Source organism: Hydractinia symbiolongicarpus, chromosome 5, assembly GCF_029227915.1.
Source record: "Hydractinia symbiolongicarpus strain clone_291-10 chromosome 5, HSymV2.1, whole genome shotgun sequence".
Lineage (NCBI taxonomy): Eukaryota > Metazoa > Cnidaria > Hydrozoa > Anthoathecata > Hydractiniidae > Hydractinia > Hydractinia symbiolongicarpus.
The window spans coordinates 10,570,404-10,642,492 of record NC_079879.1 but is presented as its reverse complement, the minus strand read 5'-3'; the positions used below and the strand labels follow the sequence as shown (position 1 = coordinate 10,642,492).

Sequence of the window (72,089 nt, the reverse complement as noted above, 5' to 3'; positions counted from 1 at the left end):
TGGGGGAGGGGCAAAAATACCCTACCCTTCCATTTTTTTACTTGTTAGGGTCTCTCAACAGGTGGCCACCTACGCCCATATTTCTCATGTCTCTTCTGCAAAATTTAAACATGAGAATTTTTCTAAAATATTAAGCGCATTTTACGATATGTGATCAATATAAAATATTTATATTTTATTGTGTGGTGTTTAGGCCGTCATAAGGCCCTTATTACGCCCTAACATATTATTTGGCGCCATGTGGGCGTAATTTACTTAACATTCATTCAAGCTTTTATAAAACAATAGGTAGACCTGTAATCAAAACAAAAGACTAAAAAGCAAATATTCTAGCCTCAGAAGAAAAAATATTGTGGAATTTGATCTTTTAGAGCATATTTGCATATTTTATACTCAAAAAAAATAAAAAACAGCATTTTTTTTGCTGACGCCAGCAATTCATCACGTGACCAAAAATAAAAGTTTTGTTGCCACCTTAATTATTTTATGCCAGTCAAAATTTGTACCAAATATTTTTGAAAATAAGGAAAAAATATAACGGTATGGCATTTTTGCCCCCTCTCTAACCTTGAACAGGTCCCTGAGACTCCAACCTGAATAGTGTTAAAAGGTGGGGTAACAGTTGCCAAGAAAAGGTGCAATCTTGGCGATGAAAAAGGCATATAAGTCCCTAAATAAAAAGACAAAAATGAGTCGAGTTAACGAATGTTCGAGTTATCAGGAGCAAGCTGTAATAACTTTCCAAGGCACTGAAAAATTAAGAACAAAATAAGGACACATATCGTTACCTGCACTTTCTTATTGTAAAATTGAGCGCAATTTTACTCCGAAGGGACGACGTGCGCGTTAAATATTAACTGGATTTTGCTTTAAAATACAAATTTTACAGAATTGGAGTCTGATCCACACTTTAAATTGCAATTTCCATGCTCATTTGTAAACAAGTTTCTAAGCTTTGAAGATAGTTTGCATTGTACGTGCTTAATTGCACATTTCGCTTCCAGAAAGACTATAATTAACATATTCGCAAATGTTCGTGCATACAAATACAATCAAAGTGTATAGCTAATTAAAAATAATATGTTTGTCCTGTTTTTAATAAAAAACCTTGCTTAAATCATGATCCTATTCTTCTCTTTACATCTACCTTAAATTGTTGCTATATATATACATAAGTTTTTTTCTCTAAAAAACTCATTTCCTATATAAAATATATGGATACCATTCTTATCGACATGTAAGTCGTCTGTGAACTCGTCCAATATTTTTTTCATAAAAGAACTTCAATATTTAACATCTTTGATCTTCTGTGTCGTGAAAATTGCCTTTTACTTTCTTTAGGAATGTATTGTTTAAAAAAAGTTATTTCCTCTTCCCTGTTAGCTAGTAGCACATATACTGAGTTTAGCAACATTCTTCCTGTTCTTGAACAAAACAAGATTAAAAAACAAAGTAGGCATATTTTTTATTGAAGGCATGTTATACTTTTAAAAGGCCGCAAAACGGTTCAAATAAGATCTACGCATTGCTGTTGACATCCGTCCTCATACACTCTAGATAATAATATTGTGTAGTAACCAGACCACACAGAAGGTCGAAGTACCCAATTTTTTGCAAGAACATAGACAACCTATTAAGGATTCCTTTTTTCATGGTTTGCTACTTTTCTATTTATATTTTCTAAAAATAGATACATTATCTTTCAGTATTTTTCATTATTACTTTTCTCAAAAGGTTTTGACGAAGAAGGAAAAACAACAAAAGAGGCTTTATTTGTCAAAAATGCTATGCCAAGTAGCCTTAAGAAGATAATGAATACATTGAGAAAGATATTAAATTCATTGTTTTATATTCCCTTTAAAGTAAATTATGATTTATAAAATCCCGACTTTGTTTTATTAAGTTACTTTCCATTGTAAATGTTGCTCCTTTCAAAGATGAATACTTTTTTCGGGAATAACGGGAATGACAACATTGTAATTAAATTAAATTACCCATTGTAATATGCAAACTTTCTATAAATCTACTTTGGGTTTGGGCGTCTTCATCAGTCTGTTTCCCTTTGGTCACTATCTTTGCCCTCTTTGTTGCAACTATGCGCTTCTTGGAACTTGTTCATGTTTTTTATGTGAAAGTGAAAACAAAGAAGAACGGAATGCGCGAAACTAAATATCTATATTATAATACACGTATACGTCTGTCTGTCTGTCTGTCTGTCTGTCTGTCTGTCTGTCTGTCTGTCTGTCTGTCTGTCTGTCTGTCTGTCTGTCTGTCTGTCTGTCTGTCTGTCTGTCTGTCTGTCTGTCTGTCTGTCTGTCTGTCTGTCTGTCTGTCTGTCTGTCTGTCTGTCTGTCTGTCTGTCTGTCTGTCTGTCTGTCTGTCTGTCTGTCTGTCTGTCTGTCTGTCTGTCTGTCTGTCTGTCTGTCTGTCTGTCTGTCTGTCTGTCTGTCTGTCTGTCTGTCTGTCTGTCTGTCTGTCTGTCTGTCTGTCTGTCTGTCTGTCTGTCTGTCTGTCTGTCTGTCTGTCTGTCTGTCTGTCTGTCTGTCTGTCTGTCTGTCTGTCTGTCTGTCTGTCTGTCTGTCTGTCTGTCTGTCTGTCTGTCTGTCTGTCTGTCTGTCTGTCTGTCTGTCTGTCTGTCTGTCTGTCTGTCTGTCTGTCTGTCTGTCTGTCTGTCTGTCTGTCTGTCTGTCTGTCTGTCTGTCTGTCTGTCTGTCTGTCTGTCTGTCTGTCTGTCTGTCTGTCTGTCTGTCTGTCTGTCTGTCTGTCTGTCTGTCTGTCTGTCTGTCTGTCTGTCTGTCTGTCTGTCTGTCTGTCTGTCTGTCTGTCTGTCTGTCTGTCTGTCTGTCTGTCTGTCTGTCTGTCTGTCTGTCTGTCTGTCTGTCTGTCTGTCTGTCTGTCTGTCTGTCTGTCTGTCTGTCTGTCTGTCTGTCTGTCTGTCTGTCTGTCTGTCTGTCTGTCTGTCTGTCTGTCTGTCTGTCTGTCTGTCTGTCTGTCTGTCTGTCTGTCTGTCTGTCTGTCTGTCTGTCTGTCACACAAAATGGTAGCTTAGCTGCGCAATAGTGAGAAGCACACAATGCTGTATAGAAAGGACGGGCGAACCCGTGGATTTTCCACGGGCTAACGACTAGTTTAGTAGAATGTGTGGTGACAGGGCTAAAAAAAACTAATGAAAAATCTAATGAAATCACCACGAAGTTAGTTTTATAAAAAAGATGACTAAGTAAACATTTCTTCAAAGGAAAATGCCTTCACAGTTTCAGAATTTTAAAAGGTTTAAGAACCCTGTTGTGAAAAAAATACCCTTTAAGTAATTCAAATCATACTCCACTGATGAATGAGCAGCTTTTAAAAGCAGTTGGTGACAAAACGTTGTTCCTATCTAAGGTGGTACGTTATAATGAGTCTACATCATTCACTCTCAGATCTATATGGGAATGGTGTTGAAATTTATAAAAAATCAAAGTCTGAAGTTTGATTTTTAAGAGTATTGTTCATTGTGACACAACAACAATAATAAAAACGAGTATAAAGCCTTAGCAAAAACAGGTCAAGTATCACACTTAACGCTCACATCCGAGAAGAAATATTTACATCGTAAAGCAGTTGCAGCAGAAAGTAACAATTTTTCGCATACTCGTGTAAGATAACTTGAACTGAAAACAGATTCCTCCTATAAACCTGTTTAGCCTTTAAAGCTTAAAACGTAAATCACAATTTAGTTCGAATAGTTAATTATTAAATTAAGGCAACTTTGCCTAACATGCAATAACGCTAAATGCGAGCGGATATAGTGTAACCTCTATTAAAACTCTATTGTAAATACTTTTAGTAAATAGGATTAATTTTTTTAATTATCGTTCGAAGATGTTATTTATACAGTCGTTTGATTCGTAAAAATGTGCCAACAAAAGTGCTTGACACTGCTGTATCATACCTGTCCCAATATTATGTTTAAAAATGAATATCCTTCCTCTAAACATATTCATGTTGGTGACAACATGTATTTTCTTACGGTTTGCGCAAAACTTTAATTCAATACCACCTTTTTAGTTTTTGGAAATCGCCTTATAAATTTTTCCCGTTTTTCCTGTTAATAAATTTCCTTTTTCCAGGAGGTCCAGTACTGAGTTCCGTATACCCTATTTCTTATAAAAGTCAGTATGCTACAGAGAAAATTCATTAAATTTAAACGATCAATAAGAACTAGTCAGATTTAAAACAACAATATGAACGCGAAAGAACTTACAAAATTAATTAAAGAGCGATGGGCCGCTTTTACCAATTTCAAACGAAAGGGACACTCTGGAAAGATTGTCATGACCACTAGGGATGATGACCTTACAGATCTTATTCCAGGGACTTACAATCTAAACCAGTTGGTAAAGATGCAATATCAAGAAGTTGCAGGAATGAATATACCTCGTCATGTTGTTTTGAAAGAAGCAAAATGGACAAAAGCAAAACAGGGTGAAAAGGAAGGCAAATTTGTTTGCTCTACAGCCTGGGACGGTGTCATACCTGTTGATATTGGAACAAACCAGCTATTATCATATTATGGTGCTTGTCTTGTAGAAGAGAAAGAAGAAACTGTAGCTTTGTCTCAAAGACATTGTACTGTTAATTTTACCTACTCAAAATGTAAGTTGATAATAGTACTAACGCTACTTCCCATTTGTTTTTAAATTTCTCCAGCAATTATTATAAAAGTATTTTGGGCGTTACAGTTTTAGTTTGAATAAATAAGGAACTTTGATATAAAGTGTTAATAATTGTTTCTGTTACCTACTTTCATTTTTACTGCAGCTTACCATTATGATTACGTCATAGCTACATGTGGTGGAAATGGAGTCGAACAACACGCGTTCCATCATATGGAATGCCCCCTTGATGACGATTCTGGATTTTTCTTACTTGGTAAATGGGTTGGGGAAGATGAATTGCATTTGACAGGTAATTTTTGTTGTGGTTATTATTGTATAAAAGAGTAACTTTTTTTTGAGATACTTCATGTGTCAAAACTCTGAAACTTTTTGCCGTTAGAAGTTTCGTCGAATAAACATTGAAAAATTTCACGCTCCTAACCTGCTATTTTATATTTACAGCGTTCAAGATTCTCAAAAACCATGTATTGTACGTGCCTGCCAACACAATCCATTCAAACGATCATCTCATTGGTACATGGAGAACGATGCTCTCGGATGCAGATGATGCTCCTGTTAATCACGCGATTATGTACACTAGGGAAGCGTCAGAATGTCTCAAACCCGTTGATGTTTCTTTTGACACAAGTATCGCACATTTTAGTTGTCGCGTTAAAAGTAAAACTTGTCGAAACGACTTTAAAAGTAGAAGAAATCGAGGGACCTAATGGATTGAAAAAAGATAACTGAATAAATATGCATATGTTCATCTGGCTTGCACAAGTATTATAAAGGACGTGATGAAGATTACTGAATAATTAGAAACACTAATAAAAATGAATTTGATTCCTATGTAATTATGTAAATATGTAGATAGGTATGTATATATGAAAGAAAATTATTGTTATTATCACTAAAAGTAGTAGTTCCAATGTGCATTATATTTAAATGCTTTTTACTAAAACCGCATACTTTTTCCTGATGCAAACCCTGTGTGTTACACTAATCTAAAACCTTCTTGTGCTGAGAGGTGGAAGTGTGGTTGTACCAGAAGCTATGTCAAAAATCATACGCAATATTTCAATTATCTATGCCATGTTTCGTTACAATGTTATATATCAATTTAACACTGTTCGTTGATGCTTTTTCATCAAAAGTATGTATTGACAATTACGAGACGCTTATCGATACAAGCAGAAACATATGAGAGGAATGACTTGAACCTGACATAAAAGATAATACAAGAATTTACCTTAGTATAACTAGAATTCATCTTAAGGCTCATTTTCATTAGAATGTGAACCAGGAAAACAAGAAAACTGAGTTGATAAATTTACTTTACATATTCTCTTCGTTATTTGTTTACTCAAGCATTAAGTTTTAACAAGGTTCTACTACGCGAGGTCTTCAAATCAATTTCATCGTCATGTCTATACGATAGTTGTGTATATAAAAGCTTGCTTTGTTGCCATGGCGTTAATATAAGACGGTAATTTTGTTGTGAACAAAAACCTAAAGACCTAATCTTAAATTTTTGACAAAGTCGCGTTAATGCGCGGGAAAACATTGACATTTTATATGTTACTTGTCTTGCAGTTACGAACAAATACTAACTATTTTCAAGTTTTAGGCAATTTGTTACTCGCAGGTGTGATCCTGACTTGTCTTTGCGTGGCGATTGTACACACGAATCACGCCACATAACACAGGACATGATACATTACTTAATTTTGGAAGATGATTCATGCTTTTTCAGTGACAAATTAATTTCAGATATTAATGTTTTTGTTTTCTATTAAAAAGATGACCACTGTTTTGGTATCATCAGGTTTACGCGCATGCCTTGTCTCATGGTGAGTGAATTATTTGGAGAATAATTACTTACTTACTTGCTAAATGTCAAAACGGATTAAAAAACGGATTTTTAAGTGACAAGTTCCAAAAAAACCCGTCTTTCGTTTGGTTAAAATCACATTCGGGCAAAACTAACAAATCTTGTTGCCTGCTTTAATCGTTTCTGTTGCCTTAATTCTAATTGAGAAAGCCTCAAATGTGGCCAAGAATTAAGGCACTTCATAATACCTTGCAAACCTCGCATCACTAAGCCTTACATCTTTTTCCTGAACATCTTACCGTCACTGAGCCACTTTTTTGTATACAAAATCGTGCAGCTGACTGGGTGAAACTGTTTTTAATTAAATAAAATTACACACGTCATATTCCTATTCTACCACTGTTCATCTAATAAAAATATCTTTCGCCAGCAGACAATCTATACATTTTCTTGTATGCATTTCCTGTTTATTACGGTTTAATTAATGCTTTATTTGTTTAATACAACCCAAAAAATTTAAGATAAGTTTTTACTTGTTTAATACAACTTATTTACTCTTTTTAGTGGTAGATATCTTTGTAAGAGAGACATGGAATCTAAAATTTTCAAAGTCGCCCGTCATGGGAGTTTGAGGGGAGTATTCTAGATCCTCAGCTCTTTGAGATAAACGTTTTTCCTCGGTTTCTATTCTCATTAAAGCCCTTATTTAGTTCTGATTTTGTTTTTTAATTATTATTACGGCTAATTTTCCTTACCAATATAAATATTTAACAGCATTGTTTGCCGTATCTCCAAATGTTATAACTCTCATAACTGAACAATTTATTTATATGCGATCACAAAATAAAACGATGATAAGTGAGCAGAGTCATTTCGGTATTCGTACGTATTTACAATTCCTAGTATACTCAATATTATATAATTACAACACAACTCAGGTTACAATAAGAACAATTTCATGCGAACTTACCGTCTATACTTCTTAATAGTAACACAATTTTCAAAAAAAAAAACAATCCACAGCTTTAACTTTGTAGCCGCTTGTGGTGTAAGCATTTTAAGACTTATTACTTTACTGAAATTACACATTTGAGTCTTATAGCAACTCTAGGATAAAAACTTCCGGTTATTCCGAGCTAAAAGGGATTAAGTTCGTCTATTTTTTCAGAAGAAACCGTATAGATAGGTATAAAATTCGATGTCACCCAGCCAGTCTTAATATCACTTTTTGAGCACTTTCCTCAATTTAATTCAATGAATGGGTTCGTGGATATCTAAATTCAGCGTGAGTTTTGTAATAAGTCCATACAATTAGCTGGAGGAAACTAACATCATCTTGTACTGACTTGGATTTCTAGGTCATAATATTTTGATTTTAGACTAGATAGCAACATTGCCTTCCGAAAGTATCGTGGAACAACTGCTTATTTTTAAAAATATTATCGGCATATTTGTTAAAAAGTATTAAGGAATAATTCTATTTTCTTCAGAGAAAATAAACATATAGGAAGACAGACATGAAAATATGCGCGAAAAATCAGTGAAACTCGTTTAGTAACATCTAAAAAAGGAGAAAGTAAATATCGAGAAAAGAAAAGAAGATATATTTCTACTGAAATTAAAAAACTCAAAGTTTGCCCTGTTGTTCCGCGTATTTCTTTTTCATATGTTATTTCAGTATATAATATTTGTTTGCATTTCTTGATATTTTATCGCATATATACTTCCTAAATGTAGCAGCTTTATATCCTGCCAAACATATTCAAATTAATACAATTTATTTCGGTGAAGAGGACTAACAAGAGAAACAAGTTAAGGAAATGTGACAATATTTTTCACTAATGGGAGAAATTTTTGCGAGAATTTATGCTTAAATTTACCCTACATATTTTGATTTTAAAATTTCTCAGGGCGGAATCTTGTTCATGTGGGAAAGAGGTTTGAGGATACAAAAAAAATTTAAAATTGTATATATTTTTATCTAGAAAAATATCTTTGCTTAAAATCAAACTAATCTTACTTCTTATTTTCCTTAAATGTCTTCCTTCAAGTACAATTAAAATTTTAGAGGATCACAGTCAGTGATTCTCACTTCACACTTCTGCAATTGCCTTGGTCCTTTGCGAACACGTTTCTTAAGCTTTGTAGAAAGTTTACATTTTCTGTGTCTAATTGCACGTTTCTGTTGCAGAAATGTTATTCTTCATAGTTGCAAGTTTTCGTGCATGCAGTGCGGACATAGAAGCTCTGGTAATGTAATTCTAAAAGGGTTAACTTGTTTTCAAAGTGTATAGCTAATTAAACTTATTGCAACGTTTGTCCTGCTCTTAATTAAAACAACCCTGCTTAAACCATGATCATATTCTTCTCTTCACATCTAGCGTAAGTAGTTTCCGCTATACATGAATATGCTCTTTCCTCTTAAAATCTCTCTTCCTATTAAAGTATTTGAATACTTTTACTCTGGACGCTATTACATTACAAGGAAATAAAACAGAAGTCTATGTAGTCGTCTGATGTCTTCTGTGTCGTGAAAATTGCCTTGTATTTTAGTTTAAAATGTATTTTTTGACAATAGGCAGTTCCTCTTCCCTGTTAGCTATTAGCATATGTACTAAATTTAGCAACATTCTTCTGTTTGTGAACAAAACAATATTAAAAAAGAGGCATCTTTTTTATTGAAAGTATCCTATGGCACTTTTAAAGGGCCGCCTCAAAAGGATCTACGCATAGATGTTGCCCTCAATTCCCGTACATTCTGGATAATATTGTGTAATAACCAGACCACACAGAAGGTCGAAGTACCAATTTATTGCAAGAATATAGACAACCTATTGATGAATATTTTCCTTTTTATGGTATGCTACTTTTCTATTGATATTTTTTATAAACAGATACATTATCTTTCAGTATTTTTTATTATTACTTTCGAAGCTGCAAATTTTTTTATGAAGAAGAAGCTATACTTGTCAAAAATGCTATGCTAAAGTAGCCTTAAGAAGATAATTAATACCTCTAGAATAATTTTAAGGTCATTGTTTTGTACTCCCTTTAATCTTGAAGGAAGAACACAGAAGGCGAAACAACTTTTTAAAGCGAAAGCGTGAAGTTCTGTAAGGTGTCTGTAGAGATATTTAGCTTTAAACTTTGACGGTTTTGTGAATAAATTATTCGCTAATTCAAATCTGAATTGCATTTGACAGGTAATTTTTGTTGTGATTTTTATTATGTAAAGAAAGAAACTTTTTCTTAAAATACTTCATGTGAAGTTTCAATCAACTGCGACATATTCTAAAACTCGAAAACCTTGTGCAGTTAGAAATTTCGTCGAATAAAAATTGTTAATAACCACCCTCCTAACCTGATATTTTATATTTACAGCCTTCAGGATTCTCAAGAATCACGTTTTGTACGTTCCAGCCAACACAATACCTTCAAATGACGATCTCATTGGTACATGAAGAACAATGATTTCAGATGCAAAAGATGCTCCTATCAATCACGTGATTATGTATACTGTGGAAGCGTCAGAATGTCTCAAAACAATCGATTTTACTTTCGACACAAGTATCGCAAATTTTTGTAGTCGCGTTGAAAGTAAACCTTGTCGAACCAACTTTGAAAATAAAAGAAATCGAGGAAGAAATCGAGGAGCCTAATGGATTGCAACAAGTTAGCTGGGTAAACATCAATATGTTCAAGTGGCTTGTGGTATTATAAACGACGTGTAATATATAAATATGTAAATATGTACATATGTATGTGAGAGAATATTATTGCATGACTAAAAGTAGTAGTTTCAATGTGCATTATATTTAAACTAATGGTCAACCCGTGAAAAAATCCCCCGTCTTTTATATATCGCATTTCGTGTTTCCATAACAGACAGACAAGCAGACAGACGACGGCTATCATTATAAAGACTAGTTGGTTACTTGTGGAAAAATCCACGGGGTTGCCCTTCCTTCATATATCGCATTTCGTATTTCCATAACACGATGTTTTTCTCGTAGACAGACAAAATAGGGCTACTATTATAGAGAATAGATACTCTTTACTAAAAACATACTATTTTCTGGCGCCAACCTGGTGTGTTTACCTGGTCTAGTCTCATCTTAACGCATAGCCATGCCTTTAGCAACAATCACTGGCCTCTTTATCCATTTTTTTTTTAACATGTGATATAAAGTCACTGAAAAATGCAAATGCTATTTTTGTGATTCCTTATGGAAATAAGACAAGTGGAGGAGATAGAAGCGTGGTTGTACCAAAAGCTATGTCAAAAAACACGCAATATTTCAATTATTTTAACCCTAGATGTTTCGTGAAAAAGTTATATCTCAATATAACACTGTTCGCTAATGAAACAGAAAAAATATCTAAAGGTATAAAATAAACACTTTTTATTAAGAGCATTTAGTTACAACAACAAAACGCCTGTCAATACAAACAGAAACAGATGAGTGAAATGACTTAAACCTGACGTAAGAGATAATACAAGACATTTCCATTAGTAGAACAAGAATTCATCTTAGGGCTCGTTTTCATTAGAATGTTAACCAACAAAACAAGAAAAATGAGATGATAAATTTAGCTTAGATATTTTTTATCTTTAAAAAAATATCTAAGGGTGTGGTCCTTAAATGAATTTCATCGTAATGTGTGTATCTTTGACAGTTGTGTATATGAAATTTTTCTTGTTGCCATGGCATAGGCTTTGCTTTTGTTGTGAACATAAACCTAGGGACTTATTTTCATTACTTACTTTTATAACTTAAAAATCTTAGTTCTTCCATATGTTGCATAAATTAGCTGTATATAATAACGACTTTTTATATACGACACGTGTCATGCATTGACGGACAAGTACTGACTAACGTTCCAGTTTTAGGCAATTTGTTACTCGCAGGTGTGATCTTGACTTGTCTTCCATGGTGTTTTTACACAAAAAATACTTCACTAAGCACTAACCTAATTTTAAAAGACATGCTTCCTGGAAGAAACTTCCTACTGAAAATCTGCTTTCACGATTAGTTCATGTCATAACACTTTCCGTACTTTTTTAAAGCAGTCTCCGATATTGTTAAAATCATACCATGATACTTTGTTACTGTATCCGCAACAAGGCAAACAGCGTTGTGCAGCACATAATTTGATAGAATAAATTGTCTTCAACTGCCATTTTTTATCCAAGATTCAGGCGCACCAATCGAGATATTGAATTTTCCCGATTATCGCAGTTTAGTTTGAAAGCCTTCATTTCCAACGCAATCAACGAGATGGCAGATGAAACTTGATTTCTATTACGGAAATAAGAGGTGAAAACGACCAAATCAAGTGGTGAAGCAGCTACAGTTATCTCCAAACACACACTAGGTAGAACGCAGTTCCCAAAACTATGGCTGTTACCGTCCCTTTTTTTTCTTTTTTTTTTATTTACTCTCTGAAAAATTGTTTCTTATTTTAAAAGATTTGAGCCTCGAGTAGCTTATAAGATGTTGCTTATAAAAAACATCGTGTATTCAAATTTCAATGTTATATATCTATACTCTGTATGATTGTAGCTAAACATTAAAAAGAGGTTAGTTTTAAAACCGATTGCTGTAAAAAATAGAATAAGAATAATTGAAATAAAAATCAGTCACATTTTTTATAAAACTCCGAGGCAAACTGTGTACTTTGTGAAAGTGAACTGGTTGTGAACAGGTTGAGGTTCTTGTTTTGGACCATAACTTCCTTTTCGAACACATTCGCGTGTTAACAAGAACTCCTGTGGTCTCCAGTAACGTCATGGCGACGTTATCCAATTTAAGCTGTAATTCTTTATTTGACGATTAAGGAACTCTTCCATGATTAGCATTCACGGAACTATAAATGTTTTACCTTCTTTTAAAAAAGACAAGAAAGAACTGAGACGGAGATAGGGTGTTAAAACTTAAAGATCGTATATAAGCAGCTGTGAAGAAACGATATATGTCAGAAATTTGAAATCACAACGATAGAAATTTGATGAAAATGAAGTCAGCAAAAATTACAGGTAAAAAACCTATGCTTTAATTCGTAAGAATATGTTTTTTAGTAGGGAAATAACACCGTCTTGAGCGCAAAAAAAAAAAAAATTAGAACAATTTCGTGTAAACATTATGGCAAAAAAAATAATTTTTAAAGTTTTTTTATAATAATTTTTTTCTTCAACAGGCATAACTGTTGATTAGTTATTGTTTGTTAACTATCTATTTGGTAAGACCAAATTCAATCGTTTGTTTCCTCCTATGATTTGGTGCATTATTTGATATCAAACCTTAAGTTTAATCAGCTTTATATGTATAATTTACATGACTTTTAAAACAAATAATTGAAACTATTTTTGTGGTTTTTTAAACCTTTTTTTCACCACTATTTTAATGAGTCCGATTCCGGCTTTGCAAGTTTTTTGTACGTTGACAACAAAAACCATGTCATGAAAATCCTGTTGACATGGTCAATTTCTCTAAAAGGCTTGATAAAAATAAAAAAACAATGGAAGCGTTAAAGTGTCACCACGTGACACGATTAAAAAATATAATATAAAAAATATGAAGATCTTGGTAAGTAAATAATTTCCAATGGATACAAATGAATAACTGCATTTTTAATGTAATTTTTTTTTTTAGTAGGTGTTTGTCAAATGTTAAACTGTGTTGTCCTTGCGTTTTTGGCAATTGTCCATACCTCAGTTTTGTCCTTGTTTTGTTATTTAAGCCAGCTTAAATTCACAGCCAACTGATAAGCATATCCTATAGTCCTTCTACGCCGTAGCTATTTCCTGTACAATTGTTTTGAAAATTAAAATTTCTAAAAGGATAAAACCGTATATAAGAAGGTACATCCACAAAATACTACTTCCTCTTCTATTCAAGTAAAAAAATTAAATTTGCCTTATCTTTTAAATTTGCTTTGTACTTAATATTTGTTAATTCAATACAGATTTTTCGGTTTATATAAACAAATAATGATACATTAAAGATAAAACAATAAACACGTATTGGATGAGGTGGAAAAAAAATATCAAAAAGTTTTTCCTTTCGAGCTCGTGATTTTCGATGAGTTCTTGGCCGACATGAATAACATCAAAGTGAGACTGAATAATTTGATATCCGATTTCACCGAATTAAATATCTGTTTTATCATACACGTTAAAATAGAATAATATTCGTTCGATATCGCCAATATTCGTTCGATATCGCCAATATTCGTTCGATATCGCCAATATTCGTTCGATATCGCCATATATTCGTTCGATATCGCCAATATTCGTTCGATATCGCCACTATTTGTTCGATATCGCCAATATTCTAGCTTGAAATTTTTTTACCGCATCTTTATCCATTAATATTACAACAACAAATAAAAAAAATTTCTTTAAAATTCTTTTTTACGACATTTGAAAATAGAATGTTTTATAGCATTCTTTTTTTAGATACACCACTGAAGGATAGCGTGTTGGTTAATGAAACATGGAAGAAGTATAAAAATCTTGGTAAGTAAATTATTCACAATGGATACAAATGTAAAAAGTTTTTCTCAGAAGTTGTTGGTCGAATGTTAAGTTGTGTTTTGTCGCTGCTTTGTTATTTAAACCTGTTTAAATCCTTTTTGAATTATAACTTGAAATATATTGTTTCCAGGCAGCAGCTAAAATTTTGTGACTTTAATTTTTCAAAAACCTACTACTTTTAGTAAATTATTAAGTAACATATTCGTAGGATAATACAATTGTCTTGGAAGCTGTCCCAAACGGACACAATAAGTGTTAAAAGGTGTCCGCTTTATAGAGATTTTTCTATAAATGTTTATCCTAAGTTGTAAGAATTAGTGTCTATTTTGCAGGGTTGTCCTCTTTAAGACATATCCACCTCAGACAGATTCTAGTGCCCGTATTTGTTTTGATTGTTTGCGAATTTAAAGTCGTATAAAAGTACGCGCGAGAGAGGAAACCAATCCGAAATATTTATGACGGGCGGACAGACGTAGATTTTTTGCGCAGATCAATGACTAATTATATATTTAAGGCGGTTCCCCTAGAAAAAATGTCCAAATTTCAAGAATTGTCTTTTACCTGTTTTCTGACAGCAAATTCATCTTAGAATACCGTGGCAAGTAATGGTTATGACAATTTTAGGTTTTTCTTGCGCAATCTGGCACTTTTTCCAACCAAAAACAAATATAAGTGCATAGCAACGCCCATGCAACCATTTTCGCAATTTTAGACAGCTTTCTTGCCCCTCCATTGATGTTTAATTCTTTGTAATAGCTAGGTGATACTTTAGGGCCTCAATATATGACAATTCCAAATATTAAATGTGGTGTTCCACACGCAGTCAGAAAGCTGTCTTAACGATGCAACCTTCAAAGTCTCGTCATTAATTTGACTTAATACCTTAGGTTTTAGGTATTTGGTGCTTCACAGGTCGAAATAGTGATGCCGTACACCTCTTGTTGATGCACCACTCAAGAATGTCCATAAAATAAATTTAAGTTTTTTTGCAGCTTAAGTTTGGAATGCAAGCGAAACAAGAATTCTCAAGATCGCAGTACACACACTTTACAATTTCTTCTGTCATTGCATTAGTACCACCTAGTGTTTAAATGAAACCGATTTTCAGTTCTTTGGAAGACGAGTCAGCCTTGCGAAAATGCGCTCAATCCATACACGTGATCCTTGAGGAACATACGTGGCCAAAAAGGCGCTTGAAATAACTTATGTATTCAGTTACTTAGTTAGGCGTCGAGCAGCAAAATGTCATATTTTTCCTATATATTTTCTAGCAACGGGTAACCATGGTAATCAATCGATGAATTTTTTGAGTTGATTTTGGCGTACAGTCACATACTATGATATCCTTATCAAATATTTTCAGAAAGTACAATCCTCCGCGATATTATTTTCTTCTAGAGAACCGTTAAAATTTCATCTTACTAATACTACCAATCTCACTGATATAGCTGGGTGAATGAAGTTTTTCTGCACGGTTTCTATACTAAAATGCTCTCGTCAGCATTCCAAGGGGTTCCCTCGTCTTAAAAGGTTTTAATCCGATTTTACATGTTATTGCTTCTGGTTATGTCTTTGACTACACGTAAACTACCGGCTTATCTTCCACGGAAATTTCCATCTACTATTTCGTGCGCAAAGCAGACACAGACAAAATATGGGTTTATTATGGAGACTAGCCGTTTGACCGTTCTTTATACATCGTATTTCATGTTATCGCTGCACGACTTTTTTCTCGCAGACAGATAGATTATATACTAATTTTATCATTATAGAGAAGGGTAGCTGAGACACCCGGTGTCGAGACGCTGGGTTAAGTACTTAAGTTGACATAGGCCATGCCGCACAGGTGGAATTCTTTAGTGCAGACACCTTATAAATGTGGAAGTGTGGCTAAACAATACTCGCAACTATTTTCAAATTACGATTATTTATAATAATTTGAGCAAATAAGATCGTGGATTTATCTACGCGCTACCCGCCAGTCTATAAATTAAAATCCATATTCTATCTGCTGCAGATATATTGTATTTGGTGCAGATACACGAAAAAGCAAACGGTCAAGCTACGTGAAATAAAAAGGACGAGGTACCTCTAGTAGATATTAAAATGCTTCATGTCACCTGCGGGTCAAAGATGATAACTCCAAGTGAATTATCGGCAATGTTTGGTAGCTGCAAGTAGCGACAAGTGAATTCTTGTGCATTTTTGGTAGCTGCGAGTAGCGACGAGTGAATCCTCGTGTGTTTTTGGTAGCTGCGAGTAACGACGAGTGAATTCCTCGCGCATTTTTCAACGTGGTTAATACTAGTTACCTTTAATTTTACTTTATCTATTTATAGATTTATCTAACATCGAGATTGTATCTAAAGAAAAAGTCAAGGTCATTTTTCTTGAGATTGACCAATCTGCAAATGGATGGGTGGATAGAGATGAATTCCAAAGGTTTATTTCAAAACTTGGTGTAGAGATGTCTAATTACGAGTTCGAACTTCTCATCGATGAAATTGATAAAGACAAAAGTGGAGAAATTGATTTTGAGGAGTTTTTTAAGTATTGCTACACTCTTTTGCTGCGTAACAATACGAATATTAACAATAATAATGGTATTAGTGATTTCCGTAGAAAATTATCCCGAGAAGATTCCCTGAAAGAACTGGATGATAAAATCAATGAAAGAAAGAGGCAGTATTTACTTAAAAAGGTTGTAAAGACATTAGAGCAAAATGCAGATGCGCATTCTAACCCTAGTTTACACGGCTTGATAAATCTAAACAAGACTTTTCAAGAGAGCAAAGCCATTGACGCTTTCGGTGAAAAATTATTAGAATTATACGACGATACAGACGTGGAAGATCTTTCAAATTTCATTGAAGAACGGTGGGACGCTCTTACTGATTTTAATCGAAAGGGACTCTCTGGGCAGACTGTCATGAGCAGTGATGATAATGACGTCACAGACGCACTCCCAGGAAATTATGATCTAGTCCAGTTGGTGATGACACAATACCATGGAGTTCCTGATATGAAAATACCTCGTCATGCAGTGTTGAAAAAAGCAAAATGGATAAAAGCTGAACCAGGTGAAAAAGGTGGGAAATTCATTTGCTCATCTCAATGGGATGGTATTATACCTGTCGATATTGGCACCAATCAGTTATTAGCTTATTATGGAGCTTGCCTCGCAGGAGATAAACAAGAAAAAGTTGCTTTGTTGCAAAGACATTGTACAGTTGATTTTGCCTATGGAAAATGTAAGTTAATAATTATATTAACCTTATTGCTTGCTCCTTTTATAGAAATTTCAAAACAAAACAAAAAAAGATTTAACTAAAATGTGCATTGCATTATTATTGCAAGAAAATTGTCCTTACTTACACATATATGACTGATTTGCTCGGAAAGTAAGGCATATATTTCTACGTGCTTTCTTACTATAGCTTATCATGACGATTACGTCGTAGCAGCTTGTGGAGGTAACGGTATCGAACAACATGGTTTCCACCATATGGACTGTCCACTAGATGACGATTCAGGATTTTTCATATTAGGAAAATGGGTTAAAAAAAATAAATTGCATTTGACAGGTGAATTTTTTTGTGTTGTTTTTTATTTGTTATATAAACTTTAATTTTTTTGATTTGTTTAAACGCTTTGAATCAGCTTCCTTTTATTTGTATCTTCATAGCCTTCAAGATCCTTAAAAACCACGTTTTGTACGTCCCGCCTAACACCATCCATTCAAATGATCATCTCATTGGTACATGGAGAACAATGCTTTCAGATGCAGATGATGCTCCTGTCAATCACGTTACTATGTATACAAGGGAGGATAAAGAATCCGAATCTCTCAAACTGGTTGATGTTAGGTTTGAAACAAGTATCGCACATTTTTCCAATTCTCTTAAGAATACAACATGTCATAAATGTGAGAATTAAGCAGAAAGCACATTTTGGGACATAACTGGAATATATATCTGTGGCAGATATATCATGTTATGTATAGTAATTCGTTAATGGATTGAAAATATGCATTTCTTTAACTCCATTTAAACTGGGCGCCTGCGGGCAATAAATCCAAAACTACTAATATTTGAAGTATATATCTAATGAGAAAATCAATCACAGCCATGTTTTTTTTTTTGTTTATTTGGTTGTTTTTTTTGTTTGTGTTAGATATATACATATGCAAAGAGCACTGTAAAAATATATAGCCATTATTAACGACTGTTTTACATTTTTTTTACCTATATACGCAGGCACATGTAACAATGAGAGAAGTCGCCACAATGTGTCTTTTATAATTTAGTTGCTTAGGCCAACTTCGTCCCCAGGGCAACTTGTATCTTTTTGACAGCAAGACGACGATTTGATATAAAAAGAGACAACGGGCGCTGGGAACGAGGTCGTGCTTAGGCGTATTTCTCAGAATGCGAAGTCCGACAAAGTTTTGAAAGCTGTAGGAAATTGTAAACAATGGAGGGAAAATTTAGTGTTTAAATTGTTTGACATGTGCAACAAACAACTCGTCCTCAGGGGCTTTTGTCTTTTGCACATCGAGTCTGGCGGCCATCAAGTAAGCGCTAGCGACTTTGACAAACCTTATGAACGAAGTTGATGCAAAAAAACAATTTCTTCAAGCTCTGTTTGATTAGTAGCCAAGAGATCCCAGCATAACCTTTCTTACTACAGGAAAATTGAAAGAATTTTTGTTTGCGTCAGAATCACTGACCGCGTTTTATAATCGCTAACTTCTATTGTTCTTTGCTCACGCGATCATTGTTGAGCGCGAATGATTTCGCTTACACGAATAAACACAATAAATTTCTCTACAATTTATTGAATTCGGGATTTGGTCTGACACATTCATCCACAAGTCTTAGCTTTCGTATGAGAGAATTTGAGCTTTGATATTCTAGATGAAAGCTCAGTTAACTAGAAAAGGCAATTTGATCGTATTTTTCTTATTGTATGCGGTACTTCTTATGTGCCATCGATATCTATTTTAAATTTTAAGTTTAATTGTTTTACCTGCATACAAGTCTAAATTACGTATATTGACTAGGATATCTTGTTTACTTAATTTTTTTGTAACTAGCTTGTTTGTAACGTTAAACTGTACATAGCTTCCTTCTCACAAAAAGACAATGTGTAACTACGCATGCGTAGAAATAACAGGTTCTGGCTGATAAGACTACTTTGGCCTTTCGCGAGTCACCTGTAATAGTAAGTTAGTTATATTGGAAATAATGTATTTATGCTACGTATGTCATATAAGTCTACAAAAACTAACTTTTGTAATCATATTCTTAATGCGAAATATACCAATAAAAAGAATGTAAAATTCATTATACCATTTATCTTTACTTAACGCTCACTAGGTATGCGTATCACAGTTTACCTGTGCCATGTGCCTTACCTGAATTGCGGCAAGTCCTATAATCGGTGTGCAACACACTATTTACCTGCACTAAGTCTTTCAAAACGTTGTATTGCCTCGCTTCCTTCAGGACGGATCGGTTTTGTTATTGTATTGGTTATTAGCAAATAATTGAAATGTTTACGAAGCGTCTATATCGTTTAGTACGTGTAGTATTTGTCGCACATAAGACATTATAAAAAAGACACAAGGTAGAACGCGATTGTCACCACAGACAACCTTTTTTGTTTATTTTTCGGAAAGAGCGGAGGCATTACTGCGTGTTAAAAGTTCAGGAGAAAGAAGTGATTTTAAATAGCAGGGGAAGGGGGGGGGGTGGTCTGCAATGTTATGTTAAAGTTTCTGTTGCACGCTTTTTTTTACAAGCAACTTAAAATTCGGGCCGAGACTTAATGTTGCCTAAGTTTCTGTATTTTACAGGATCAACTGTTGCTTGTTCCTTGCTAACGTTCTACTTGTGAAGATCAAACTCTGGTACACTCTTAGCCTGGTTCGGCGAGGAAAATTAAACTTCTGTTTTAAGGTAGAAAATTCCTCAAAAAATTTTTTCTAAAATTTTTAAAACATTTCAAAACAAACTACCTTATCAGTTCAAGTTTCGTCGATCAAAATTTTTCGTAAGTTATAAAATTTCACCGGTGGAAAGTGACGAAATCTTCCTGAAATTTTGTCACTTTTAACCAACGAAAAGTTTTAACCCCCTTTCAGAAGAAAACCGTTTTCTATTTTTTTACTTATATTTAACAAAACAAATGCTAATCAATAATAATACAAGTGTTTTTTTCTTCATTTTTAAAGACATTCTTCGCTTTCTTCTTCCTCTTCTAGTACCTCAGCACTAGTACTTTTTATTTCAAGGTCAATTTCAAAATCACTCTCGTCAAAGCTTTCGTCGTTTTGAATAATCCCAGTGAGATCATATGAGTAGAAATCGTCAATAAATCTTTCATTGTATCTCGAACCCATCGCTTGAGACATGAAAATGTTAGTTGAAGAGCTATCTTAATAGAATTATTTACAATGAAAAGAGGAAACTTACTTATTTTTTTTGAAATTTTGGTTTTCTTATCTTTCCTCCTAATACCTCCTTTTTTATGGCTTAAAATATGACTTTAAAAGGGTCTGTCGACTTTAAACACGAATAAAGACACGTAAAATAGAAAATTCAATTTTGGTGAAAATTTCGTCAGTCAAAATTTTTAGTCGGTTATAAAATTTGGTCGGTCAAAACATTTCGTCGGTTATAAAATTTCGCCGGTAAAGAATGACGAATTTTTTTTCAAATTTTGTCACTTTTGACCGACGAAATTTTAACTGACAAGGTATATCAGAAGTATTGTATCATGCAACTTCAAAAATATCCAGACGTTTATAATAGGTAGAGTAGTCGGAAAGCTAATTAAAAACTGTGAAAATACTATATAGGCGTTGCTATGGACTTAAACATGCCTTTCGTCATGGCAAGAGTCCAAATTTTGGGGATTCTCCTAATCTTATAAATAAGGGTGTGACATGTGTTCCAGTTAGCAGGGCAAGTGAAAACTTGCCTTAAAGATTATTTTCCGCGAAAAAGCAAGTTGGGGTCACTTTTATGGGTGCTCGAGATAGTTGTCTTAAAAGTTGCAATAATTATGCAGAATTATGATTGTTTTAATAATAAAGAAACTCGTAGATTTATTAAAATCAGATTTTTTTATCAACAACGATTTTGATACTTCTCCAGCTATTTTAATCCATAGTACTAAAACCTAAGCCTCGTGCACCACATACATTGACGCAAGGTAAACAAATGATTGCTGTTTCATTCACAATCTTTGTTTTAAATTAAGAACACAGTGAGTACCTTAGGAAGATAATAATAGAAAATGGATCCTTTTGAAAACACCAGAACAAGAACAAGCATAATAGATATTGATGCAAAACTTTGTAAACTCGAGATCGCAGATCAGCCGGGAGCGCACACATCTTCACTTCATCAGTTGAACATTTATTTTTCATATGCCGTGAAATTGGCAAAAAGTTAAGCTAGCCTTATATACTTTGCAATCGTTATGCATATAGGTTGACTAAAGAGATAGCTAAGTGTTTGTTTAATAGTAAATTTCGATAGGTTATTGAAACTACAGTGGAACATCCTTAAATCAGACATCCTCTAAAGCACACACCTTCTGGAAGCTTTTCTGATAAATCCCTAGTAAAACCTCTCCGAAGAGTCCACCAGGTCCCACACGGTTATTTCTCACATAGTCACTCGGAATTTTTTTTTCCATAAATCGAACAAAGAAAAGTTTTGAGCTCATGTATAGCTTTGCAATCATTTTCAGTCTTACCGGGTTTTTATAGTGTTCTACATTCTACGTGAAATGTCCAAAAACGTCTCTGTTTAGCAAAATTTAGTTTCTATAGGCCAAAAGGTTTCTTTGCGTAACTGGGGAGGGGAGAAGGGTAATATGAGATGCCTAATGGATTTCCGACTTTGAAGAATTTTTCTTCGTTTCTTGGCAAAAAAGGGAAACTCTCTAAAGGAGAACACCTCTCTAAATCTCTGGGCCCTTTAGTGTCCGCCTTAAGGAAGTTCTACTGTAAGGTATTTTTCACCTATTTATCTTGTTATTTCACCCTTCAACGCTAGTTTACCACTTAAACCAACAAGCATTATTTCCAATCACAAAAAAGATTCAAATTAACTATTCAGCAACTACAGGCTAGCTTTACTTCTTTGAGAAGTATTGAGAAACCTATTCTAGCGACATGTGTCACTAGATTGCAACCTTGTTCTGGATTATATTCTCTAGACATCTGTTATGCTGTCTCCATTTGATTGCAGACAAAACTAACAGACTTTTTTTTAATACTTTTCTTATCTCAATAAATTTAGGAGTGACAGTGGATGGGTGGAGTACAGTTAGGTTGAAGTAGATAAAATAATTTTTTCTTATTTAATATTGATAGCCACTTTTTGAGTCTTTAATATGGAGACGTGTTGCCAGGCTTAGCTTTTGTTTACATACCAAAATATCTTATTTGGCTTTTGAACAACGAAAAACAAACAATTTAGAATAAAAAAAGTAATTTTTATAGCAAATGATTGCGTCATTCAGGCTTACCGGAATCTCCTCAAATGCAACAAGACCTTGGCTAGGCGGGTTGGCTCCTCTCTCATACAAACATGTTTTCGTTTTAGTAAAGGTCTATAAGCGTAGTTGAGATTAGCTTTTTTTAGTTAATTTAGTAAGGTAGTTCAAGGAACCAAGAAATTTGCTCCATTTAGCCAGGTCTCGCATAAAAAGAAAATATACTGTATAATCAAAACGAATAACCTACGACAGTAGGGAATTAAATTAGTTGCAGTAACAATAAAAATGTCGACAAATTAAAAAGGGTATGTAAAGGCAACAGGAATCTCCTCTGATAAATCCATATTATGTATAAAAGATTCACAAAAAAAAATTATAACTATCAAGAAGGAATAATAAAATGTGATTTTTGTGAAAAAAATTATCTGGATTGGTAATGTTTTAGATTGGCTTCATCCGCGAAGGCTACTCGTACTAATATATATCCATTTACATTGTTTCCTTCCTATGGTTTAAGTTTAGCAGGAACATCCGTCTTCAGCAAATAAAAATTAAAACCTAAACATGCAGATTAGTGATTTATCTCACCAGTTATTTTAGTATGGTAATTAAAAATAAACAGGACTACCGGATTTAAGTTAATGCTGTAAGGGTGGTACAAAAACATCAAAATATGCTGCACTTCAAACAAGTCAAAATCAAAACAGCGTAAAAATGAAATGAAATACTACTAAGATTATCAAATAAAAATTAAATTAGCTTCATGGATTCGACTAAGGACTCTTTTGATGAACGCCAATTATACCAGGAGGTATTTCCCAATGTAAAAGAAGTAGGTGTTAAAGGAAGGGAGAACAAGAATATTGTAGCTATTATTTGAAAAATAAATAGAAAATTACTGAATATTCTATAAACATTGAAATACGTAGAAACAAATATAAAAATATAATTTAGAAATAGAAAATAGGGATATCTAAAAAATAAATTTTATTTTACGTGAATACAAAAAGAATTTCCTAACGTTCAAATCCTAAGAATACTGTAAAATAAGTTCAAAAAGTTTTTTTCTTTTTCGAATAAAAATATCGTATAAAAATATCAGGCAAAAGATGACGAAGTTATGCGCCATTATAATGCATGTTGTTAGGTATAAGTAGCTTACGAGGTGGGCGAAGAGGGAGGACTTGAGGCACCGATTAATTCGTATAAATCTTCTCCGCTTTTACCTTTAGACCCATCTAAAATAAAATAATAATTGTACACAGAGTAGCGTTGGTAGCTATGCTTCACATTTTCATGGATTTTGCCTTTTTTCCTTCAAGTTTTGACTAATAGAGACAGTACAATTGAAAAAATCTCGACACAATGTAATGTGACGCATGTAATGTTTATTATATTTTAAAACTTTACGCTTGCAAAGATTATTCAGGGTAAACCTCCAGAACCGATATATGTCCGAATGACGAATATTTACCATTGGTGTCCGGTAAGAAAGTATTGCCGCAGGAGTCATTACACTTAGACCTCGGGCGACATTTTGCGGTACAGCCCGGGGTAATCAGTTATTATTTTGTTAATAAAACACAACAACAAGAGCAACAGAAAACAACAACACAACACAACACAATAAAAAACAACACAATAAAAAACAACAGAAAGACAATACAAAAATACAAAACAAAACAACAAAAACGACACAACACAAAAAACAACACACGACAGTAACAACAACAACAACAACAACAACAACAACAACACAACACAACACATATAGGCAGTTATTAGTACGTTATTTCTTTACCTGTAGAAGTTGTTTGCCTTCTTGCAGGCACGGGTCGTGTCATGTCAATATAATCTTCGCCTATAAGTTAGCTCGTTTTAGTAAATAGATGGAAGAAGTCTTGACTGTTTTACTGTTATTAAACGAATAAAAACAACGCTTTATTTTGATTTCCTTGAAAGTCGGTGGGGCAATACATATGTTGAAAAAGGTCATTTTAGGAAACATAAGGTTAACAATATACGTACTAACTCACGGAATTATAAATTTTATAACATACAATAGGGAACGCGTTCCATGAATTTAGAAAAACCTTCCAACATTAAAAACATCTAACAAAAAGAGGTACTCTAACCAATTAGAATCTTCGATTTTCCGCTGCGCGCAAAATATTCCGCCCGATGGGCGTTTGTGTTGTACAATGTTCAAATATGGTAGTCGTAGTCATTCCATTTTTTGCGACTAGAAATTTCTGCAGATATGTTTTTAAAACAAAAGCCTGTTGTAATCCAAAGAGAAAAAAGTTTATAACGATCAGTACACTCCAACTACGGAATAAAAAAAATCAAAGTCTTAACATTGTGCACACAACAAGAAACAGTTTTTTCTTGGTTACTGTTTTTACCTGTAGAATGTGTTTGTCTTCTCGCAGGAACAGGACGCGTCATATCAGTATAATTCTCACCTAGAAGTTATATTAGTTATTAGTAGTTAGTAAATGATAAGATTAACAAGGACGTGGCCTTGTGGTTATGGAGTTCGCTTCGTAATCACAAGGTCCATGGTTCGATACACAACGCGGGCATATTTGCAAGTGTCCTTGCCACAGATACGGGTCAACTCATGCCATGTGAGGGAAATTGGGTAGGCAATGCTGGTGTATACCTAATGCATACATTCAGAACACAGGACCCACATTGATAACAATGTTCCTCACACTGAAGTAGTATATCATGTATGAATATTCGGAATAACAATACAAGTACTCCATTATCTAACAAGTGTCGCTCCTATCACTAATTAATTCACTTTAAAAAATGACTCTCAGTATAAAAATAAAAAACACCATCCTGTTAGCACAGTGTAAAAAATATTTCGTTAATTTATGATAATTTAATTCCTATATTCCCTGGTGTCAGCCAAACGTATGGCATTGTGGGAAGGCTTTCACCGTTACAGTAATTAAGCTTCAACCGAAGAAAACTGTAAAACAAACACTTGGTGAGTGTCAATTATATTAGTGTGTTACATCAGGATGGTGTGTTTGTGTGTGATAAGCTATTACATTTCATAGGAACCTAAAAGTTTATACTTTTGAGGTGTTTACATTAGCATTATGAAATTCAAATAACATGTGGAAAATATAGCAAGTGTATCAGAGTAGGGTAAGACAAATACATATTGTTTCTGGTAGTGTGATTTTATGTCGTGGGGAACGACACATAAGCTGTTTGGGCAGAATCGCAATTGTTTTAATTTCACATTAGTAGAATGCATAAAAACGTATTGCTTCTTAGCCAATCAGATTTCCGGAATGCTTTTATTAAACATGTGTAAGCAAGATGCATACAGAATGAATTAATAATTTCTACTCCCCAACTGTAAGCTGTACTGCAAAACAACACAATAAACAGTTGCTTTATATTTAACATAGCGAACGGAACTGGGTGTTTTAATGCCCTCGGAATTCTAACCTAACGACTGGCTCTCCCCCTCCCCTCCAACTGTTACTATGTTACATTACCGCCAGAGATACGTATAGCATTGCTTTAACTTGCTTGCTTGTCACTCAAGCTGATTCGCGGTTTATATTTTTGTATTACACAGGCACTTACCTTCAATCTTAGGAGAATTATTTGGTGGTGCTTCATAAACAGCTCCAGTTGACAAATCCTCGTTTTCACCACCTAAACATATACAATATGAATTAAAATCAACCAAAACATTCGTTTTTTGTCGCGTATAAAAATGCAGTATTTTAATGGAATAATTTTAGCAAGTCTACAAGGAAATGAGGATTAGGCAAATACTGTTACGTTGTAACGGATCTCGTTTGAGGGATGTTTTCAGCAAAATTCTTAGGTCTTTATTGCTTATTCAAACGTCAGAAGTAGTGTTTATGTATTGTTTTTAACTTTTTCCTAACATTGTTCACAAGTTTACTAACAAAAAAATTTAATATTAATCTTATGTTATATCGGATAGGATAGATTAATCTTAAAGCACCTTTGTTTAAAGACTGAATAACTCACGAGTTGTCTGATACCATTTACGAGTTGTCTGATACCAGTTACGAGTTGCCCGTTATCAGTTACAAGTTTTCCGTTACCAGTTACGATTGCCCGTTAAAAGTTACGAGTTACCAGTTACGAGTTGTTACATTAAATCCACGAGTTAAGAGTCACTTTTTATTTTTTAAAACAAGTGTTACGATTCGAAACTCAGGAGTGGATTCAACCATTTCACAAGTTGCTACATTAATGTCACTAAAGTGAGAGTGGGCAATCACTTACCAGTAACCTCTAATCATTTTCAATATCTCATAATAATCAATGATCACGAAACAGGTTAAAGAGTGATTTTTCTTCCTGATGGAAATCGGCCTTCCGCATAATGAAAGCGCTGAAATACACTATTAATTCTTATATTTGTTAATTATCCTTGTATATTAAATTTGTTTTTTTTATAAAAAATAAGACGGAAATATTTGTAAACATTAGGAAAAAATTGATGGTGTGATATAGCGTTCCTTCGCTCTACAATGGCTCCCTGCGCCGCACTTGCTATTATTTTTTTTAACAAATTTTAACAAAAACAGGCTAACGTTTGTGCAATTTTTTTGATTTGATAACTTGTAGAAACCAGGTCATGGCGCATTTCTACCAACAAAACTATCTATTCTTATTTCAAACATTTTTTATAAAACATGGCCGATGGGATAGTGATCAGCGATATTTCTTTTAAACCAGAAAATGAAAAAAGGTTGTGTAAAAATTGTCATATTTGTAAAAAAACATGATTGAGGTAAGAAAACTATATTTCGCGAATTTCCTTCATTTCTGTTAGATTAAGTTCCTGGGAAATTCGATTAAATTTTGCAAGTTACATTAATAAAAATTCAAGTATTTTGCGAATTTGCCGAAAACTCATGAAATCGCGAGGTTTTCTTGTAGAAAGGTAGGTTGTAATCGTTGCCGTCTCGAGCTATTTCGGGTATTTTTGGATAATTAGGTTGCAGAGGGATAGGTTAGATGAGTGTCATTGGTGACTGAGACTGGGAGACATCGGGGCTAATATTGTGGTAGCTAAAAAACGTAATATAATTTGAACATAATTTCGCACTTTAAAAACAATTTGTGAAATGTATGTAGCAACTCGTTAATTTGTTGTATCAACTCCTGAATTCCATTTACGTTTTAAAAAACAAAAGTAAAACCTCTTTGGTTCGACAAAAAATTTCCTCGGTGTTTAAAGTTATAACAGAATAGATGATGAGCAAAAGCCTGTTTTTTGCACGTCTTCCTTGAAGTGAAAAAAATATCTTTCGGTATTCCTGATTTTCCAATATACTGAACATTACAGTGCAGACATAACACAGGGTTACATAGACAATGCTGAGAAGAGAAAACATCTAGTTGGGAAAAAACGGAAAAGATGTTAAAAAAGGGGCGTAAAAATATGCTAACCGACTGATGGTCTTTGCGTTATAATGGATAGCCGTTTTGCTGGAACTGGCTTTTGGAAAGCTGTAATATTTAAAGTTAGTAAGGTTAGTATGATGTGTTAAGAATAAAATAAAATAAAAGTTAAAATGACCATAAACCTTGTTGTTCTGTTGTTTCTACTTTATCACTTTCTTCTGTTTGTTTTTTAGAATCCTCCTCTTTTGACACCTTCTCCTGCCCACCATCCACTTCTTTTGGCGCATCTGGTTGAGCTCCACTCTCCTCCTTTGGCAAACTTTGTTGATCCATGTTATCTTGTTTTGAGGTCTCTTCATTCAAAATCTTCTTTAGATTTTCTGGTTGACCTTCACTCTTTTCCAATTCGTCGGAGACTCCTTCTGATTTGGAAGGTTTCTTTGGTTTTTGAGCAGTTTTTGGAGGAGAAGTTGATGTGCTTTCTTCTTCTATAATAATAAGTGTAAGGAAAAAATAATGATGATTGAAATCGTTAAATCAACAGGCTGACAGGATCCTGACTTAATATTAACTCATATCCCTGACATTTTTTTGACTAAGAGTCCTGAAATTGTCCTGATTTTTTCAACTATTTCTCCACAAAATGTCACACTTATTTTAACCTTGGATTACCTTAATGCAAATAAAACAGTTAAAAAGTGAAAATAATTTTGAATAACCATTTAAATCTAAAATTCCTGACATAAATATTTTAAGATATTCCTGACTTTTTCCTGACTTTCCGACACACAAAACATTTTTGGGTGAATTTAAATGATTTAAATGTAAAATACAATCCATGCGGGAAGTAAAATTTTGTAGTAAAGGTACCAATTCCATCAGCGACAGATTTTTGTCTCGCTAATTTCTTTTTTAGTTCAGTTGAGCCGACATCTTCTGCATCCACTGAAGACGCCGACTTTATCGTGTTTGTTTTCTTCAGTTTGAATCGAGCAAATTCTGGTGGCTCCTCGTCGACAACGTCTAGAGAGGCTTCTGTTCCAACTTTATTTCTTCGAAGATTGGACTAAAAAAAACATCCAATCTCAGTCAACATGGTGCGTCCAAGTATTAGTACTGATTTTAGCGGGATTTATTTTCGCGCTTTTCAGATTTCAGCTAAATTCGCAAAAATTAATATCCGGAAAAAACCTTTGGCACCAAAATCATACCAGAGGATCACTAAAAGTGCACTTTTGTGAATAATTTATTCAGAAAATGATTTTCTTTCCTCTGCGAAAATTAATAGCCGAAGAAATTTAATTCTTGGCGACACGCGCATATATCTACCCAAGAAAATCAGCCTGACACAAAGGTCGACATAATACTTTCTGCAGCATAAAAAACATTTTTTGGAGAAAAAAAATAACAGCTTGCGTATCATACCAACAATCCAGCAAGCTCTCCCATTTTACCGCCTGGTTCATCTGTTTCACCTTCTTCACCGGACTTTACAGGCTGTAACAGAAAAGAAAACTAGTTCACAAAAGTTGCTTATATATACGATACGCTTTTATTGTCGTGCAAAGATGAGACTATCAATAATATAGAACCAAATCAGTAGGAAGGACGGTGGCTGACATAATTTCCTAGGTAGTTAGTGCTAAAGACAGTGCTGAATGACATGAAGATGCTACCATGAACTATGTTATAGGGACGACATACACTAGCAACTGATCTTAACTTGACACCCTTTTTGATTCGCTCCACCATGTCAGCCATTGCAGATGCCACAGGATCATCTTCTACACAGAAGAAAAACCTCAATACGACAAGTGAATCAATCACATTATACAACATATTATGCATAAGACAATATAGAAAACAAGACGTTGCAAAAATTAACTATTAACGTGATGTGATGTGACAAAAACAACCAACGAGGAGCATATTTAGAGAAACTAAAAGTCCAGTTCCAATAAAATTTAGATATTGTGAATTCAGACATGACGACATTTTAAAAATGACATCAAAGTAACATAATAGATTTCTTACCATCCTTTCCAATTTCTGCAGAACTTTTCTTCTTTTTTCCAATTCTGGAGATAAACTTCCTGAGTAAAAGAAAAAGAATGAGACATCTTTCTTATAGGTAAGATTATTTTTTAGGATCGATGAGTTTTAATTGATTATTAATTGCAGGAGATTTGGTTGGAAATATAATACAATGCGATTACTAGATTTCATTCCACTAAATCACCAAAACGCAAATGATCTGCACATGTAGCAATAGAATTTTAAAGACTTTTAAAGATAAAATATATTTTAAGGATAAAATAAATACAGAATAAATAAATATAATAAATATAAATAGAATAAATAAATAATTAAGATTAAATAGATAATAAATTCAGACGCTTCTAATTTACCTGATCACTGGAGCCGCTATTGGTGGCGGTGGTGGTGGAGGTGGTGGTGGTAAAGTAGCAAGTCTTGAAGAGTCTGCTTCCCTTTCAGCCATTGCTAGTCGTGTATACAAATTACGTGCTAAAAGTTAGAAGTATTAGCTGAAATAAAGAGGTGAAGGGTAGACACACGTTATTCCCTCCATTCCTTCCACTTTTGTCAATAAATTCTGTTCCACTTGTAGTACACCAATAAAATATATGGATGTATACTGCAATTTGTCTACTGAAGCAGTTTTTATTTTTACTTTGGTATCATTCAAATCACATATGTCAGTATTTTTCCCATGTTAGGTTTTTCTTGTCATGTGTGAAATATCAGATCATTCAAATTCAACTATTAAGTCACATGTTCAAATCTGCTTCTTAATTGGTTAAATACACACAAAAAACCCATCTAAGGGACTTGGAAAAATGAGAACGATCAAATCTTCGTATAGATTTAAATTTATTTTAGAAAAAAATACGCCAGATTTCAATACGCCAGTGAATGTTATGAACAGTCATGTTAAGAAGTTCATAGCATATAGCGAGGGAAGTCTGTAGTTGTGATAACCGTAGGACATTCATTTCACACGAAAAACGTGTCGTTCCAAATCAAAAAAAAAAAAAAAAAAAATGAAAATAGATCTATTGACATTTTAAAATGGCAAATAATGGTTATGACATACAGTCAGACTCCGCTTTTTCACAGCGAGCTTCGCATTCTGTTAATTGCTTTTGTGCAATATCAAGTTGGTCCATCATAAGAGAAAGTTTGTCTTCCATACCTAAAAAAAGAACAACATTTTCACTATAATGGACGTATATGTGTCAATTAAAATATTCAATGTTTACTACTGCAGCAAAAAAAATTCTTTTAGAATCTTAATGGTAGTGACTCCTTTGAAGTTAGATAATTCTAGCCAGAATCCTAGCGACAAAGAGAGAAGTAAGGATCATACTCTTCAATGCATCTGTATTTTCAGAGTTCTTTAATTCTTCTTCTAACTCCTTGATCTGAAAAATAGTGCTTATTATCACAGTATATACATAAAAATGATTGTTTCAGTTCACAACATATTCATCTCAATATTTTTGAGGATTTAAATTCAACTATTATCTATTCACCACCTAATACACAGATACGTGAAATATTCAGGAGACGATAAAAATGGCATCAATTTTGTCTTACTTTTTCTGCATTTTTTTTTCTTTCTTCTTGCGCGATTCTGTTTATTTCATCCATTTCCGCCATGAGCGTTTTCAGCTGCTCGTCTTTGCTTGTTTGTTCTTCTATTATCTTTGTTTTTCTGTCAGTTAACTCTTGCTTTCCAACCAACTGAAATGAAAAATGAAATAAAGAAACATTATTAAACGTAAAATATAGTCCCAAACAACCTGAATGAATTAATTTTGCGAATTTCGTCAAATTTACAAAAAATAGTTCTCTTAGAAATTATTGAAAGCTTGCTATTCTCGGGAAATGTAGATTTTTTAATTTTTTTTTAAAAAGCGATTTTTTTTTCTGATTTAGGTAGCTACATAAGCAGATATCTTAATTTAAATTTTAGTAGTCTTTATATCTCCCATAATTAAAGAAACATATCTTTAAATTCTGATTCTCGCGAAATGTATTTCCCGCGAATTTGGACTTGCTAACTTCGCAAAAAAAAAAGGTCTCTTGAAAATTAATTCCCCATAAGTACTATTACTGGAGAAAACGTTAATCATAGGGTAAAAGTGAATGGAAGGAAGTTTAGGAAATTCATACAATTGTAACAAAAAAATTAAAAAAACAGTACAAAAACTTATTAAAACACTTTGAGCTGTTATATGATTGCTCTAAAAATTTAAATTATGCATTCTGTTACTTAAGAAATGTTGATTGTGGCCAAATTTCATTTAAAAAATGGGGTACTGATTTCAATACACGTTTTACCTCAGTTGCCACATCTTCAGCTTTTCTTCTACAATTTGCTTCTGTTTCAAATTTCTTTTTTAAATCAGTGAACTCGTCAAGTGCTAACACTGACACTAAACATATAAAATCACTACATTATAAAAACACATTAAAAATGTCTTCCTCAAAAAGTTGTACTTTAAAATGTAGCAGATATCAAAAACATTTTTCTAGTCTGTAGTGTTTAAACTAAAAGTAAAACGAATGTACCTCTATTCAGTTGTTTCATCTGTTGTGTACCAATAGCCAACCGCTTTTTTGTGATAGCATGTGCGGCTTTTTCTTGTTGAAGCTGAAAAAAAATTGAATTAATGGCAGTGCTTTTAAAGTTGAAACAAGTAAATAATTATATATTAAACTTGGAACCAAAAGAAATAATAGTGACTCTTTTACCATTTCTTTTGTTCTTGATAATTCATTCTTTGTATTGCGTAACTCATTATTTACAGCGTCTTTCATCGTTCTAAGAACTGAATATAAATTAATTTCATTAACAGTTGTTAAAAAATTCAAGTCGCACCCTTAGTTTAAAAAGGCCTTAGTCCAAAAACCTTTAATTTTAAAAAGAAGTCCATATTATTGATTTTAAGAAAAAGTCAAAAAAACCTTGGTGAAAGCCCTGTTTAATTTTTTATGTTGTGTGTGTTTGATTACGTATGTTTGATATAATTTCTTTTAAATTGAGTAACCCATCTTGCAAATAAGCATTTTAGCTAAACGCTGAAAAAGGTTACTTGGACTTAAGCCTATTTAAAAATAACCTTTCTAAATAGTATTGGGCTTACTTTAAAAGTACTAAGGTATTTTGCAAGTAAGTTGCCCTAAGTCCAAAAAAATCTTTAAGTCTAAGTCAGTTAAGTTTACATTAAGGTAAGGTTGTATAGGTAAGATGTATTTAAGTCCATAATTTTATGAATTTATTTGAATATTATTAAAATGGACTTAGGCTCTTCTGAGCTGCAGTGTAAATGGTCTTTTTAAAATTTGTAGATGATAATGTAAACGGACGAAGGCCCAGAGACCTAAATTATTGATGAACTTACGCCTTTTTAAAATTAAACAATAATTTTTGGGTATATTCAAGACCAGCACATAACAAGAAAGCAATCAGCCCACAGATTGCGAATAAGCAATAAGTTTTATTAGAACCTAAATCCTTTTTCATAAAAAAGGATTTAGGTCCTAATAAAACTAAGGAGTACTTAGAGTTAGGCCTTTTTAAAATTGGAGAGTAAGTGGACTTAGGTCCTTTTAAAATTACGATGCGAAATATGCATAGACAGTTGCAAATTCACAAAATATATATACTACCTTCGAGTTCTCCTTTGGTTCCTTGATCAGCATTTCCACTCTAAATTTTTAAGACATTTCACATTACGTGCTAAAAGTTAGAAACATTAGCTAAAATTAAGCAAATGAAAGATAAAATTAAATCAAATGTTTGAACCATAACCTATAGTCTATTGTGGCAGGTACCAATTCCTTTCTACATATTACTCAAAAACAATTTTAATAGGATAAAAATAGTGCAGTTTTATTTTTATACTGTTGAGTAAATCAACCTGTAAATACATTAGGTCACTTTCTGCAAAACAACAACAATGAAAACTTTATTACAACTATCACAACAAATATAATATCTAATAATAAGTAATAAATAATAAGTAATAAGTAATAAATAATAATAATAAATAATAACAGCCTACAGGTATAATCATGGTATTATCGCCAAGCTTGTTTTGCTTGCGGATTGTTTTATTTTCTTCTGTAAGCTAAAGAAGAACAAAAAAACAAATAATATATATATATATATATATATATATATATATATATATATATATATATATATATATATATATATATATATATATATATATATATATATATATATATATATATATATATATATATATATATATATATATATATATATATATATATATATATATATATATATATATATATATATATATATATATATATATATATATATATATATATATATATATATATATATATATATATATATATATATATATATATATATATATATATATATATATATATATATATAACGCTGTTACATATGTTTTATGAAGCCTTTAAATTCTATACCTTTTTAACTTTTTCTTCCACTTCTAAGCGATATTTATTTTCTGTAACATATTGTTTGTGTAAAGATTCATATTCAGCAACAGCCAGCAAAGAAACTAAAAAAAAGAAGAGTTCTTAAAGGGAAGCCAACCCAAGCTCTTTATAATATCTATGCATTGGTAAACTTTGAATGCAAATTCCTTAACATGTCTAAAATTACTATAACAGAAAATGTCTAAATTTGCTATTACTGAAATATGACATCATAATTTATGCAGCATAATTAAATCTGACATTCTTTAAATGTGAATATCTTGAGAACAAAAAAGCTCTTTAAAAATTGTAAAAAGACTTGTTAACCAACTTTTTAAGTTCTATAATACAAGTCAAACATCATTTTATACCCCAGGTTCCCTTTAATATAAAGCCTGTCTTAAAACAACATAATTCTTCAAACTAAATTTATTTGTTTTTTTAAAAATAATAAAAAATACTTGGTTAAGGAAGCTTTTTAGATTCATAATTTGTGTATGCCTACCTCTTTATAATATCTATGCATTGGTAAACTTTGAATGCAAATTCCTTAACATGTCTAAAATTACTATAACAGAAAATGTCTAAATTTGCTATTACTGAAATATGACATCATAATTTATGCAGCATAATTAAATCTGACATTCTTTAAATGTGAATATCTTGAGAACAAAAAAGCTCTTTAAAAATTGTAAAAAGACTTGTTAACCAACTTTTTAAGTTCTATAATATAAGTCAAACATCATTTTATACCCCAGGTTCCCTTTAATATAAAGCCTGTCTTAAAACAACATAATTCTTCAAACTAAATTTATTTGTTTTTTTAAAAATAATAAAAAATACTTGGTTAAGGAAGCTTTCTAGATTCATAATTTTTAAAAAATCTCCAGTAACTTTAAAACTATTTGGGTTTTTTTATATTCACAAGATTTATGGTGCGTGTATACTTCGTATTTTGGTAAGCTTTAAACCTTGTATACAACAGCTCAATATCGGCTGCACTAATCTTTATTTGAAATGACATGATGTGCTTTCACTCTACTAACAAACAATAAATACAGAAAATTTGGAGAAGTAAATAGTTACAGAATATGAACTTTAACAAACACACTATAATGCAAAAAAATAAAAAACATGTTATGTGGAACTCCAGCGGGATGCCCCTAAAACACAAAACGCAATTTTGATGTTTGCAGTCTCTTTTGTATAAAATATGCACAACAATGATGAGAAAATAAGGTACAGGATCATGAATTAATCAAAATCTGATTTGACCATTAAACTGTGTCAGATTCACATTTTAAAAAAGTATATAACACTGCATAAAACATTTTTACATGCAAAGTTTAGTTGCATGTCAGTGCTTGCGCTTGTTTTGGTTGAGTTGTTACACACTGTCATTACATTTTACACTTATGAGTGTGTACCTAATTTTTAATGCCGTCCTACAACGCTTGTGATTATAGACTGTTTTAAAATTTTTTTGTCCCTTTTTGATATTCAGACCAGGTTTCACTGCTAATAAGAGACTGAAAATGCTATAAACTTAATTTGAAAAAGCGTCACATCAAATCAATATACAAATTCCATGTGAAGATATAAACATATCATTAAATTGTTTTTTTACCTTGCTTCAGCTGTTTGAATTGTGCTTCGATTCTTTTTCGTTTTGCTTCCTCTTTGGTACACTGAAAAAGTGTAATGAAATTTGTTCGGGACTTTAATACAAAATAATTTTTAAAAAACGCCATACTGCCTACCTTTTCAAAATACTCCTTGTATTTTATTCTGACATCTTCAAATTCAAGAATAGCTGTAAATAAAAAAGGTATATATATTTGCTGGCTGTCATACTACAAATTCAATTTCAAACTATATAGTCAATAAAAGAAATTACCCATTGATACATTATAGATGTATAGCAAGCAGTATTTTTGTAAGGGTTTAATGGTACAGACACCCTACAGATAAGTGACTTTTAAAAATGATTTTCTCGATTAGAACAATGTTTGTTCTTTTGAGTTTTTTTTCATTTTCAGAAAAAAATACCATATCTTTTGCAATCCAACCTTGGAAATATAATCAATGATAAATATTATTTTGACTTTTTTATTCATAGCAAAAACTTTCAGAGGTCTTCCATCTGAGACTTTTTGTGCCCTTTTATGGTATCACTTAAGTTTTAGGTCTATAGATGAATAAATACCAGTGGTGAAAGAGAAATTTATTAGATTGGGTAATGGTTTAGCAAGAATTTCTTTCAGGCAGAGATGATTTAAGGTAATACTAACAGGAATAGACGATTTGCCTTTTTGGACAGATGATTGACGTTTCAGCACTTTTATATAATCCACAAGAGCTAAGAATAAAGAGATTTCAGTACGTTTTAGATAGCTTTTCTAGATAATTCGAATAGGAATTGAAAGTGGGAGGTATATTTTTCTGGATATTTTTAACAACTGAATTAAAATAGCCATTAAAACAAGTAGCAATATGGAGAGAGTTGTGACACTGTTCTTAATATTGAGACAATGTATAGATGTTATTGAATTAGCGAGAGGAAAAAAATTCTCTACAGTAATTATTCTTACTTAGCCTGCAAAGAGAGATAATTATATTACAATATGTTTTTATCGATATGAAGTTATAAAAGTTTAATTTTCTTCTTTGTATTTGATCCTAATATGCCTTTAAGGAGGAGACTTTTTAGTTTTCTGAGTTTTTTTTGATGAATAGATCAGGGAACTAAAACAGTTAGGGAAGTTAGAGCTTAGGATTAAGTTACTTTGAAAGATCCATGTTTCAATAATGGTTGTTGATTTATTTTATATCAGGAAAATGTCATCCTTGTTCTTGCAATAACAAGTGTATATACACCACAAATTTAAGAGGCCTGTTATCTTGCTGTAGCTATAGATTCATTCCAGTAGATGGGAACTTTGATTCATTAAACACAGTAAGCAAAGAAATTCTTTTCTTAAAAAAGAAATATATATTTGCCTAAAAATTATTAAACTGTTTTTTAAAAAAACAGAAGAATGTATATAGTATGAAAATTAACTCTGTGCCTTGTGGATCTTGTCTAAAAAATGTAGAAATTTCATTAATAGCCATTTAACCACATTATTCTTTTAGGAAAAAAACAGACTAAAATAATCTAAGACCTAAGGGAAATATAGGGCTTGTTGGTATATACCCTGTCATTGTGTTTTTCATTAAAATGTGTGCAGGACTTTTGGGATACAAAGCACTATCTTGGTATGTTTTAACTACACAATATTGATAGAGTTACTAAGTTAGTTGGATTGTGTTTTTCTGACTTAGACTCGCACTAAAACATTGGGGCCTCACTACAACCAAAAAGTAGGCCATTTCGTGAGATTCTAGGTAGGCATACACAAAGGATCACATGCCTCTTCCAAATGGAAATTTCAAGTTTTTTATAATTCCCTCCTTACTGATTTTGCACCGTTTTATGGCGAGTAACCATGTGTTTACACTTTTTCCTTGTGTAAGCTGGCAGAATAAGAAATGCAGTGTTGTTCTCATTCATAGTTTAATAAGTTCAAAGTGCTCAAAGCTGGCAAAGTTTTTGTTTTTTTGTTATGAACTATTATATTTAGATTTTCACATATAACTCACATTTATTTGATCAGCTTTACTACACAATAAGAGTCAGTCATTTTTCCAAATAAATAAGCATATTAAACAAAACTAATAATTAATGCTTTATTTAGCACTTCACTTTTGTTTATGCGATAATCTTTGCGAATATATGCAACAGCATATATGCCAGGCAGCTTTGATTTATGTAGCATAAAACAAACTATGTATAAGATTCAGGTATTTCATAAGCAGAAAAAAAATCCATAAATATTAAAGTGGTCCTTGGAAGTTGGAGTCTTAATTTGCAAGGACCACTTTAATATGAACAAATATTGCAACCCATATATAGTTTAAGAAAAGAAAAAAATTATATTTAAACTAACAATTTTTTCTGGCAGAGCTTCAACCAAACCAAAATTAATTGTTCTGTTTGTTTTCCAGAAAAAAAATATTTCATTCTACTGGACGGAACAAAGATGATAAAAGCCCAAGATGGTAGCTGGAGAGAACATGCAAAATGTTTATAATCACTTGTAACCACAAAACAGATAAGACATTGTCATTCAATAAATATGTATATACAGTGTAAATCGTCCTAATTACTTGAACGTCCTAATTACGTGATTTCACCTTTCTTCGTAACTTTCTCTTTTTACTGGCAACAATGGATGACTATGACATGATATCCTAAGCCTTATGTTGATGTTTGAAGCAACTACTAGCTCCATCTGAGACAAGTCGCCTAATTTGCAACCACTTTAATCATAATTAGACTTTAGAAATAATTCCAGTGGATCTCACATTGAAAAAAAAAACACATAATGAAAATAAGACGTAAAAGACGGAAATAAGACGTTTGATGCGATTTCTTTTTTGCTCGATCCTTCGCAAACGCCCACTTTGTTCATTAGAATTTTTGCAAAGTTGTTTCCAGGAACAGGTTATAGTTGAAAACATGGAGTATGTGACGAGCAGAGATCGTCGCTAGAGCAGTTTTTTTTAGATAATCACGTAATTACGATGGGATATGCTGGCTTTACATATTTATATTACTTGTTATTATTAATTGCCTTTTGATTTCCTTCATTCCAAACGCATCCAACATAGTCTGTACAATAACTGGCAAAAAAAAGTTTACTTAAATCTAGCAGAAGTTGTCACTTACAGGAGAGTCTCCCAATTCATTTTGTTAATAGAAGCTGCTACCAAAATATATATATATAGCTATATATACTGGCACTAGTTACTATCAAAAGAACAAATGACCCTATCCCACTGCCAAAAGTTATTACTAGGAGAATAAATGCCCCAAATATTTTCACAGTGTAGTTAAAAATTTGTGACTTTTAGTTTTGGTTAAGATTACATTATTAGATACCTCTTGCTGACAGTTCCTTCAACACTTCCTGCTGGTCTTCTTCTCCCATAGCAAAAGACGAAATAAATAATCACAATATACCTTAATGAGACTTATAGCAATAGTTAGCAAGCCAGCTTAAATAAAATCTTGCTACAAAAAGTGGAGTTGCTGTTTGTTTATAGTTTGTCTCGATTTCATACACGATCCCAAATAAGTGAGTTGTTGTGTATAGATGGTTTCTATTTGTATAAAGTTGAAACCATTTATTTCTAAACTAGCGATTAATTAATATCTTTAATCTTCGTGTCTTTCAAACCGTTTTTAAAATATTTCAAGGATTCCAACCTATAAGTATTTTTAAAAGCTAAGACAAAAAGTAATGAAGAAGAAAAAGTATTTACAAGAGAGTGTTGAAAAGATCCGGGCAAAGATCAAAAGCGAAAGTGAAAATCCGAAATAAACCGTGAATGTATCCCGTTTTTCCGTTTCCTGGCCCACCTGCCAAAAAATATTGATTTAAATCTAATCAAAAATCTCTCTAAAAAATTAAACATGAGCAAGAAAAACATTTACATGACTTTTCAAGTTTTATTTTCCCTTCCTGCTTACTCACTAAAATCTTTCTCTGATTAAGCGTGGGTTCAAAGCGAAACCAAGATCATTTTTTGTGTTCCATCCTCGTCCCCAGTCTCTTGTTCCTGAGACGTTATTGCAGAGCAGCGGCAATAACTATCCTTGAAAACGAGGTTGTTCGTGATTATCATTGCTCTCCGGGCTTCGAAAGTTTGAATAAGAGTATATAAACGGAAATGTTTTAATGACACACTGATAATTTTAAACTGTTTTAGTTACGTGTAAACATGACATTGTTATTTTAATCTGATACATTAACATAGTCATAGCGATACAACGAGATGGCGATACTATCATTTTCCGCCGGTTATTTCATATTTTATATATTCACTATGGCCTAAAAAAATCAAAAATGTTTTTTTTCCATAGAAAAAGAAACACAAAATCGCGACTTCGTAGGTGTCCCTTGTAGTTTTATAGTTTAAAGGAAGAAATAATGGCGTATTTTGGAATTTTTCTAAGATTGTTTTGCAATTATATAACAACCACGTAACGTCATTGTTGTACCGTTAGATATACGCATGACGTTTATATTTCATTACTCGAATTCAACAACTTCGATTTGACTATCGGACAAGGGTAAAACCTTGTCGTTGACGATAAATGCTACTATCATTACAAAAACCCACAAAAACTTTAAATGCTGTGACGAAGACATGCGTAGTGTGCAAACACGGGAACATCTTCACACTATCATCACTAAATTCTCCGGTCAGAAATCAAGCCCGCTTCGCCGTTAAAGTTTAAAAACTTGGTTGTTATAAACTAATCCAATTTGTTCAATCGTTCGTACATTTATTTATTTTCCATTTTTGTTAGTGGAGTCGTTTAGCTACAGTTTAGTACGCTGCGTTACAAAATACAAATACAAACTGTCTGATAATTCCGTCAATAATTATTGAAGACAGATATATAAATAAAGAAGCTATATATTTCTGATTGGATAGCAGAGAGAAAACCTTTTTATTATTGTTAAAGACTTTTGGGTGGGAGGGTGGGAGCTCACTCATCGATGTGAATGATTTCATCCTGAAATCACCTATTTAAGCCGCAGGTGTACTTTACGGAACAGGTTAGCCTACTTTTTTGCATAATAGGTTGCGGTAACTCGAAACATCAAATAAGTTCATTTGTGAAGTGATGCTCCGTGTGTTTCAGACAGAAGAGAATTAACTGAGATACCCCAACGGTACGAACTATGAAACTTTTGTTAGCTCTTATTCCTTAACCGAAATGAGCTGTAATAATTTGCTTGCTACGATACAAAATAGTGCAGCGTGACAGCTGGAGGACTTTACATCGTTCTGAATTGACGAAATGTTGAATCAATGACTAATATATTTCACGGACCAATTAGTGTTTTTCCCCAACCTTATTCCCAGGGCATCTTGTACCTTTTTGACATCGGGACAGCGATCCCAATGTCGAAAAAATACAAGATACCCTGGATCGAGGTTGTTTATCGCCGATTATGTATTTTTGCCGATAGCATATCAGCAAGTTCAACAAAAATACTTTCGTACAAGCCTAAGCAACACTATATTTTGGTTTAGCATTTTGTTGCAAATTTATTGTACAAAAAAAAAGCATTGTCGCATTGTGTTATGAACTTATCAAAACTCGATTAAGCGAAGTTAAGACAAAAGTTTCATAACGAAATACAGCAAATCATATTTTAGCTTGGAGGAAGAAAGGTTTTAGGGACTGTTCACAAATTATCATATTTTCTTTTCAAGATTTTGGACCAAAATTTTGAAATTTGACGTGAACAGCCGTGTCACCCCGCCCAAATTTTTTTGAAAATTGGCCAATATTTAAAAATAAACCAGCAGGTGGTTTTGGCCGTAAATAATATTTGCGAAAGTTTGATTGTAAAGCTACCTAATTTACGTGGATGGCCTGCCGGAAGAGAGCTGTACCATGGATGAGATGGACAGCAGAGGTGGAGCATTTAAAAACTGTGAAGAGACTCCGAATAAGATAGGGAAAAGTTATGCAACAAGAGACGAATTTGTAGAAATGATTGGTAGAAAAAATAAAAACAAATTTAAAATTCATTTCTTACTACTTTTTCATAACATTTAAAATATAAAAAAATGTAATTATTATAAATATAAATACAATATTAGGTACCAGCCCTTTTTTGTAGCTAAAAAAAGTAACAAGGAAATAATGTATTTTCTAAAGATTAATTTACACCTCTAGAAAATTAACAAAACCTGTTTTTAAACCGTGTTTTTAGATCGGTGCCATTTCATTTCAAATAAAGATGTTTTACCTTCACAATTTCAGCCACCAATGGTAACACCACAACAAACTTGTTGACGTCTTGCAGACATGGTATCATCTCCACCAACGTTTACCCGCTGAAAACAACATACAAAGATAGAATTAAAAATTGTCAAGAAAAAAACGGCTCATATCGTTTTCTAATGAAAGAATAATCAAGACCAAGAAGTCTCTCAAAATAAAAATTACCTCAACAAGTGGTGAACGTGGAAGGAGGTAGCAGGATCGCCTTCTAAACAAGAACAAGAACAAAAAAATCAATTTAGACAAACAATACTTCAACAGCGACACATACTAAACCTACAAGCTACATGTTTAGCTGTTCAAAGAGGTACTAAACAAGGGTTATGACATCACTTATGATGTCATAATTTTGTATTATTAGTTAAACTTTCAAGGCCTATATCTCAAAAACCAATAATAATTTTCCCAAAAGGTAAAAAGTTTTGTAGATAATTTTTAAAACTCTTCCGTACGAGATCATCTTGGTTTTTTTTCACGGGATTTATGGAAAGATCCAATTTTACGTATTATTCCAGGCCCAAACAAAACAATTGATGTTAAATCTATCTAAAAATGTGTTAAAGAAAAGTGGTCAAACGTACCTGACCGATAGTCGATTGATTGTTCTCGTCGTTTGTCAATTCCAATAATTTTAGTGAGTCACTAGACGCTCTTTCCATGGGATTTATGACAGGTGAATGGAGAGTTGGAACGTAAGTGTGTGGTCTTGGAATGTTGTCATAGCGTTGGCTACTGTATCGTGATATACACTGAGTTGACATATGCAGGGTGGTAATGTCTTTTTTGAACGCGGAGAGGTCAAATGATTCGCGCAGGTAATCTGGAAGGCGTGGGGAAGGGCGTTCCTTTGTATCTGGAAACTTGACAGCACGAAATGTCGACCTAAAGAAGTACACGTTTTAAGTTAAATAAAATCTCAGTGGTCTCTATTTTTGTCAGAATTTAGGTTAAAGTTTGGCTCTTACTGGGACATCTTTTTACGATTTTCTGCAAAAAATCAGAAAATTGTGATTTTTCGGAAGTCTTTTAAATCGCAAAGAAAATTTACTACATGGGAACGTAGTAAATCTTTTTTTTCACTCCGCTATTCCATCTATATTATAATATCCGTATACGTGTCCGTCTGTCACGCAAAATGGTAACCGCAGTAGCGAGACGCACGCTATGCAGTTTAAAAAAAAACGGGCAAACCCGTGGATTTCCCACGGGCCACCGACTAGTTTATTTCAAATTATTGTCAATATTTTGCGACAAGATGTCACACTTTTACAGATTATAAAAAGTCTCTCCGCTCTGTCAAATTTGTTATATTTCCAATTCGTCATAATGCTAAAATCACGTCTTTTCCATTTGGCGACAAGGCGCATCGTTTTGACTTTTTTTGTTGTGTGCGTATCGAAAAATAAGCGATATTCGAAATAGCTTTAATTTTTTATCGCAGTGGGGAAAGTTGGACTTTAGACCTCCGTTGTCTGTAGCAAATTTTATCTTAGCACGTTTTTGTTTACACCTCTTCTTTTAAGCACTTTTTGTATCATTTGCTAACGAGAACAAAGAGTTTAAAGTCCAACGTGCCTCACCACGACCAATTCGATTATTTGTCACATAAAAAGGAATAACAAAAAGTTACTATTCGAAAAAAAATGGATGTACAATGGACAAACAAATTTAAGAGATTTTAGGAGAAATCAATATTTGGATTCAAAGGTTCTTCATTTTTTTAGGTTATTTAAAAGACTAGTCGTTAGCCCGTGGAAAATCCACGGGTTCGCCCGTCCTTTTTATACCGAATTGCGTGCTTCTCGCTATTGCGCAGCTAAGCTACCATTTTCCGTGACAGACAGACAGACAGACAGACAGACAGACAGACAGACAGACAGACAGACAGACAGACAGACAGACAGACAGACAGACAGACAGACAGACAGACAGACAGACAGACAGAGACAGACAGACGTATACGGGTATTATATTATAGATTTTAGGTGTAACTACCCTTAAGAATACGCTACGCCCTTTTACGTGGTGCCTTTTATTGAAGACTTCAGCAGCAACGCTTAATTGCAACGTTTTAGGGCTATTTTTTCAGACTCAACGCGCCAAATGAACCCTTGTGGTTATACCTTAGCAAACAAAAGACCTTTACATTTAACGTAAAGAAAGCAAACGCAAAGAGAATTGGCGCAGCAGTAAGGCCATTTTTTATAAAATCAAGAGAACTTAAGAGCCATGGCATATTTCTCTATTAGTTAAGGCTATTATAGCGTGTGATGGACATAATAATAATAATAATAATAATAATATCACATACATTTGATCCAAACATGCACGATCAGAATCATTGCTTTGTTTTCCTGAAAATGAGAAACAACAAGAATGATAAGAATATATGCATGTTACATGTATGCATCTAAAAACTGTGTTATCCCTTGGTTATTCCAAGGTTATTCTGTAAATTCGACTCGGGTAAACTTAACACTTAAGATTCTCTGCATAACAAAAATCTAGTTTTTAAGTTACTACATAGAATCAAAACACTTTCACAACTAAGCTAACAGTTAGTGTAGGTTTCCGTTATTTCAAGTTTTGTATATCTTTAAAAAGATTTTAATACAGGCAAAAACATTGACGTTATGCTGACGTAATCATAATCTGTTGCACTTTAGCTTTCGTTTTCTGAGCGTAACATTCCTAATAAGAGAAAGGTTCGTATTCTCCCTTATTACTACAGGTAATTTTGAATAGGTTCTTGGTATATTCTACAATTGACAAGACGAACCTCCTTTATCACTTACCTTTTAACACACCCCTGTTTTCTGTTAAAATACTTGTTTTCTTCATTTGTGTTCTATTTAACCAATGCAAAGCATATTTGTGGACACGTGATTGAAGTTCCATCGATTTCTATTACAGAATTACACCATGAAACACAATTGCACAGTTTTTTAAATTCCACAGCTCGAGCATTTAATTAAAATCATTTCCAGCAAAAAACACACTATATTTTCGATGTTGAATGCTCATAAACTTAGTGTTATAGGAAATTATTAAAAAATTCTAAATAATTTATTTTTAAGAAAAATTACCTTTTTTCGGGGTGGCTTCATACAAAATATGTAAAATAGCGCAAAAGTTAATACCAAGTTTAGCTGGTAATATTTAGCTTTTGCGGTACAAAACGTATTATAAAGCGAAAATTAGCGCGATTTTGGTAGCGGAAACATCACTCACTTTTACTTGATGTTGATAGGCTATATTACGTCGAGTATCCATCGCGTGTACAGCATACTAGAAAAAAAATGAAAACAAAAAATATATTTTGTTAAATTATATTAAATGCTTTTATAGTGAATTTTCAGACCTTATAAAACCAGCACGTCAACGAAAAACAAGATTATTAATTAGACGTGTATTCTGCTTTTTAATATAGTCAACTTGAAGAAGCGTTAACATCACAGCTGGAGTTTTTTGAACTGGAAAATAAATTCAACAAAAACAAAATGGTAGACTTAACACCAACGGTAATAGAAGCTGTTAACAAGCCTATTACCTGAATCCATTTTGTTGCACCAATTTCCAGCAACATATTTTTACGATAAGTCAAAGCGCTTCGATATTTCAGTTTCTTTTTTACTTTAGATTTTGTATATTCGTGTATCGCTGTAAACACCTAAAAATAATAGAGATAAATAAATGGTGGTCCCAGTGAAAGAATGGTCAGTATGACAATTTCACGGGTTTTTTTGTGAACTGAATATGTGTGTAGTACTTTATCTCTGGTACTGTACCGTACCATAGTACTCTAGTCTCCTCTACAGTTGTACCTAAACATTTTGGCAGGCTTTCCTTTTCAACGTTAAAAGATATTTCCCAACCAAATTTCGCAACAACTGAGACAGGAATTAAGAAAGCTTGAAGTAAGGCTGCGTCAACAAGACAGTCATAGAATAAGCTAATCCACCAGGAAGTAAAAAAGCTTTTTAATTGATGTTTTTGTGTAAATAAGACAAAAGAACTCATTGCAGATCTTTTATAGAACGATATGCAAATTACAGCGAACAACTTTTTCTAAGCAAGAATCCAACGACTCCTTTAAAACGATTAAAATATTTCTCATTTCTTGGCTGCTTTCACTCACATGTGCTACAAAATCCTGATGATATCAGAAAGAGCCTCAAAATCATGTGCGGTACGTGATTGATTAATATTATGAAGTATAGAACGAACAGTAGTTAAACTAACCAATGACCAGCAAATACTAAAAATTATCAGGACAAAAACGTTAGTGAGGTTGTCACTAACGGGGACAGCTTTCTTAAATTTTTGTAAACTGTTAGAGCAGTATGTAGACAGATAAGAGAAGATCCTTTTTGTTATAACCATTTCACTAGTTGCTTTGTTCTAATACAAAGATACTATGAATGGGAATTTAAGTCGATAACTGGTTTATTTTTAGGTAGGCCTTAAAACGTTGGCGTAAAGTACAGGTTCGTGCTAATCCAATCGTGGAAAAAAATAATGCACACATCTGAATTTCCAAACATTTTAAATCGAACAATAAGAACATTAAATTGAATCCCAGTCAGAAGACTCCACCGTGCATTGCAGTAGTATAATTGTTAGTCCACATACAATCAGTTTTATTGATTTTTTCATAGATTTTGGGTTCAGTCTCAACAAGCACATTTTATGCATATGGTATGCATATCACTACTTGATGTCAAACTTTGCTCTGATTCGTCCATTCTATACCACTTTTTACAGACATTATTTTATCAGGCATCATTTTACTTAGCTAGGATGTGTTCGTAAACGTCATGTTTATAAAAAAGGTGTAATATGGTCTAGTAAGAACCCACTCGATTATCAATTCTACGTGATTTCAGTGGTTTCAACATTTATTTTCAGAAGCTAATCAGGTTTCAAAAGTACAATTTTATGCAAATAATTTGTTTAAATGTAGAACCAGCCTCCCAGCACAATAAAAAAAAAATGGAGTACAAGTAAAAAGGATTAATATCAAACAGCATACTTTTCTTCGCAGTTGATAACTCCACCACCATATCGCTGTGTTTGTTTTCCTATCCTCTTCAGCAAGACGTAGATACTAATAAAAAGTTTGACGTCTGCATATAAATTAAACAGAAGAAGAATCAAGAAATGTTGAGAAAACCTTACTTTTGACTTCCAAATAGAGAAATGTCTTTTCTCGATGCTTCTTGTTGCAAACATCATACTGTATGCTGTCAAATGCTGAAAAAAAAGTACATCAAAAGTATTCTTTGAAATACCTTAAGGCACAAACTATTTACAGGAGATATTTTTTCAAAATTTTATTTGCAGAAATTATTTTTGCAGGGCTCAAATCCGGAAGAATAAGTTTTTCAAAAAAATATAAAACCAGTAATGTTCAAAAAGCTTCAACCAGCTGGGAAACCTCTTTCCGAGCACTGACGGTGTCAAGTCACACCGTGACAATGAATAAAATGTTCTTTGTTAATTTTATGTCGAAAACCAGCTTCCATGAGACTCCAACCCCTATTCCATCGTTCTTTTAAGAAGAATGCACCTTCCATTTGATCTTTCTAATGTGACTTTCGTTTTCATAAAACTACAACTTCTTTATTTTATATGTATGCGTTTTGAGCTGAAATGAAACCATTCAAGGCCTTCGAATGGATAAGACAATGTATCATTTCACCCAGATACAACGTCTATATTCAAAGAAACCTGAAAATCTAGACTTTACCAAGCGCTAATGAAATGTAAAATATCATGCAAGCAGATAACAATATAAATTATTCCTTATGCGTGCACGGATGCAGTGTGGATAAAGAAATAGAAAAAATTTCGTAGTGGCTATTAGTATGTCCAGTAACTTATTTCTTCTTTTAAGACCATAGTTTCTAAGAAATTATTAATCAGCTTAAAAGATGCTAAAAAATAATAGCATATCATATCGTGTTTTTTTTTATAATGACGCATGCATAAGTTTTAAAAATAGCTTAAAAACAAAGTTTCTTCTGGAAAAATGAAGAATTAACTCGTACTTTATAGAAAACCTTTAAGTAAATTATAAGATTTTTAAAAATGTTTTCATAAAATATATTCTACTCCTGGAATATTAGCCAAAATACCAATTATGATCCTACTAAAATACTGAATCCTCCGCTTTCACAAAAAATTATCCCGAAAATTTATATATAGCAAAATATATTCCACGTAATGATCCGCAAAAATTTCTTCCGCGAATAAAATACATATTCTTTTCAACCTTAAAGAAGGTTGAAAAAAACACAAAACATTTTGTAGCTACTTAAACCAGACTCTTCAAAAGAAACTGATATCAAATGCTGGAAACTACACTTTTATTTGATGAACTTAACCATCGCGAAATCTTGATCCTTTGTTTTCTATTTAAACACGATTTTACGCTAATTTTTTTCGTTTCCATTTAGCGAACACTTATATAATAGATAGTTAATTTCAAATTTATTAGAATTCAATTTACGTAAAAGCTTTTAAAAATTCTGTTTTTGCGAATTATAACAAAATAAAACAGATCAATAATTCACTCAATACGTAGGATAAAGAAAGATTTATTGTTGTTAGGCTAAGTAAAGGCGAGGGCAAACCAGTCCAACATTTTATCTAACGTGCAATTTTTGTGATGTTGGATAAAATGTTGGACTGGTTTAAGTCACTTCAAAATTTTGAAAAAATTTGAAATATTCATAAAAAAAGAAAAAAATCGTGTTGGATGATGTTGGATGAAGTTTGATCGCCGTCAAACATTTCATCCATCATTTTCAGCAAGTTCAAAGGAATTAACTATCTGAGTTGCGTGAATTTTTATGCTGGATTGGTTTGGTGGTACTTTTCATCCAACATATAAAAATCTGGCTCGGTGATATCAGATGGGATATCTCCTTAAAAACAAAATCGAAATCCCTCACATCCATCCGAAACATTTCCCCAAATCCGAATGTCTTCGATCTTCAATTCTTTAATGATATTACTAAAATATCCATTTTGTTCCCTCCTCTCTATACACTCTCTTGTTTTTCAGCAGGTTGGCTTTTCATCGTCTGAATCGACGAGTTCGTTCAGCAACATAAGCAGCACTGCAGAATTCCTTCCGTCCGCCATTTTGTTTTTCAGAAATAAGTGAACTTTTCTTGTTTTTAAAAGCAGTTCCACAAACCTAAAATTTTGCTTCATCCAACATTTCATCTAGCATGGGAAAAAATGTTGTTGGACTGGTTTGCCCCCGCTTTAACGGTGCATAAAATCTCGTTGTAATTCTCCTCAGCAAAACTAAAATCTTCAAAATTAAAAAAAACATATACCTTTATTTTAAATGACGTAGCAACATAACTCTTCCAGCTTGTTAACACTTTCTTATACATTACACAAGAGTAGTGCTGGACAGCTATTGTTGAATTCTTCTTCTCACTATGCACAATGCTAGCAGTTTTTCTCCATGAGCCGAATAGCGTTCTCAGTTTTACTGCAAAAGTGTAAAATTAATGCATATGGAAAGCAGAAATGGACACCATTATTAAAGGATTCCTCTAGTTAACTCGTCATCATTTTTATAGATTGCTTGAGTTAACTCGCCAACAACAACAACAGCCTAACAAATTATAGTTATTCCTTACCTTTTTCTAACCTGATCTGTGCTCTCACGACAGCTTCGTCAATGTTAAATCTTCTTTCACACCTAACAGACGCATATTGTCCAAGGTGACGAAGAATCTAACATAAGAGGAGTAATGGTGATTGGTGTTGAATATCGTGCAACCAGCATATTGTAATTGACTGCTTAAGGATCCAGTACACCTAATATTTTATTTTTTTTATCATTGTGGATGCATAAAGACACTGTTATAGTTGATGAATAAACGTAGAGATTATAACATATGATGGCAAGTCCAATTATTTAAAACATTTGCACAAATTTTCATCAACAGCTTCCGCACGCCATGATCACGTATAAATTATAAAAACGGGAAACGGTTTATATTTTTGTATAAATTTATCAATTTCTAGAAAAATACAATTTATATGTAGTCATGGTGTGCAGAAGCCCCCTTAAATGTGTACAAAATGTTTTTTGGGCTTCTCATCATAAGACACTGTTACTTACAAAATTAAGTAAAGTTAGAAGGTTGAAAGGTAGTTATGGTGTGTAACAAAGAAATGTCATCCTTAAGCTTACGCTATAGAATTTGCTGTTGAATTAGTTTTACGGAAATAGGCTTATCTTCAAAACAAAAATTTTGGATTTTATAAATATCCAGGAATACAATAAGTTGAGTGTGTAATTTTGCATGTGAAGATGTAAATAAGTTTGCTTCAATAAACTGTATAGATAACGCTTTGAAGAGGAAAAAATTTGCATTATGTGACAAACTTATAGGACAAAATTAAGGGTATATCTAACATATCTACTATTTTCCTTTGTTCAAATAACAGGAAAAATTCGCTTCCTTTGATAAAAACTATGCTTAATACGGTTAAGCTGCTGCTCTGAGTCACTGCGTAATTTCGAAGCAAGTTCATAGTTCTCAACTAATATTAAATTCATGCATGCATAATTTGTTGACGCATATTTGGAATCTTCGCTTAGGCCCAGTGCAAATGTTAATTAAAATTAGGTTGAAAACAATAATAAAAGATTGCGAATTTCTGTCATAGTTTAAAAGTGCGAAATTTAAGTTAGCAAATTCAAAAAAAAATCACAAATTTTAATATCACTTTTTTTCACCTGCAAGCACTCCTTTCCACAAGGTATACTGGATTTAAATGTTTTATTTATACTGTTTTGAAAAAAAAAACATAGCTAATGCAGTATTACCTTTTTTTTAAGAACACGACAGAAATGTAACTCTGCTTTCAGAAACAACTCTTTTTCCTTCTTCTGGATTTTAACAAACTTGATCCAAGTGTACATCACCCAACTAAATGGTTTTAATAATTCTTAGTGAATTAAACTGAAAGTAGCAAAAGTTTTCTCTTTCAAGTTACTTACCTGCACAAGATTTGAGATTTTTCAATATACCTCTGCTCAGCAAGCACTATAGTCTGTTTTGTTGTGGCATGATAACTCTATGTAGAAATGTAAAAAACACAGAAATCAACCAGTATCAACTACTGTAAATAATCAAACGTCCACTGAAGAATAGTCACCATACCCAAACCTTAATTACGCCAATAAACGCCCATGCTCAAGGAATTGTACACACTTTAATAAATGTCCATGATATACTATCAAAAATAAGTAAATGACCTTGCTATGTGAATTGAAAATAAGTTAAAAACGATAAAATTGTGGTTATTAACCGCTTAAAAGTCTTTGTCAATTACTACCACTAACAAGAAAGGTTTGTGCAGACAGGGTTCCCATTTCTTTTATAGACAAAGAAAATTACAGGAGAACATTATGAGGTCTTTTCAACGAAATCATTTTACTAAGATGACAGAATTTTCATTCAAAAAATGAGGAAATTTAAGATTTTCATATTTTTCCACTAAAATTGAGAATATCTGAGAAAGTTTTAAATACCCTGGGTTACAAAAATCGTTGCTGCACAAATGTAGAATTTCTATGTATTTTAAAAATAAAAACATGCAACAGGTTAGAAGATTCGGAGGAGAAGTTGTTAAAAATCTACTTTTAGAGAAGTTATAAGGAGACGTTTCAAAATTAAGGAGGCGTGGCAAACATGCCGAAATTTTGTAACATTTTGAAATTTGTGGAAATCATACAGATCCCTAGCAACCTTAACATAAAGTATTGGTTTTGCAGCCATTTTGAACAGAACAGTACCAGAGACTAGTAGTTAGCCCATTAAAAGATCTATAAAAATTGCACATTATTCTGAGCACTTCTGGAAAAAAGTTGTATGAGTATTAATATAACAGAATGACTTCCAACTAACCTTCCACAATATCATGACTTTCTTGAGACGTTTATAGTTATAGTGTTGCAAGGCTTGTTTTTCTTTTAACTTCTTTTTTCGACAATGATACAAATACTAGGAAAGAATTGCTGTAGTTTTGTAATACATGGTAAACCTGTATCTAACAAATTAAACTTTGTTCTCTTCGAATAAACAAGAAAACCAATCTGCAACGTTACCTTTTTTAAACCAACCAAACATTTTTTTTTTAAACCATGTTCATAATTTATAGAAGCAGCAGTCATTTTAGCGTCACTAAATAAAACAAGTGCACACCACGAACATGCTAATATGTTGACATAATTATGTTATAGACAAGCACGTAAAGAAGAGATACCAAGAAACTTTTTCTTGGAAACGAATATTCCAATTTTGTAAAGCACTTTGAAGTAGTGACCGGTTTCGATGAATAACAGCACGATTCTAAAACAAAATGGTGCCTAAGTATTCCTTTATCAATACTATTGTCAATAAAAACTTCTATTTTATGAGACTTTGATATAGGTACTAGACACTATTCTCACCTCAAGATCAGCAACAAATTGCTTGAAATTCGTTTTCTTCCTCCATAAATTAAAAATTCTTTTCGTCATGGATTCTGAATAATAATCACTAGCCTAAACAAAAACTTCACAACAGATTACATCATCATACAAAATCATGCTGAATCAGCATTAATCAATTACATGCCATACCTCGGTGATCATCTGTTGTTGTATTAGTTCCAGCTGATAACATTTTAACCAAGTATAAAAATATTTTGAATGTAACAACGTCCTAAAAGTAGATAGAATTCACTTAACACTTTATTCATTCATTCATTTGTTTCCTTATTTATCAATCCATGTATTTATGTATCCGGCAATGCTCACCTATTAAAAGCCGCTGCAACAGTTTGTCTTTCTTTTATACTCTTTTGTAAATGAGTAAAGTCAATCCAATTAATAAAGTATCTAAAATTTTAAACAATATGTATGTATGATAATATAGTTATTTTTTATTATTGGGCAGATTTTACATAACAGGGTAAGCAATGCCTGGACCCAATCCACTTGAGTGACCAATTTGTTAAATGTCATTTATATAGTTTTAGACTTGGCAAAAAAGCTGACGGAATAGGATAGTATAGAATATTAAGTGTATGAACCAACTTGGTGCTGGATTGATAACTTGAACTCAGAGTTGTCAAGAGTTGTCAGAGTTGTGTTTTTTTTTTAGGAGAGATTTAACAAAATCTACTTTCAGGAGATATGAAGAATTTTGTGACTTTATGATTAGATTTTACTTCTTAGTATTTTTCGATTTTAGAATTGATATGAATGAATAAAAAAAATGGTAGCAACCATTTTTTTTAATGCAAAAGAAAATCCCCACCATTTGTATTTATTACATAAAAACTTAAGACTTGAAGCAGGGGTTATTTCTGAATTTTAAACGAAATATCTTTTCTAAGCAATATTTGGTTAAGAAGGATGTTGATAAATAAAACTTTGATGTGATTAAGATGTTAAGGATGCACATTTGCTCACTCTGTCATTTTTCATTGAAAATGTAGTAGATCTATTTTTTGGACCCATGAGGCACATCTTCAATCTTTTCCAATACTTATCTTCAAAAGATAGTGATTAAGAGCGTGCACTCACATCTGAACTTAATTTCTAACAATATTTTTTTTGAAATCGTGAATATATGCTAGGAAAAAAGATTAAAAACTGAAATTTCAGTTTGTTTTTAAAATTTAGAAAAACTGTTTGTTACTTTATGTCAATACACATATGTAATTACCATTTACTGGTGCAATTTGTGTGTGTTATTTGGAAAAAGAATGTTGGAACATTTAGTTTGCAATAAATATTTTATTTAAAAGAATTGGGATCTATGTGAATAATACGAACAAATACTGAAAAAAAAGGTCTATTAGAAAAAGATGGAATGAGGAGTAACATTATGTTAGTAAATCAATAAATTAGACGTTTAAAGTCTCAAGTTGTTATTCAGCTAAATACAACCAAAATGGAGATAATGCTTTTTAATCTTCAAATTAACTGAAGGTTTTTCAACAAATTGGTACTTATGGATTTCTTCTAAATGAGGACTGCAAGTCACGTATTTCCCTAGGGTGTCGAAGAAATGTGTTTCACCCAACAATAGAGATATTCACACGACACGGAATAATCTATATAAAATGAAGATGTTCGAACATATTGCATCATATACCTTGGTAGTATTATTTTGTTATGATGGTTTTCAGCAAGACTTTCCAGCGCAGCTTCTTGTTTTCGTTCCTTAACAAATTTTAGCCATTGGAAAATTGCTTTGCTTAGCTGCCTTGTTCTAAAAGACAATGGTAGCTATAGCCATACTTTACAAGGTAACAGTAACGTTAATGACAAATGAATTTCATGTAACAGTGATCTAAAAATTTCTTCTGCTGACATAACTTTGATAAATAATAATAAAATTTGTTTAAGATTTGCATGTCTGTCGTTCTGTGTCGAAGCTAAATACAAAGCCACAACTTTTTTAATAATAATAGTCCTCTCCTCCAAAATAACTTACTGCTCTCACTAATACAGCAACAAAAATAACAAAGAACTGACATATTATTTTAAAATGTCTACTAGCATAAAAACAAATTTACACAAACTTCAAGGACTTGCCAGGATTTAAGGTACTCACCATCATGTGTCAAAAAAAAGTTGTTTTGTTTTTAGAAAGAAGTCTCAAGTGTTTAACAAATTGTTGCAAATTGTAATTCATAGCAAAATTTTCCTCAAAAAAGGGAAGCCTACAAGGTATAAGCATTTCACAGGTAAATAATGAAATAAAACTCTGTATTGTATATATATTATAATCTGATATTGTAAGAGATTTTACATTAAAAGGAAAAAAAGTTGTTAAACAAAAATATTAAGGATTAATTTTTTGCACATTTATTTAATTATTTTTCCTTTTTAGGTAAAATTCGTACCTGAAATATGAATATGCTATTTTAGACACCGGATATTGTTTAATTTCTTCTCTGTTTTCACATTTTAACAGCCACTTTGAAAAACAAACAACCATCACCTAAATACAGACATCATTTGTCAACAATATTGTACTTTAATGATCAAAAGACAAGAAATATCCAATCATGGTGGCTACAGCTCTAAATTTTACCATATTAGCAGATTTTAGGAGCATTCTGAAGGTTTAAGGGTTCAAATTTAGAACAAAATACTAATAAAGGTAAAAATAAAAAAATATTACATAATTTTAAGGGGAAATAAACAGTTACCTTTTCACATAGATGCGACTTAAACTTTTTTTCAAAACATAATAAAGAATAAATATTTTGAAGTAAAAGCAAGAGAGTTTAGGAGGAATCAATATTTTGGGTTACTCTAAATACCTAAGCCAATAGGCTATATCTGTGGCTGTCTAAGACATTTGCAAAGGTTTTTTATGTCTCCTTCTTATTTGCCAATAAATTAGCTCATTAGTTGACTTTAATACTGTAATTGTTATTTAAAGTTATTACTAGTAGATAATGGCCTGTGAATAAATCTACTTAGGCAGGAAAAAGATGGAAATGATCCGTCATTTGAATTTTGGTAACGTCAATAGTGTTCCATTTATATACATAAATTTTTTTTAAAAAAAAATCCTTAGCAACTATTGTGAAGAGTTTAAAACTCTGATCAAAATAACTTAGAGGATTCTGTGATTTAAAAGACAAGTTAAGGAGATATAAAGGTTTAAAAGTTATGCTGGCGTCAGCAAAAACCATCCAAAATACAAAAAAGATTTTTACACGTTTATACGCATGTTTTTTCATTTTAAAGACCTTGATACAATGATCAAAAAATGAATAGGATCATACTTTTGACATCATTAACTCATCTATTTCGAAACAGTTGAGTTGATAAGTTGGGAAATTGGCCTCAATGCGGTCTCAGGTGGTCCTTAGTTACCTACACAAGAGATTACATCAATTATTTCTGCCCACTTTGTTTTTTGGCCTTATATTTGAGACATGCTTTTTTCAGCAACATCAAAGAGAGTATGAAATTATTCAGATTGCCTGTTACAGACATACAGAAGTTAAGGGTTCTCTAATCTCTTTAACGTTTCGTCAAAAGCACATGATTTCTTCGTCATTGCTACAAGCTATACACAATAAAGGCAAATGGATAAATAAATTTTCTGCAAATTTTTTTCTGTAAATAGATAGGTCATTACTGACATTATCAAAATTTACATTACAGTTCTTTTCTATTGTTCTTCTACCTTGGTGGATTTTTCCATCGACCTTATCGACTAGTAAATATCACCTTTTTATCTGAATAGCAGGAAAAAAACAGTATGTTTTAATATACAAATTTTAAGTTAACATTTCTGTTGACAATTTAGAACTATAAACTAACAACTGAAAATCACCAAAGCAAATTATATTTTCTTCTCTTTGGCTGACAGTTTAACTTTGGGGTTTGTCGATATTCAGGGTTGCAAAATAGTTTTGCTTTGATAAGATAAAGCTATTCATTGCATTTTACCTTCTACATAAATAAATTGAATCAACGCAAAAATTTGTTGGCTATTCAGTAAAAATTTAAAGTCTGCTAAATCCTGCAATTATGAACAGCTTTTCAATATTTTGCACACAAAATATTGAAAATTGCACTCAGTATTGCAGTCTAAATCTATGTCTTACAGTAGAAGATATCATCACTCTCAGATACTGAGAATGATGATATCTTCTACTGTAAGACATAGATTAGATACTGAGATACTGAGAACCTTTTTCTTTTTCAGATGCACTAATGGAAATCAAATGTTCTGTATGATCTATCAACCATAATAAAGAAAATCTGCCACACAGGTATAATTATCAGCTAATATTTTATAGAAAGATTGGAGATCTAACATGCTGACTGTATGTAACTTTCCGTACAACAGCTACATGATCATCTACATTAATTCACAAACTTACCCTCCTCACGTAAAAGTCGTTTGCTTTTCTTTTAGTTTCAGTTTTAATCTGACTGTTTCTTACAACATCTTTCAGTCCTTTGATCACACCTTTCTACAAAAATGAGCAAGAGACTTTACAATCTGTACGTTTTTCAATAACTGGGATTCTTTCAGGAATATTTTTAGCAAAAAATTAGAAAAAAGTCATAACTTTACTACAATTATTAACAAAAGTGTTATTAATGAAAAATGGGATAAATTAGAATTTTACAACCCAAAACTCCAAAAAAAAAAATGGGGGAAATACAACCTTTAGGAAGACACATTAAAGTAAGGTAATAAAAAGGATAAATTATTTAGAAAACAGAAAAAAACATCAACGCATTCCAGCACTAGAAATTCTAAGCATAAAGTACTCAAATTCTAACAAAATATTTAGTTAATTAGCATGATATTTTTTTTCAAACAAAAACTCTGCAAGATATATAATGTCAGTTCCTAGACATGCTCAAATACTAAAATGTAACCACTAATAGCTCTAACAAACAAAAACTACATAAATTTGTAACAGAGAAGTTACAAAATAGATAAGGGGGAGAATTAAGGGGGAGAAACTAAGTAACAAAAAGAACAATTAAACATACATACTTTGACAGTTGTTTCATACATTTTATTAGCTTGCGTGAACTTCAAATCCATCTCTTTTTTCAAGGTTATAACTTTATCAATATTAAAGAAAACTGTTGTACAATTGCAATTCACTTGACATGCACCTGTTTTCTAAACTTTTTTAACACCATCAACACAACTAAGCAGGAGTTCGCATAATGTTATAAGTTAGACAAAAAGTTACCATACAATTTTATAGACTAGAGTAAAATAACACTGAGAAATGAAATAACCTCTGCTTGTTTTACTTATAATTTGGATATTATATACCCTTTTTCTAATCAGTTAACTTGTGTTGTACAGCTAACGCAGGAGATAATTGAATGCTTTAGGTGAATAGCCCTGAAGATCAGTTTCCATTAAATTCATTGGGTATCGTGCAACAGTGGTTATGCAACATCTATCATGTTAATTTGTTTTACATGTGCTTCAAATAAAGTCGTAATGGCAACTATTGTACAACTGTTACTTAACAACTGCTATGTTAATGTAAACCAACCTAAAAATGTTAGCAGGTGCTATTCCTATGTTTCTACCATATCATCAAATTACACACATAAAAGATACATGTCACAAATCTATTGAAATATCTTCGCTTGATAGATAATTCACCCAGCTTTACAATACGTTCTTCTACTTGTTTTACATGTAAACAGAGTTGATGGGAACGTTTCCATTGTATGAAGGTTCTTTGTAAAATCTTTTTTGTGTACGTTTGTTCAGCATGTTCTGAAACAGAAAGACTTATACTAGTAATTACAATTGCAGATCAATAAAAGACAATGCCTCTAATAATTAAAATAATTAAAAGCAGATATTGCATGCCCACCTGTTCACATCAGTAAATAAAGTTAAAGTTACAGTCTATACACAAGCTTGTGCATCAAGGTAGCAGCAGTGAAGTATACTATAGTTTAGGAAAAAATTCTGGAAAAATAAAAAATGATTTAGTTTATTCGAAGTCACAGTAACTAATTGATGCAATCAAGCTTATGAGAAAACAGGACTCAAGATGTTTTGAATTTTTACACATATATTTGTTGGAACTGGATATTTTTAGCATTATATAACTATAAAATTGTCAAAAGAGTGTTGAAATAGAAAAAATATGGATATATAGTATGAGAAGAACCTTTAGTAACTAATTATGTAAATTGTTTTTCAAATTTTATAAGGGTTACTGTCATCATAATTTCCTTCTTTAACCAATATCTCTGTTATAGTATAATTTTTTTATATGACTTCTTTTAAGGGCGCGTAATCACCCTTATCGAAAAAATTAACATATCCATTTTTTATATTTATTTCAAAGTTCAGACGGAGTTATGACTTTCCTGAAAATTTGAGGATATAAAACCTACTAGAAATGGAAATAATGGTACTTTAATATCTTGAATTTATTGGGGTTTTTGTTCCAGCCGCCATATTTAACGGTCTTGTTGATCTCTTATTCTCGTCTAATTAGCAGGCCGTCGCAAAATGTTTGTGTCGTTCGTGCATTACCTTGTGGCTATTAATTATGATAATTAATGCTTATCACGCTCTTTCTTTTTTTATTAGCTGACCGAGATTATTGCATATTATAAGCAAAATAACCCAACGAGGGAGAATGCTCATTGTGATAGTTGAAGATAGTTGAAGCACTATAGAGATAATTAAATTTAGAGCATGAAAGAGAAAATTCTGAATACTTAGGTATTTTAATTGTGTAGATTTGATACTGTCTCCATAAGGAAACAACTAACTGTTTGAACAAAGGAAAATAATCAGAAAGTAAGACAGCTAGCGAGGCGAAGCTGTCTTCAGAAACAACAACAAGAAGTGGTCAGTGTTGCAAAGAAGTCTGATTTCAGTAAGTTAAAATGTTTAAATAATGAAGAATAACACAGAAACTTCGATTGATTTATATAATTTATTATGTTCGGAACTTTGTTGATACATGTAAAAGCATTATGATGGAAACACAGCTACGGATACTGTCCCTCCTTCATTATTTTTTCTGTAATAACATGAATCCAGCAACCATGTGATCAATTTTACCATGCGTTTATTATCGCATGATTCGTGCAATGAAATGCAATGGTGGTTCTGTAGGCGCAGAGAGAAATTGGGGGCAGTTTGTTATTTCCATGAAACATTTGAACATGTTCCAGTTGTCAGTTTTCAATAAAATTTTCTGGGTAATCTTTCAATTTTTACAATAAAATAGGCACCTCAAAAAAAGTTGCCTACAGGGTGATTACGCGCCTTTAAGCATATACAAGAAAGAGTAAACATTGAAAAATGAAAAAAAAAAATGAAAAAACAAAACAAAATAATTCTAGTGAAAAATAAAAATAATAATGCTTTTACGATTTTGTTTTTATGTGAAACTTATTATTTAGCATCCTACAATTTTAGCTTTACAATAAACAATTGTATTTTTAACAATAAAAAAAGCAAACCTTGCAAGTGTTTTCTTTCTTTTTTTAAACGTATAAATTTCTTCCAATTGCACACGGCAATATAAATTAATTTTTGATTGTAGAAAGCTGTACAGTGAGTTAATTTCTGATTTAAGTCACATCTATTCTTGAATTGGTCTTTCCATCTTATAAACATCTATAATAAACACAGTTTTGTATTTGTGCATGTAAGTAAAAAAAAATCATGTAAAGAACGTTCTTTTTTTGCTGATTAAAGACTTAGCAGGAAGTAATGATGACAGACTTGATGCATAGGAATTTGAGATTAAAATCGTTTGGATCAACAGCAATCAAAAATTACCTAATGGAGATTAGCCCTTAGGATTAACTGCATGTGTAGCAAGACTCCAAGTTTGACACTGCAAGCCTATACAGGCATTATCACTCAAAATTCTGATTTGCACCCCTGTGTTTACTTTGTGTGTGCTAATAGCATGCATACTAAAGTTTATAGTTATTTTGACATGCAAATTACTACACAAAGGTCTGACAAGGCCTAAAACATTCATAACCAATAAAAAAGTGACAAACCTTTTTGACCATAGTATTAGCCCAATGTTGGAGTGCTGTGTAACTCATATTATGAAGTAAACACTCGTTATTAAACTGTAGTAGCCATAACCGCCAGTATTTTCTAAAAGGTATTTAAAACATTTTAACAATCAATAAAATAGACACTATTAAAATTCCTCTTATTCCTTGCCTGGTATTTTGCCCCTTTCCCTTTTTTACCTGAGATTTGATTTTTTATAAAACATATCAGCAGCTTCGTGTTCTTCTTTCCTCATCCTCTTTATCACCAAATACATTCTTAAATTTGAAAATGATCTTTCTTTTAATTTATGTTGAGCTAAAAGGTGAAGCAAATAAAAAATAGCATTTAAACTGAACAAGGAATCAAAAATATTATACAAAATTTAACCTTTACTAACCATGCTCAATTGTACGTTGAACAAGCATCTTTTTCATTTTTCTGTGAGATAGGAATGCCTTCCATTGCTGAAATGACATCTTCCACAGCCGGAACCTGATAAATAACAATGTTGAAATTACAAGCCCCTTATTTGTTATTTTCTAATACTAATCGGTACCTGTGGAAAAATCAACAGCTTTGCCTGTCCTTTTATACCACATTGCGTGCGTCTTGCTACTTGTGGTACCATTTCGCGTGACAAACAGACAGACATATATGGGTATTTAATATAAGTTATCATTTCGAGGTGAAAGAAAAAGGGTTTAAGAATAAAGATATCGTAAGCAAAGACTGTTTGTCAGCTATATAAAAGAAATAAAAACAGACCCACATTTTTTAAATTTTAAATAAAAAATTTACGATGTTTAGAAAAAATGTATGTTACAGAAATTTTAATTAATTTATTCCTTATTTTTAAAAAAAATGTTCTTTTCTCCTCAAAAAAATTTGTTTTCTAAAAGATGAAGTTTTCTTTTGGAAAGAACACCTTGCTCCCCCATGGAATAATTCCCCTTTTGGTGGGTTAAGTATTAAATTTATAATTCCTCTTGAATAAACTCACAACAGCGTTTCTTTTGAATATTACTTTAAAATTTGGAATTTCGTAAATTCCTAAATGTAGTTAAAAAACACCCCTTTTAAAAAGAAAAAGTCCTTCTCAAATTTAAATAAATACTGCAGCTATTATTTAAGCAAATAAGTTTAGATGAGAAGTGAAAGGATTTCTCTTGTGCATTTTTTACCTTTACCTGAACTAAGTACTAATATAAAATGCCACTATAATCACCTGTCATGATATTCTGCTCTTATCTGAAGTTTCCAGTCTTTTCTGTTTTGCTTATAAGAATTGTGCCATATTTTAATGTACTTGATTAGAAGTTTCTTTTGAAAGTGTTCCCTAAACGCAACATTAAAATTAGAACTCTAAAAAGGTTAGAAAATAATTTCAAAACTACAATTCCTAATTAAAATTGTTGCTTAACAAAAACAATATTTTGGTAATTGCTATTTTTGCATGTTCCCCCATCTTTACTATAAAAACTGACTATCCCAAGATAAGTAGAAACTAAGAAAACCAAATGGACACTAGGTTAATTCCATTTAAATTGCTTGGCTGTGAGAAAAAACCTTTCCAATTTCACAGAGGAAGGGAGGAGTGGCAAGGGCAGTACGACGAGCTTATTACAAACTGCTTATTCTAACTCAACAATTTTTTACATAGACTTCCAATTTGACACTTTATTGCAAGTTGAATTACCTTGCTACATTAGGAGATACTAAACCAAATGTTTGTACACGCCACGCTTTGAAACATCTTAGCATTATAAATCTAAAAAAAAATTAACATAAATAGCCACAGATAAACATAATAATTTACACTTACAGGGTTCCCACAACATTTTGAAAGTCAAAATCGAGAATCGAGGAGAAATTTAGTAAAATTCAAAAATAAGCAAGGAGAATCGAGGAGATTATTCTTACTTTTTCAAACAAAATCAAGGAGATTTAGGGAGATTTTTAAATTTTGTCTTTTATAACACAACAGTATCTTCATATACAGTATAAGATAAACTTAGTTCATATAACAGTGCTCAATATTTAAACCCCTGGGAAGTTAATCATTTTAAAAAGGCAAACACAATATCTATACAATATCTACATAATATTAAACTTATGATGATGGGAATTAGAAAAATCTTTGAATTTTTATCAAAAACAAAGAAAAAATGGAAAATAACAAGGAGTGCATATTTTATAAATGATCTTTTTTCTTGTTCAATTGATTCAATTTGAACTTGTACCTGTAACTTTTTCTCTTATCATAAAAATATTTTGCGCACTTTAAAAAAAAATTTAAGGAGATTCGAGGAGGGAATCATTGATTTTTCAGATTTTCAAGGAGATTCGAGAAAGAAAATAAAAATCGAGGAGATTCGAGGAGGTTCAAGGAGCTGTGGGAACCCTGCCTTACTATTTAGGTCGCTTCCTGATCGTTTATATTTCTAAATTTTTTCACTCAATGGAAAACCAATTTGTAAGGTCTAACCAAATTTCATGAATTCTAAGATTGACAAAAGCAGGGGCTAAAGGGCCTTTAAGAACTGGAAAACATAATGAAATAAATAAGGCTTGAAGAATTTATTTGTTCTAAGCTTGGGACAACAAATAATCTGGCTTTTCATATTTAAACAGTTGTTCAAAAAGTTTTGATTTTCTTTTGCAGCTTCACTTCTCTTGTAATAAATTATGGCAAATGTAAAGAACACCAGGACCCACCCTTACACATTGAATTTGAGTTTTACTGTTCCTAAATTCTTAAAAACAATGCATGCAAGGCCTCATATATTATAATGTTAAGGCCTAGGAAACTTGATCAACTGGCTAGTATGCCACATATGAATAATTGATAAAATATCTAGGGATGCGTATTTTTCAAAGTTTTTTTATTGTGAATATTCCATCCTTTAATTATTCCAACAAATTTTTACTTACCATTTTTATTAGAAGTATTGGATAACTTTGCGCCAATGACAAAAAATTCCATTAAAACAGACCATGGAAACCCTCTGCTTTCAACATCGGAAATAAAATATGCCCAGTCAGAGTACTATTTATGCTTACAGTCAGGAGCCACTTTGTTTAAGGCTTTTTAAACAATTTTATTTTGTTCTAACTTCATTTACGCAACTTATACACATTAAGTTAATTATTAGAGAAACTTAATTAATACACATCAAGTAACAGATAACCTATACAATGTCTAGCTACGGATTGATTGTTGTTGTATTACAAACAAGGCTTGCAACGGCCACACATCCTGTTTTTTTTTTTCTGGGAGTCCTGTATTCTCAACTTACGAAACATATACAGAAAAATTTAATTGGCGATTGGTGACTTTTAATAAATTTTAAACCTGCTCTCCTTTTACCTTTTACACTCCATCGTAGTTTTTAGTTTTCTTTCATCTCCATCGCTGTTGTTTTTAACATTTTTTATTAGCTTTTTATTACAGCAATTATATCTTTTAATTACAGCAATTATATCTACTTTCATAAAAACTTTTTTAGCAGATTCTTTTATCATTGTCATTTTCTGATGAAGTCTGTTGTAGACAGACGAAAATTTAAATAAATATAATTTTATCACTCAATTACAAATGCAGTCGTTCATCATTTCCAGCATTCCTGTGTGTTAATATTATTTTACATTGGAGTTTTGACCTGACTGGAAAGATTTGGTTTTATATATATATATATATATATATATATATATATATATATATATATATATATATATATATATATATATATATATATATATATATATATATATATATATATATATATATATATATATATATATATATATATATATATATATATATATATATATATATATATATATATATATATATATATATATATATATATATATATATATATATATATATATATATATATATATAATATATATATATATATATATATATATATATATAGTTTGAATAAAAAATTGTATAAATAATAAAGCTGGTTCATGGGTTTAAACTCAAACTCTGACTATATATTCATCATTTTACTAACACTGTTCAACAAAAAATATGATGAAGAAATGCATCATTAAACGATAATCTAACCTCTTCCTGGATATTGCCTTCGAATTCCGAGCAGATCTTGATGCAATATTTGAATTTTTCATTATTATTTAAACCTAAATTAAATTATATATATAAAAGAAATGCAATATGCTAACTCTCCAAATGTTTCATAAGGCAGAAAAAGACATTGCCAATATTTCTACTAATAGATCATAATAGTCACTAACGCCGTGAAAAAATCCACTTAGGCAGGATAACAGAAAAAAACAACCGTCATTTAAATTTTGCCTTCATCGTATAGATCTTGAAACGCTGATCAAGAAAATGTATAGGTTCGTGTACTTTTGACAAACGGGTGCAGAGATATTAGGGTCTAAAGGTTTTATGATGACGTCATTAACCTGTCCATTCCGAAATGGATTCGCCAACCTAGGTTTGGTAAACCTACCTAAATTGGTCCCAGGTAGTCCTTAGTTACCCACACAGGAGATGACGTCAGTTATTTTCACCCGTTTCCAAGTTATTAAGCCTTAAATTTAAAAGTGCAATGCAATGGCTTCACTAATCTTAATATACTTTTCTTTGACGTCAATATTGCTTTAACGTCAAAGTTTGCTAGTTTATAGGCGATGTTTTATAGAATTTATCAAAGAAAATTTATCCACTTTGCAAAAGTGACAGACAGACAGAACTGGTGTATTATTACATAGATAAGTAAAAGAGGCTTTGCAGACTGGTCAGGAAAATTTACCCCTGCGAGCTCTAAATCACACATAAATTACTATGTGTGAGTGATGAAAGTGTGACTAGAAAAGTTCGTGCAAATTTTAACTTGCATGAATTAAAAGAAACTTAAGGTGAAAGTCAAAAATTAATAAATTTTTAACAATTGCACACGTCACCTGTCTGGGCCAGTTTGTGTCTTTAGCTTTTATACTTTTGGATAAGAATAAAATGTCCAATAAAGGCCAGTGGGATGTCTGCTGTTTCTCATTTTTCTAGTAGTTACTTCATCAAGGTTTTCTACTATTATGAAATAAAAATTTCACAGGATTATATATGCAAACATGGCTCAAGCTACAATTAGCAAAAATCATTCATATCTAACCAGGACAGAAAACAACAACTGTCTATGTATCTAAATGCAATAATCACTGTAAAAGAAAAGAAAAATTATTGCTCGGATGTTTGCAGGTTAACATTTTAAATTTATAAAGATGATTGTCTAAAATTGTCTAGAGAATAAAGAGAAATTTCACACACTTAAGCAGTTTAAGCATACATTTTTCACAAAATTTAATGTTTGTTAATTTCAAAAAGTACTACGAAGCGCATTCCAGTGTTTGTGCGCAAAAAGGGAAGAGAAAGTTTGCTGAGCAAGTTTAAAGGCAATTTAAAATCAAAAACAAAATTGCAGTGTGGTTTTAGGTGAGCTGGAAAAAAAGACAAAAACGTTGGTAAACATAGATGAATATTTATCATAGCACATCCGTATTTCATTCTCTGTTGAGAATGAAATACGGATGTGCTATGAGTTGAGATGAAATAAGAATGTGCTATGATAAATATTCACCTATGTATACACACCATCCGGGTAAACTATCTGAGTTTATCACTAACATATTGCCGCTTGTAGTGTAGTGGGCTTGCCTGCCGGTCCCAGTTCTGGGGACCACGAATCGAATCCCGCATACTACCAGGCAGTATGTTAGTGATGAACAAAGAAATTTTTTTACAAAATTGATAGAATTTTCTTTACTTTTCTCATCATTTCCTAGAAATTTGGACACCTTAATCAAAAATTTTATTCTTAATAGACATTCATGGAGAAAACTAACCAGACTTATTTTTGTGTCATACTTTAATAGCCACGCCATGAGCATGACAGGCAATGGCACTGCCCCACCCTCTAGGCGCAAATAAGCAAATGTAACAGAACTAGTCGATGACCTGCGGAAAATTCAAGTTTGCATCTTCTTTTCAAACCGCATAGTGTGCGTCTTGTTATTTTCGGAACCATTTTTGCGTGACAGGACGGACAGATGTAGCTATACGGGTATTATAATATAAATTTAATTCAGCTACATATAATATATTTTATTACATAATAAAATGTTTCTGCAAAATTTAGGTAATCTTTTAATATTAACTAAAACAAATTCTCAAACAGCTAGCTAATGGCTTACTTTTTTGTTTCTTTTACCACAAAAATTAAATCAGGAGATATATAATTTCTTGGCGGCGAGGAAATGGTATGGACCGTAAGTTTGTCTTATAGTTCTGTAAAATACCCTTTATCCCCAATGCAAAGTATTATATTGGAACTGCAAATTTTTTAAACAATCTGGTTGACTGATCCAAACTTTCGTGTGTGTTGTGTTTGGTTTCACTTTTCTTTTCAAATAAATCCGCCATTTGATTCGACGGACTGGCGCAAACTTTGCTTATAACTTCACAAGGCCGTGCAATCCAGAAGATTCGGCAACGACTTCATTTAGCACCGGGCTAAGTGGTCCCGACACACGACGTACAACATAACTAACAACCTTCATACTTTATCGACATAAAAAGCCGACAGACGTTCAGTCATACTTCTCCAACCAAATGGACCCGACAAATGAAACCGCATTATCCGACATCCTCTCTATATAACAAATACATATTTTTTCTGTCGATGGTCATACCAACGTAATATCGCATAATACTGCATAATACTGCATAATACCTTCATAATTCATAAAAAATACATAAATTTTCTGTCGATGGCCATACCAACCGTAATATCGCATAATACTGCATAATACTGCATAATACCTTCATAATTCAAAAAAAGTACTTAAATTTTCTGTCGATGGCCATAACAACGTAATATCGCATAATACTGCATAATACCTTCATAATTCATAAAAAACACATAAATTTTCTGTCGATGGCCATACCAACGTAATATCGCATAATACTGCATAATACTGCATAATACCTTTATAATTCAAAAAAAGTACATAAATTTTCTGTCGATGGCCATAACAACGTAATATCGCATAATACTGCATAATGCCTTCATAATACTCTCTGTCGTTACATAAAAAATACAAAAATTTTCTGTCGATGGCCATACCAACGTAATATCGCATAATACTGCATAATGCCTTCATAATACTCTCTATCGTTCCATAAAAAATACATATTTTTTCTGTCAATAATCCATAACCAACGTAATGTCGCATAATACTGCATAATACTGCATAATACCTTCATAATTCAAAAAAAGTACATAAATTTTCTGTCGATGGCCATAACAACGTAATATCGCATAATACTGCATAATACCTTCATAATTCATAAAAAACACATAAATTTTCTGTCGATGGCCATACCAACGTAATATCGCATAATACTGCATAATACTGCATAATACCTTCATAATTCATAAAAAATACATAAATTTTCTGTCGATGGCCATACCAACGTAATATCGCATAATACTGCATAATACCTTCATAATACTCTCTGTCGTTACATAAAAAATACAAAAAATTTTCTGTCGATGGCCATACCAACGTAATATGGCATAATACTGCATAATGCCTTCATAATACTCTCTATCGTTCCATAAAAAATACATATTTTTTCTGTCAATAATCCATAACCAACGTAATATCGCATAATACTGCATAATACTGCATAATACCTTTATAATTCAAAAAAAGTACTTAAATTTTCTGTCGATGGCCATAACAACGTAATATCGCATAATACTGCATAATACCTTCATAATTCATAAAAAACACATAAATTTTCTGTCGATGGCCATACCAACGTAATATCGCATAATACTGCATAATACTGCATAATACCTTTATAATTCAAAAAAAGTACTTAAATTTTCTGTCGATGGCCATAACAACGTAATATCGCATAATACTGCATAATACCTTCATAATTCATAAAAAACACATAAATTTTCTGTCGATGGCCATACCAACGTAATATCGCATAATACTGCATAATACTGCATAATACCTTCATAATTCATAAAAAACACATAAATTTTCTGTCGATGGCCATACCAACGTAATATCGCATAATACTGCATAATACTGCATAATACCTTTATAATTCAAAAAAAGTACTTAAATTTTCTGTCGATGGCCATACCAACGTAATATCGCATAATACTGCATAATACTGCATAATACCTTCATAATTCATAAAAAACACATAAATTTTCTGTCGATGGCCATACCAACGTAATATCGCATAATACTGCATAATACTGCATAATACCTTTATAATTCAAAAAAAGTACTTAAATTTTCTGTCGATGGCCATAACAACGTAATATCGCATAATACTGCATAATACCTTCATAATTCATAAAAAACACATAAATTTTCTGTCGATGGCCATACCAACGTAATATCGCATAATACTGCATAATACCTTCATAATACTCTCTGTCGTTACATAAAAAATACAAAAATTTTCTGTCGATGGCCATACCAACGTAATATCGCATAATACTGCATAATACTGCATAATACCTTCATAATTCATAAAAAATACATAAATTTTCTGTCGATGGCCATACCAACGTAATATCGCATAATACTGCATAATACTGCATAATACCTTCATAATTCATAAAAAACACATAAATTTTCTGTCGATGGCCATACCAACGTAATATCGCATAATACTGCATAATACTGCATAATACCTTTATAATTCAAAAAAAGTACTTAAATTTTCTGTCGATGGCCATAACAACGTAATATCGCATAATACTGCATAATACCTTCATAATTCATAAAAAACACATAAATTTTCTGTCGATGGCCATACCAACGTAATATCGCATAATACTGCATAATACCTTCATAATACTCTCTGTCGTTACATAAAAAATACAAAAATTTTCTGTCGATGGCCATACCAACGTAATATCGCATAATACTGCATAATACTGCATAATACCTTCATAATTCATAAAAAATACATAAATTTTCTGTCGATGGCCATACCAACGTAATATCGCATAATACTGCATAATACCTTCATAATACTCTCTGTCGTTCCATAAAAAATACATATTTTTTCTGTCGATGGCCATACCAACGTAATATCGCATAATACTGCATAATACTGCATAATACCTTCATAATTCATAAAAAATACATAAATTTTCTGTCGATGGCCATACCAAAGTAATATCGCATAATACTGCATAATACCTTCATAATACTCTCTATCGTTCCATAAAAAATACAAATTTTTTTTGTCGATGGCCATACCAACGTAATATCACAGAATACAGCATAATACCTTCATAATACTCTCAATCGTTCCATAATAATATTATATTTTTCTGTCAATAATCCATAACCAACGTAATATCGCATAATATTGCATATTACCCTTATAATACTCTCTATCGCTACATAACAAATGCATTTTTTTGTAGATAGGCTATAACCAACGTAATATGCCACATTATTCCGCAGTAGAAACAAGTGTTCTCCCTGGAAATGACGTATCAAAATTTCTAAAGTAGACCAATTAATGCAAAGTGATCACATATTGAAAAAAACAACAATTGAGGTTGAGTATACATCCATTTACCAATAGAAATGATATTATGGCAAAATACTCTTCTGCGAAATGATACATCAAAAGTCCTACATTAAAAGTCCTCAAGCACGCCAATCAAGAGAAGACTTTATACTTTAAACTAAACAAACACTGATGTTGAATACACGTCAATACACAAAGAGACACTATATTTTGGACAAGTACTTTGCCGCGATATAAAAAAATGAAAGTTCTAAAGCAGACTAATCAATGTGTAGACTTTACACTGTAATTGAACAAATATTGAGGTTGGATACACATCCATCCACCAATAGAAGTCATATTTGACTAAATACCCTCCAAGAAAATGACACATCAAAAGTCCCAAAGCAGACCAATCGAAGGAAAAACTATTCACTATAAACCAAACCAACACTGATGTTGGATAACAATCCATTCACAAATAGACACTATACTTTGGACGAATACGCTTTCGCGAAAAGATGAAGCACGCCAATCAAGAGAAGACTTTACGCCTTAAATTAAACATTCAGTGAGGTTGGGTGCACATCTATGCACCAATAGAAACAATATTCTGGACAAATACCCCCTCGCAAATGACACAGTAAAAGTCTTAAGCCGTTAGATTTGAGGAAAGATGTATAGTATGCACTAAAAAGGCGGTTTTGTTCTATATACACATGCAATAGAGACGACAGTGACAGCTTGGATAAGACTATTTAAAAAATGACCTAATAGATCTATTCAAATAAAGCCTCCCTAAACCAGTAAGTAAATGGGATATTCCACAATACATGGCTAAAAAACAACCTGGATGAAAGTAAAGGTCGAAATCCTAGCAGAAAAATTAAAAGAAGTCTGTAAATGTGAGACACATCCATACGCCATTTAAGGTAACACTTTTAGAAGTTGAGGTATGTGCAAAATAAGATCTGAGATATTTTAAAAGACCAATCAAAGAGGAAATTTTATACTTTACCCTGCACAAACACTTATGCTGGAAATACATCCATACACAAATAGAAACAATTTTATGGAGAAATACCCTCCCTGGAAATGACGCATCAACAGTCCTAAAGCAGACCAATCAATGCGAAAGCTTTACAATATAAACCAATCTGAGGGAACACGTTGCACTATAGAGGTATTGAGGTAGGATACAAATACATCCACTAATAGAACAGATATTTTGACAAAATACCAAAACTGCATTCTGGACAAATATTCTCTCGCGAAAAAACATATTAAAAGTCTTAAGGCAGACCAATCTGACGACAGACGTTACAGTATACACTGAACAAGCAGTAGTGCTTTATACGCATTGATTCATCTATAGAAACAATCTCTTGGACAATTACTCTTCTCTGAATAGCATGTTAGATGTCCTAAAGCAGACCAATCAAAGAAAGTGGTTGCAACCTTAACGGTTATTTTTATAGTATAAGACCACTGAGGTTGAATACATATCTATACACCAATAGAAAGATATGTTCCCATAAT

General features: G+C 32.2%; 2 protein-coding genes across 9 annotated transcripts; both read right to left on the bottom strand.

Moving 5' to 3' along the window:
• Positions 1-22,835: 22,835 nt before the first annotated feature.
• LOC130644724 (shootin-1-like) lies at positions 22,836-39,876 on the bottom strand. 5 transcript variants are annotated; one of them, XM_057450439.1, is made up of 23 exons: positions 39,444-39,873; positions 36,220-36,272; positions 36,087-36,147; positions 34,448-34,542; positions 34,039-34,104; positions 33,644-33,683; positions 32,726-32,802; positions 32,543-32,624; positions 32,312-32,406; positions 31,565-31,711; positions 31,335-31,389; positions 31,062-31,160; positions 30,355-30,472; positions 29,981-30,039; positions 29,651-29,730; positions 29,372-29,443; positions 28,817-29,012; positions 28,129-28,434; positions 27,992-28,051; positions 26,141-26,212; positions 24,931-24,990; positions 24,327-24,386; positions 22,836-23,763 (listed from the first exon to the last, which is right to left on the bottom strand). In XM_057450439.1, the coding sequence occupies exons 1-23, from the start codon at positions 39,490-39,492 to the stop codon at positions 23,684-23,686; spliced, it is 2,082 nt and encodes a 693-aa protein (XP_057306422.1). In that variant the 5' UTR covers positions 39,493-39,873; the 3' UTR covers positions 22,836-23,683. The 5 variants fall into 5 exon arrangements, with proteins under 5 accessions (XP_057306422.1, XP_057306424.1, XP_057306423.1 ...); XM_057450441.1 differs by lacking the exon at positions 24,327-24,386 and having other exon boundaries at positions 39,444-39,876; XM_057450440.1 differs by lacking the exon at positions 27,992-28,051 and having other exon boundaries at positions 39,444-39,872.
• Positions 39,877-42,111: 2,235 nt separating this feature from the next.
• On the bottom strand, positions 42,112-66,025 carry LOC130644723 (protein SFI1 homolog). 4 transcript variants are annotated; one of them, XR_008982625.1, is made up of 33 exons: positions 65,900-66,025; positions 65,037-65,110; positions 62,658-62,729; positions 62,187-62,297; positions 61,359-61,453; positions 61,159-61,276; positions 60,958-61,060; positions 60,406-60,562; positions 58,529-58,690; positions 57,941-58,011; positions 57,312-57,404; positions 55,308-55,405; positions 54,554-54,670; positions 53,209-53,289; positions 53,032-53,113; positions 52,861-52,953; positions 52,674-52,759; positions 52,516-52,591; positions 52,316-52,411; positions 51,406-51,482; positions 51,232-51,334; positions 50,033-50,129; positions 49,721-49,881; positions 47,550-47,624; positions 47,404-47,478; positions 45,922-46,041; positions 45,603-45,659; positions 45,167-45,275; positions 44,683-44,725; positions 42,953-43,253; positions 42,537-42,579; positions 42,337-42,424; positions 42,112-42,207 (listed from the first exon to the last, which is right to left on the bottom strand). XR_008982625.1 is itself a non-coding variant. In XM_057450438.1 (31 exons), the coding sequence occupies exons 1-30, from the start codon at positions 65,096-65,098 to the stop codon at positions 42,538-42,540; spliced, it is 3,033 nt and encodes a 1,010-aa protein (XP_057306421.1). In that variant the 5' UTR covers positions 65,099-65,420; the 3' UTR covers positions 42,331-42,424; position 42,537. The 4 variants fall into 4 exon arrangements, 1 of the variants encoding a protein (XP_057306421.1); XR_008982624.1 differs by lacking the exon at positions 65,900-66,025 and having other exon boundaries at positions 65,037-65,420; XR_008982626.1 differs by lacking the exons at positions 65,037-65,110; positions 65,900-66,025 and adding an exon at positions 63,893-64,632.
• Positions 66,026-72,089: the final 6,064 nt, after the last annotated feature.

Bases quoted from the DNA above. Each gene is read 5' to 3' on its own strand.
- LOC130644724 (XM_057450439.1), bottom strand. From the start codon at position 39,492: ATGGGAGAAGAAGACCAGCAGGAAGTGTTGAAGGAACTGTCAGCAAGA. The intron at 30,473-31,061 runs GTATGTCATAAC...TCTAACTTTTAG, and splicing joins TGAAAAAGCGGAGTCTGACT to CACGTAATTTGTATACACGA. The intron at 29,444-29,650 runs GTATGTCGTCCC...TTTCTGTTACAG, and splicing joins AGTTAAGATCAGTTGCTAGT to CCTGTAAAGTCCGGTGAAGA.
- LOC130644723 (XM_057450438.1), bottom strand. From the start codon at position 65,098: ATGAAAAATTCAAATATTGCATCAAGATCTGCTCGGAATTCGAAGGCA. The intron at 61,277-61,358 runs GTTAGTAAAGGT...TTCACCTTTTAG, and splicing joins TCAACGTACAATTGAGCATG to CTCAACATAAATTAAAAGAA. The intron at 46,042-47,403 runs GTATGCTGTTTG...TATTATTTTTAG, and splicing joins GTTATCAACTGCGAAGAAAA to GTGTTTACAGCGATACACGA.